The following is a 57,153-nucleotide window of genomic DNA, read 5'->3' on the forward strand; positions in this document are numbered from 1 at the left end:
CAATTATTTGGTAAAAAAAGGTACGATTTTTGCAAAAAAAAAAAAATGATAAAAGTATGAATTATGCCATTGAAACAATCCATCTAACAATTTTAATATTAAATTAAAAAACAGAACGCTTAACAATATAATTCCTTGAAATCTTATATAAATTTAATTGAAAACATCGATTTGCAGTATTTAAATTATTGCATCTTTTGAACAGTTAAAAGACCAAAGCAGTACAAATGACAATGCGAGAATATGTTCTATAAATATATTTTACGAAACAATGAGCTAAACACACTTAAAAATTGTGGTACCATAAAAAATTTAAAGCCCTTAGAATCAGATTGAAATTAGATTTGCAGTTTTAGATACATTTTGAATAAGCATTTAAAAATTTTGTACCTTTAACGCAATGAAACACCAAATATGTACATTTTTCAATCCTTTTGCTTCGACATTATTTAAAAGTTGTCACTTTTTTTGTTTATTGAATAATCGTTCTTCAAAGTTCTTTAAGCTTTCACTAATCTAAGATGATTTTATATTGTTCTTTGTGAAGTTGTTCATAGACGAATAATCCAATTTGGCAATTTAACAATCGATTCAATCAGTTGCGAAATTTTCACAATTTCACAATTTTCACAAGAGCTGAATTATTGGCAATTTGTGCATCATCATTTGCTTACTGCATCTTTTGTTAGTTTTGCAATTATATTTTTTAAAATATTATGATTAAAAATGTGAACGCTTGAGTGCGTCGCTCGCATTTTCCGAGTTTTCTCAGCTTTCAGTTTCCCAGCATCGCCGCTTTCAGTTCTACCCAAGACTTCTCTGGCGGCTGGAAAAGCGCTCTCGAGCGGAAAATCCGCTTGGCAATTGCCAAGAGCTATGAGCCGAGAGCCATGAGCCATGAGCCATGAGCCATGAGCCAAGAGCCCGGTCATCCGTCCAAATATCCATCCATCCAGTTAGTCCGACTCGAGTCAGTGGCAACTGTGGAGCAGCGGCATTATGCAACAGCTTGCATTTGGGCTCCATTCCTATTACTGCCCCTGGTTTATTGTTATTATTATTGCCGCTTTTTGTGTGCCACTTTTTGCCGACTCGACTCGGCTCCCCATCTGCCGGATGGCGTGCCATGGGTTTCATCTGCCAAGTGGGCTAAAGTCCACTTCAAGTCGCCGTCCTGCGACTCCATACTTTGCCCGAGGTATGCCACATATTTCCTAAATCGGTTGCATAAATAATGTTTTCTTCATATATACGAATTAAATTTTCAATATATCCCGATGGTATCTTATTGTTCTAGCACTATTCACAAGACTTGTTAAGCTATTTCAATACTATATTAGCATTAAAAATATGAGCATGATCATAAGTAAATGAAGTCGAAGCCTTTCCTATTTTTCTTAGTTTTAAATATAAGGTATATGTCAAATTGACAAATCTATTTATTCTTACTAATTAAAAGGTAAAAAAAGGTATAATTTATGTTCACCATCTTATTACATATTTTCGAGTCTGAGGAATAGGTGTCATATAATATATTTATCGTACTTAGAATTTTAATATTCGAGTTCGATGCACTACAGCACAATCTTAAATACCCTGCAAAATGTTTGTCCCATTGTTCGCGATTCTATGGAGTTTCGCGTAAGCAAATAGGCACCGGAAAACCTTCCCGAATGGAGCTGTTAATAAACACGGGCGGCCCCAAAGTAGCTGACAGGGTAATTAAAGCTGCGTTTCCTGGTCTAGATTTTCTTGCTGTGTTCCTGCCATTTTATTCCCGTCGTGTGTTTCGCTTGCAAATTGCGAGTCGGCTGTTCACTACTGTTCTGTATCTGTAAAGCAATTAATAATAATTGGCCCTAAAAACCCCTTTTCGCAGTGGACGTGGTGGGCGTGGATTTGGGATAGGATGGCCCCGAATGGCCCAGGATGGTCAGGGTAACCAGGGCTCTTGGGGTCGGGTTTCGGTCTGGGAACTGTGACGGCTATTTGCAAATATTTACAACATCCGCTGCCCGTTCTGCACAAACAAAACCGAACACCAGCACAATTAAACACACACACGCACGCGAACGGACACTTGTGTGGGTGTGTGTAATTGTGGGTGGCTGTGGGTGGTTGTGAGTGCTGGAAACGAGAGGCACGCACGAGAGCCGCCTCTCGCTCGCACATGTGACTTCTGTGCGGGGGCAAATAAAAGTTCTGAAATGCGATTATCTTGATGAATTGGAATTTGAATTTTAATTCTCTGCTTTCGGACAGATCCAAGATCCCACCAAGTGGGTGGAAATACACGGCGAGGAATTTCCGCAACTTTTTCAGTCCTGTGAAGACTGCAAAACCATGAAATGGTTTTCCAAATGAAATTGGTTTTCGGGCAAGCTTTTAATTACTTTGGTAGCAAACATGGTAGTGATGATATTTCAGCCCTGTTTACTTTACTTTTTGTTCTGCTCATTTCTCTCAGTGCACCACCTGGTTGGGTGGCATGTATGCTGGATGTGCGTTGCGAGTGTTCCGTTGCAGACTCCTAGCCGAGGGCCATCCACTTATTTACCCCGAAAAAGTTCTCGCATTACCCGGCAAACAATTTGTTGTTGTGTGCGGCGTCCATTTCAACTGGCGGACACCGACACGGACACGGACACGGACACGGACACGGATCCGGACGACCCAGCGGACCGTTGGCCCACCGTCGGCTTTTCCCTCAGTGTATTGCCACACTCTATCAGCATCATCATCATTACGATCCTCCGCCGAGAATCATCATCATCAGAGTCGCATCAAGTGCCTCGTTGGGTTTTTGTACCTGTTGTAATTGCATAACCGTCGGGGGCGTACTCACACATAGATGTGTGTGTACTTTGTATCCGTAGTCCGCCTGTAATTGTATCTGTATTCGTTGGCAGCCCCGTGTGCGTTCCTGTATCTCTGTATCCGTATCTGTATCTGTGTCACAGGCAATTCTCAAAAGCATAAAAGTCAAATTTGTCGCATGGCCCACGGAGACTGTGCCCCAGCGTCAGTTTTGTATTTCCCACAGCAGCCGCAGGCCCAGACAACTCTCTCCTCTTAAGTCCTCAATACCCCCAATTCCCCCCCGTTTCCCACCCCCTCCACATCAGCATTTCTCCCTTTCACTTTGGAGGGGGACAGACGCACAGGTAATTGGCTTTGGTATCCCGTATCTCGGCATATGGATACATTTAGGTACGCACACAGGGACCAAGCCACGCGGCTCAAGGCGGAATAAATCGGCGCTGACTCGACTAACAGATACCTAACTCTTAACTAAGATTCTTAACTCTTTGATCAGACCAAAACCCCAAGTGAAAGTAAGCCTCTATCCTCTCTTAATATCGAATTATGTATTTATTGTCATCTATCTGTATCTATGAACTTATTCCTTTGACTTTTGGCCAGTGCACAGTTAACCCATTTGACAGGGGTAAATGTTTTTTAAAGGTTCTCCACCGCAGGAGGGAACCTGGTTAAAGCGTAAACCCCTGGAGTACCGGGCAGAACAAACAGGGGTCTCCCTGGTATCCCAAGGATGCGTATCTGGAAGTGGAACTGAAACTGGCGTTCGGGGCTGGGATCGGCACTCGGGGACTGCGTGAAGTGGCCGTGGCTACAATGGACACCCGACCAGGAGCAAATCAGCAGCAGGAGCAGGACCTGGCACCCGCTCCGTGCTCAAAATACCAAGGAGAGCGGGCAGCTCGCAAATGAACTCCGGCGTTGACACAGCATCCCAAGTGCGATGGGCGGTGGGCGGTGGGCGGTGGACGGCGATGTGCAATGTGCGATGACAGGGAGGCCAAAGAACAGAGGAGCGAACATAAAAGCCACATACAGTCGAGTTATGCAGCAATTAGTGCAGCAGATTCTTTTGTCATCCCAGCCCGAGAAGAATTCTCGCAATATTAGCCAGGTGGCGAAGGCTTCGCACTCCGACGTGAGCTGGATGCGAGATGGACCTTTATGGCGACCGGACTTTGGATTCCCGAAACAAGGGCTTATTGCGTTTTTGCATTGAAGCCAGCGCAAGCGGGACATTTAAAGGCGGTCTTATAATTTGTTTAATCTCTGCGTATGAATTGAAAGGCACAAATCCCTTTGAGAAGACAGCAATGATAACGATCGCAAATGTCATTTTTGAATGCAAAATCCACCTCTGAATGGCTGCCAAAGGACACGTTCCGGGGATAACAACTTTGCCAGCAATGCGGCACATTGCTGAATCGAGTTGCTAATGAGCTGCGATGTCCTGCCGCCCACACGCCCACATTTGCCCCAAAGTATTTATGGCTCGGTTGTTTATTTTTTTTCTTGTATTTTTTTACAACACTCCATCGGGGTGCGGTGCGGGTGCGGGTGCTAATAGGATTTCCCTCTGTTTATGTAGATTCTAATTAGAGGGCGAAAACACATTTTTGCTGCCTTTTGGTTAATTGATGAAATGAAAACGAAGCGAGTGCCGAAGCGGTCACAAACAACTTGGCCCAGAGCGTGCAAGCCATAAAAACAGGGCCAACTTATCGTTCCGGGCAGGCGACACTCCTGCCACTCGGCTGGAAGCACCCACTCCACCCATGCCCCCACGGTTGTGGCAAATGCAAATGAGCCTGGGAGTAGACAACGATGATAAATATCGCTTTAAATGACAAAGAGGGCAGCATTTTTCCAACCATTGGTGGGGGCTAGGGCTATAAAAAAAACCAACGAATTAATTGCAAAGCGTAAAAACTCTGGTCAATGAAAGCGACATTTTTTGAAAGTAAAGTGTAACGCTTGTGATCGTGGCTAAATTTTTTCAAAATTCTAAATTGCTATGACTTTTTGTCAGTTAGCGAACGAAAAGTTATATCATTAAAATTCTAAAATGTTTAATGTTTGTTGTTAAGAGAAACTGAAGTGTCTAGATGTATGCAATGGAAAAGATAGAGAAGTGAATGTTGGAGCTTCTTCGTTGTTGCAACTTTTTGGCACGCATTGAATAGTAAAGTGATATAATTGCAGTAAGCTCATTTCAAGTTGGCTAATCACATTTCCCCCGCCCTAATCGCAGCTTCCTCATTAGCAGCGAATCTGAGGGAGCAGTTTCTTGAATCACCCTGTCAGCCACCTGGAGCTCCGATCCGTAGAGTGACTTGCAGCTCCTTTGGGCCGCTGGTGCTCCGTAATTGCCTAATTGGATGCATCAACATCCGTGTTGTCATCTTGGCCAGCTCGCCTTTCGTTTCGACGTGTTTCAGCCTGGCTTGAATCCGAATGCGAATGCGAAAAATGTCCACAAGAATTATCGGCCAAGCTGCTGCAATTGAACGTCAAAAAGTCAAAAAGAACGCTAGCTTGCTCATTTCATTTCAGTGGTCGATATACACAAAGGAAAAAACTCACAACTTATACTGCTTAAATTCGTCGAAAATCTGGTAGAGGAATGAAAACGTAACTAATTGTAACAACTTCCAAGTGGCTTATATAAATGAGTTTGAGGATATGCTAAGCTCTTAAGTGCCAATGCGATTACTTAACAAATAAAACCAGGAAATTGACCATTTCGGGCTGTGCATGAGTGCGGTTTTCCCACAGCCTCCAATGTCCTTTTTGGTCAATTATGAAAGCCAATTAACGCGCCACTGCCACGATTTGCGTGCAAAGGTGAGGGGGCAGGGTGTGTGCGGCGGTGGTGTGGCAAGGGGTTAAGAGAGGGAGTGCGGGCGGGGAATTCGAGGCACGCGGCTAATTGGCGGACTTGTTGCTACCGCAATTTCGCATTTCTCTCCGGCGAGCAAAGTGCGAGAAAAGCTTCGGCCTATGTCTGGAATTTGATTTGCTCGCAGGTGAATTGGCCGCAGAATGTTTGCCAGCCAGAAGGAAGTTAGCAGCGGCAAGTGGAATTCGGAAGGTGTGGTTTCCAAGAAGCGCGGTAACTCAAAGGGATTCTGTTAATCCTGGCCGGAACACCCACTTGCCACAAGTTAAAATACGCCAAATGTCTTCAGTTGCATGAAGTACGCTGCACTAGCAAGCATTTTGGACTAAGTGCGTTTTGCTAGTATGGTTTAAGTATCTTTCATCGATGCAGGATTGAAAAATGTTTCTCAATTTAAAGGAATTAAGAAGAATGTAGCCTCAAGATGATTCTATAGCAGAATTAAATTCATTTTAGCTTATTTTGTACATCTACTCAGCAGAAAAACCGTTCTCAACGATCTCGATTTGGGAATTTCCATTTCAAAATCTTGCCAAGATGAGAATGATTGATGAGAATGATGGATGAGAATGATTGATGTCAGTGAGTACGTTGAGCACAACCGATCTCGGTTTCATTCGTTCTCAATTTTTCTGGGTATATTTATCCAATTACTCTGCCCTATTTTCCCCAACTTGTATATCTTCTTGGGAAGTGTGTTTATTGTTATTAAATGTCAGTTGGATAATAATAAACAGGCAGCAATTTATGAATGCCCGCTGTCCTGTGCTGAACTCATTAAAGCGTTTTCCCTGAAGTTTCGATGCCATCATCTCGATTGCCGGCAATCCTGGCCACTCCAACATCCAATTATCGGAACAACTACGCCTATAAATTTCCAGTTTAAAAGAAAAGTGCCTGGCCTAGAAATTTATGATAATTGTGAAATATGTGGCCAAAACACTCGACTGGAAGAGCGCTCTGTGTTTTCTTCTCGCATTTTTTTGTTGTTTTTTTGGCGGTCTGCAGGTGGGAAAAGTCTTCTGCGGCATCTGGTTAAATGGTCCAAAAGGGGGTGGATTCCGGATGGGTGGGCGAGGGGTCTCGAAAAGTCATCGGTGTCGTTGCTGCTGCATTGATTTTTCGCTGCCTTGCTGCTGATTTTGTCGCTGCTGCTTCCGAGTAAATGTCATTGACCACAAGGCGAACAACAAAGGGGCGTTGCAGTGGGCGGCAGGAGGTGGTAGGGGGCGGTAGTGGCCACTCGCCACAGTCAACAACCACCAAAAGTAATCATCGCAAACGTTGCTTTGGGGCGGGCATGGAAATGCAGAGGGGTGGCGCGGGGCGGAGTGGCAAGTAGTGGACATGAAAGGGGGTGTGCGCCTGCAAGGACATCCAGCTGTGTGAGCTGCGAGCGTCAAGGAAAACTAAATATGACGGCCTTTGCTCCATCCAATCCCCCACCTTCACCATCCCGCGTTGCCATTATCCCTGCGCCCGCTGACCAGCAGTCCGAGCTGGAGTTGTTTCCCTGCCGGGAAAACTGCAAGGAGCAATGCGATTAACGTTTCAATATGCGACAGTTGCAGCGCGACTTTCGAGCTGCTGCACTGGCAGAAAAAAGGTATATATTCTCAATATAGGTGAACTAACGAAAAATGTACTTGTAGGCAACTTAATATTCTTTGGTTGGGTGACCTCAACATCGGGTTGTGGTGACCTTAATCTGTCAGCCTTCAGTTGAAAGTGACCTTAAACCAATATTTGCCTTCTAGCTACTTTTTTCTGGCGGTGCAACATCGGGTGGGGCGGGGCGCAGTTGGCGGGGAGGGTGTTAATTTACCATACATGTGGCACGACTCGTCTCCTTGCGACCCATTCCGAGCCTTTTGGACTCGTCTCCTGTCGCTTGGCGGACCTCCTGCGGTCCAGAGCCATGGCTGCATTCATAGAAAATTACGCGCTAAGCTGCAGTCGCAGTCGGATTCTGATTCGGATTGGAATTGGGATTGGACTTCAGGACTCCAGGACTCCAGGACTCGTGGACTTCTAGACAGCGACTCGGAGCGGACTTGGGTTCGCTGAACGGGATTGGGCGCGTGATTGGGCTCTCAGATTGGCTTGGAACTGAAATTGGTCTGGGGACTGCGATTTCGGACTTGAATCGCACCGAGAAAGGTGATTATACCTTTTGGCGCAGGATCGGAGCTTGAAGTTTTCATATATTTGCGCTGGATTGGCGATGAGCTGTGGCTGTGGTTACGTAACCTAAGCAGCTGCAAGCTGCAACCTGGCTTGTTGCACAACCCACGATGGTCACCCGGATACCTGTGCTGCTTACGTGGATGATTAGGGTCGCAGATTACGCTGTTACGAACCCGAAGGCGTTGCTTCGTCCTGCGACTTAACTTGATATTTAATTGTGAAAGTGTCTAGAAGTAAGCAAGGTATTGCATACTTTTAAGCAGCTCTATACATACGTGATTATTTTGCTTGGGAATATTTTAAAATCATATATATACAGGCTTTCGAAATGTTGCACCCTGTACTTCCCTCAGTGCCCTGGGTATACATGGCCATATCCCATCCCGTGCTCCTTCGAGTGAGGTAATTAGTCATCCCAATCGCTTGGTCCCAGGACTTTGGGGCTGGTAGCTCATCGCCGGCTTTCCGTTCTCTAGATTTCCGCATTTGGCGGCGTTGAGCTTGTTAGCTGTCAATTTACATCTCACGTTACGTGATGAATTACGCCATTACGTGGATGTGTGCGTGGGTGTGTGGGTGTGTGTGTGGGTGTGTGTGTTTTGCGGGCGCTCCGAGTTTTTCAATTAGCTCATTTCTAATAATTCAGGATGTTGAGGCAGTAGCCAAAAAACACCGTCGGCCATTTTAGTCATACACATAAAGCTACACTGTTTTATAGCTATACAGAGTTCAATGCGGTCGGGCGATTACAACAAAAGTCGCACACATTTAGCCCCGTGGGTGTGCAGGTGTATTTTATGAGTACGAGTGTGTGTGTGGGGGTGTGCGGGTGAGAGTGTGTGGGTGCCCGGGCCTCGTGGGCAATTCACCTGACTAATTAATAACTAATAATGTGCAGTGCGCTTATTAGAGAAGCTTGCATACATTAGTCCGGGACTAATATCATTATACGCTGGCTGGCGCTGCTCCGGCTCTGTAGGCTCCCTGCCACTCCCACTCCGCCTCACCCCACCCCATTTCACACTCCGCGGCTCGCCCCACCATCCCACCATCCCGTCAGCCCCACAGCCCCCCTTCCCAACTCGAAGAGCGCACAATGTGTGCTGACGGCTCTGACAGCAAAGCTTTTGTCTGGCGCCCACTCGTGCACTGAGAAAAAATAAGCTGAGCTACTTTGGAAACTTATGAGGTAATTACCAGTAAATAAAATAATAAAACTTTGTTTTTCATTTAAATGCAAACGTGTTAACTTAAATTATTTGCAGTTAAAAAGATTAGGGGTAAAATTTAAAAATAAAACAACATATCCTCTCCAATGGAACTCGGCTAACAAGGTGTGCATTTTCTTTGAGTGTATGGGTATCTCCGGCCTGACTTCCTGTCACGTACACACAATGCAGGCTGGGCACCAACACATGCGCACACACGGACACGCACACAAAGAAATGCAATTATGACAATCAAAGTGGACAAATGCAGTTTGCTGCCAAATGCTCGATGCCCAATGCCCAATGCCGAATGCATTCGTGCTCCAATCGCAACCCATCAAAGGTGCGACTCCGGCTGACAAATGACAGGTGCACGGCCACTCAAAGTCACCTGGCCGCCTTCTGCCACCCAAGCGATGAACCACCCACTGTCCGTAGGCCACTTTTAACCATCTGCAAATGCTCGAGGGAAATTCATAGTTAAAGTGGAACTGCACTCAGGAAATATTTGCGGTATCTTCAGCGAACAGTACTCACTTTGAGATGGATTCTAGTAAGTACGACTTAAGGTAGATATTTCGCTTCTGAAACGTAATAGCAAGAGCTAATTGAGGCAAATGATGTTATAATTGATAAACACCCAACCTAATGCTAATTAAAAATGCCTAAAGTAAGCCCACTTCTATTCCCTGGGACTTAAAAAGAACTTAGAACTCGTACTCTTCAATTGGCGGAAATAACTTTTCTGTTCGGCACTCATTTTAATTCGCTACTAATTGCGGGTCATTAAAAAGCACCTACCAAAAAAAATGCGGGAAAAGGTTAGCGCTTGACCTCCCAAAAAACGGAAAAAAAAAGAAAAAGAAGCTGCTGCAGAAAAGAAGCAGCATTTTAATCTAGCAATTAAGGCATAATGTGCTTTAATTAACCGCTAAAATCTAAAAGGAGCGCATAAATAACCAATTGACAGCGCCGGCGAAGAGTGGCAAGAGGGGGAGGGGGGAAGCCAGGGACTTACCAAGGCCATAAATTGAATTACGTTAAGCCCCCAAGCATAATGGTCAAAATAACACGCAATTTGCCGGCTGCCCGCAAAACGCCCCAGAAAAGAGCGGCCACCCACAGAAACAGCTATGCGAAGCGACCCACCGCCCAGCCGCCCAACCGCCCAACCGCCCACAGGAAGGCCAAATCGATGGCACCCACACTCTTACTTGTGTTAATTTCTGGGAAATCACTTAATCCTTTAAATATCGCCCGCTCGCTGCTCCGTGACACCTTAACCCACATTTGCCCCGCGAACCGAAATGACGCGCAAATTTACATTGCCAGCCCCTTATTTCCCCTTTGCCGCCGAAGAGAACGCCACAAAGTGAACGCCATTAGTGACGCTCTGAAGATTATACCTAGGAATGCGTGTAAAATGACACCAATGTATTGCTATGACCCCCCACCGCCCAGCACCACCCCCCCGCCGAAGCCCTAGGCCACCGCCCACTTTCGCCCTTTCTCGCCATTTCGACGAGCCACCAAGCGTGTTACTCTATTAAATTTAAATTAAAAATTGATTAAAATGAGCCCGGCTCGTGGGCCTCAGCACGACCCACCCCCTCTTTTGGGGTCACCAACGAACCCCATTTGAAGTCGGGTGGGGAAAGGGGATGGAGGTGCCAAGCACTTGCAACTCACGGCTCGCAGCTGGAGGATACACACAATTAACGTAAGCTTTTCCCTCGAAAATCGGGTGGAAAAACGTCGGCGAAAGTTGTGGGTGGGCTGGAAAATTGCGGGCGGTTGGTTGGCAGCAGGAAAAGCGAGAAACGAAAAGCGGACAGCGGACCACCGCACTGAATGCGTTGCGGATAAGCAAGTTTCGCCGTTGATGTTCCGTGGCGAAAGTTCGCATAGCGGGCAGCGTCTTATTCTTGGGCTGCGTTTTGGTAAATTAAATTTGTGCATTACGCAAATGAGCAGCCGCAGCACGAAGGTGATGGCTTCCTTACGCCGAACTACACGGAAAAGAATTGGGGGTCAGACGTTAATGTGCTGAAATCCAATGGGACTTGGAAAACCCTGCTAAAGGTGTGCAAAAGTAGGCAACAAATTATTTGGAAACTGATTTATTCACTTATTCACAGCATACTTACGATAGTAACGTGTGTACGATAGTACATTCTTTTCTCACAGTGTACGATGAGCTGCAGTGCGAATGAACCCTTGCCTCACAACTCAGAGCCTAATGATCCCTGGCCAAGAGATTGGATGGCCCAAGTGGGGAAATCAGGAAAATCGGAAAGGGGATAGGGGGAAAGGGCTCCGGGGGAATGGATAATGTTTGTGCTCGCCTGATGCCTCCTGCCATTTGATTGGATTGCTGCGGTGGAAGCGGGCCGGGGCAAGGTGACTGGACATTAGGAAGTGCCAAAAAGACGGCGAATTACATGGCAAAAGCTTAATGCTTAACATTATTATCAGTGATAATATGTACAAAAATATCAAGTTTAGATATGTAATGCACTAATCCCTACACTTACCTATAGCAAGCTAACTGTTTCAGTGGATTAAAGTAGTAGTATCCTTCTCTAAATAGGATTCCACCTTTCCGCCTAACGAAGTTCAATGGTGGAAGAGGAGCGGGTGGGATTGGATGGGTGGGCGCCGTGATTTGATTGAATTTTTGTGGTCTCAAGTCGCCGTCTCGAGATGAGTTGATTTTCCTCAAGTCAGCAAGAGATTTTCCCGCCCATCCCCCATTTCAGCAATTTTCCACTCCCTCTTTGTTCTTGCGTTTTAATTAAAAAGTGTCGCTTAGTGCGACTGTCCATTTGACTGATGGGTGGGGAGGAGGTTAGGTGATGGGATATGGGATGTGGGCTGGTTGGCTGGTTGGGTGGTTCACTTGGTGGGGCGTTTCAGCAATTAAGCCGCCGTGTTGCACGCTGGCGCCCCCTGTCGCTCGGCTTAATGAAAACGATTATCGACTCGGATCGGCGGGACGAAGGGGATTCGGCAATTGGATAGATGGAAATAGGAATAGGAGTGGCACGACTGGATCTGGAACTGGCTACAAACTTATTGCTTTACAAATTCTTTAATAAATTAAATGTCCTGCCCGACTGAAGAAGGAGTGGGGGCAACAAAGAATGGAGGGACACTACAATCTGGCTGAGCATCATCAATGCCATTGACTGGTGTTCGTTGGCGCTTCAGTGAGCAACTTCATCATCGGTTATGTGCCGGCGCAATCGGACTGCGGATGGCTCCAGCTGATGGATGGCCAAATGCTCGACTGCTCCGCACGGGCATTCAGTGATAGATAGGTGGATGTACTATAGGTGAATGTATAGATGGATGGGTGAATTAAATTAAATCTAATTTGTCCTTGGCCGTTTTGTGGCCAGCACTCCTGTCAAATGTCCACATGGTGGCGTCGCCTTGGCATCTTGTAATAATAAACCAAATGTATACATATGTAAGTTGGTAGGAAATGCACGCATGGTACTTGGCTTGCAAATTGATTTTGGCTTCTTTGAGGGATTTCTTTCGACCAACTGGAGCTGGCCAAGAACATTAGCTCAATTGGCAGTTTGTCATTTTCATTAGGACAGAGGCAACAACTTAATATGCCGCCTTTTGTGTGCCCAATGCTACCCAGTTTTCTATTTGCTACATCCATTTGGCTGTGCAGTGGAAAGATATTTGAAGAATGTATGAACCAAGGAATTACCCCTCATTTGTTTATTGAAATTCAAATTAAGATAGAAGATAAATTTATATTATAAAAATGCAATCTATTGAACTAAATATCTACACATTTTATACATAATTAGTTTCTTGGTCGCGAAATTGGCCACATCTCGTTGCCCGGAAAACCCTTGATACCCACCGAGCAGCAGAAAGAAGTGAAGTTGGTAAAGAGGAAATGGAAATTAAAACGAGCCACTCAATTACGCAAATTAAAACGAGAATGTAGACGGTGCTAAGGCAAACAAAACCGAAAAACAAAACAAAAACAGAACGTAAAAGGGCATAAAATATCTTAAAAGAAGAATGCGAACAGCGTCCTTTCCCCATTTTCATTTCCACCACCCCCCACCCCCATTCCACCACCCCTTTCAGGCAGCGCGTTTTCCCTGCTTTTCCATGTCAACCTCATTTTTTTTCTCACATTTTTTGTTTTTCGTCTTGTTTTTACAAAATAATAAAGTTCGCCGAGGTCGCCGTCATAAAATGCGCCAATTGACGCGGGTCAACTGCTCGAGAACCCTTTCCCAGACCCATTTACAGCGCCCCTCCCTCCTGGAGCACCGTAGTCCTGGTCCTGGTGTCCTGCAATCCCGAGGTCCTTCGAAGGTCCTGCGGGCCGTGGCATGCTGAGGGCCAATAAAATCAAATTAAAAGGCGCCAAAGTGTCACGATTATGAGACTTAAGCGAAATCAATTTAAAGCAAAAAAAAACCAGCGAAAATGAAAAAACAGCGAAAGTTAAGGGCGCAAAAGTGAGAAAGGAAAAGTGGGTGGTTTTCCTTCATTTTCGGGCGTTGCGACTGCGATGGAGACGTTGTCCATGTGTCAAAGTGGCCCCCCAAAAGGCCCCCGCCTCGTTGCCCCACTGACTGACGTTTTCGGGTGCGCCCATGCAAATTACGAGGGATAACAAATAGTTGTTTTTTCGCCGCTGCCCGAAAAAAATGAAGACAAAGGACAATATTCAGGACAAGACGGGGCAGGAGGGGACAGGACAGGGAATGGGAAGACATACCTCGAACTGGGCTGGGCAGCAAAAGTCAAGGCAAATGGGGCGGGTTGTAGCAAAGATATAGAAGGCAGCCCATCAACCCAAACTGAACGTGCGGAAATCGAAGCGAGATGATAGTTCGGGGAAATGTGGCGGGAAAAACTGAAACGTTTTCAAAGCTCACAAAATGTGAGCTTTTGAGGATTTAGGCTGCATTTCAATAGTTGGAATGTATTTAATATTATGCCATGTTAGTAATGTTAGTTTAAACTTCAACTGCAGAAGCACATGAGTAATTTGAGTTAATTTGTATCTACGCTGAGATAGATACTTAATCCATATATTTGACAGTACATAAATTTCCAAGAACGAAGTTACTGAACTTTAACCCTTAACCCTTACCTAATCCATGTATTGGGCAGTATATTTGTTTCCAAATCGAAAGTGACTTAGTTTTAAAGTGGCTTGTGCATATTTCCCTTCAATTTTCGCACTCTAATTCCCTGGCATTTGATACCCTCGAAAACGAATCCTATTCGAATGAAGCTCCACTCAGCAGTTTGGCATCATCCTGCTCATCACAATAACCGCTTTGCATGTGGAGACTTCAAACGAATGCTGAGAGTTTTAAGCACGGGCATGCATAAAGCGAAGAATTACCCGTAGTCTTCCAATTACAGATGTTCGCCCACCGCACCCAACCCCCCTTTCTGCTGCCGAGTACGCCCCTGTGGAGTTGACACAACATTAAGTATACGCCCCGTCTTACGCGTGATTGAGGTGGGGCAAAATAAATGGAGAGCCGCTTCAAAGGCGACGTAACGGGAACGGGAACGGAAAAGTCGTCGGCCAGCTTCCTTTCCTTTGCTTTTCTTCATTTTTCAGTTTCGATTTACCCAGCCCCCTGGCGCCCCTTTTCCACACAACTAGGGGGGAAAGCGAAATATTAATTTAAGAAAAGATTTTCAGGCAGCTTGTTTTTTAATAACCCGCCACAACAATGGCTGACTGGCTGGCAGTTCGGCTGTTGGATGTTGTGTATGTAAAATTAATAAAAGTTTAAAGTGTTGCTACAGGCGGGGGCGCGATGAGGGGACATTGGCCGAGGGCGCCGGGCCAACGGGCAGAGCGGGGGATGCAGGATGCGGATGCGGATGCGGATGCGAGTGCGGATGCCTTGACAGGAGCGTCTCCGAAGTCAGTCTCTGGAATGTTTAATGGCCGCATTTCGTTTCATTAAAAATGTATGCGGCCTTAAAAGCTTTCGTTGTTGTTCCCCTTCCCCATCCCCTTGTTATTGTTGTGATATTTTGTTAGCATTGCTTTGTTGTCAGTTCGAAAGGCGGGCGGCGGGGGCGTGGCTGGGCGGATCCTGAAGGAGCGATTGCTCCGTTGCGCTGCAAGTAGGGGCGTTGGAAAAATTGTGTCACAGTTCAGAGGCTGACAAGGCTAAATGAACCATAACTGTAGCAGTCAGCCATTGTCAGGTGCACAGAGAGAAAAAGTGGGTGCTTAGCTGGTACTTAAACCAAATAAGTCACCGAATAACTGTAGCAGTCAGCCATTGTCAGGTGCACAGAGAGAAAAAGTGGGTGCTTAGCTGGTACTTAAACCGAATAAGTCACCGAATAGAGTTAAAACACTTTTCAAACAAAAGCTTCGCATTTGATCACAAACTTCCATATTCTCACACTCTTCTTCATAGTATTTTCCCTCAGTGCACTAGTTTAGCCTTTTCCCCAGCTCCACGGGATTTATTGTGTGGATACTCAAGCCGGCCATTAATCTATTTTTATTTATTTCTACTTATGCGCGACCACCCGGCCGAAAAAAAAAAGTTAGCGGCGAGGGAAAGTGGGAAACTCGTGCAAGAAATTATAAGCAATTGAAATAAATCAAAGTCCAAATGGCAAATAAAAAATGCCTTCTATAAAAAGTAGCCGTGGAAAATGGTTCATTCTTGGAGGTTGGGAGCGTGATATTGTTTTAGCTTTCGGATTATTGCTGTTTATGACACTTCTGGTATTCGAACACCTCCTGCTGGGTAGCGAGGTTTCCATAAAATTAATTAAATTCAGTGAGAATTCTTTGACTTCTTGGTTATGCAAGGAAGAGGAAGAATGCTCAATTGGCATGCAGCTGGAATTAGGAATTAGGTTTTTACTATTTATGCATAATAATCGCCTTGACGATAAGAATATCCTGGAATTTCTTTATAACAATAAAGTCGTCAAATTTAAACGACAGTTTTGCAATTTGTGTATGACTTGTAAAGTGCTGCTGGTTTGTGATTATCTGGACTTCTGTTTGGAAAATTCCATGCCATTCCCTTCCTTTCCCATCAGCCAGTCCCATCTTCATCTGTGTCTCCATCTCGAGTTTGGCATTTATTTCGCTCTTTCAAGTGGCGACATACACAATTTATATTGTCATTCACCCACATTTATTGCGGCAATAATTCATTTAATTTTCCCTGATTTACTTTGTCAAATGTGGACGGGCGGAGTCCCTGTTCCTCGTTTCTATTCCGATTCCATTCGCCATGGCACTCCGTATTCCCGCTGGCCATGTGAAGCTCTATCGCGCATCATTGGAGACCACTTGTTAGGCGGGGATTTCCACTGCCCCTCAGATGTCCTGTGTTGTGATACCCTTTAAGGATGTGGAAGCAAGGAATGCTCCTTACATTCGTTGGCCTAATGAGACTTGCTAATTATAATAAATAAAATATATATATAGTAAGGCATACACAAAATATTCTATAAGTATCAGCTTGTCGCTCGGTAATAATATTAAATTACTATATCAACTCAATAAACATATCATTAATGTCTAGGTTACAGGGTATATTAAGCTTCGTATCGCGGTTTCCCTTACTTTTTCCACTTTTTTTTCTAACTAGCCCATCCAAGGGGGTGGTGGTTGTGTAATTTATGCCACGTTTGCCACTTTTGTCATTTGGCCCGGCTCCATTCCAGTATATTCCATTCCGGACCCCCCATGTTTGTTTTCCCCTTTGGGGTTCGATTCTGTTCGCTTTGGGTTTTGTTTGTCTGCCTTTGTTTTATTGACACTTTTGATCTTTTCCAATGCATGCACGATTCATTTATTATGTATTGGTGTGCGTCCCTGTTTCCCTGTGTGTGTGTGTGTGTGTTTGGCAGGGGGAGTGAGGGTAAGGATGTGCACACTGATTGATACATAGGCTCGGGACAGGACCACGCCCACCTCAAGCGGCCGTAATTTGTTGACAAATGAGTTACAATAATGTCACATTATCAGTTCATCACAATAAAATTATACGCCCAAGGACATTTCCCAGGCCCACCTCCAAGGAGCCGAGGGATCCTGTTGGGCATCCTGTGCCCACTCGGCTATAGCAATCGCCGACAGTGAGAGAAAAACATAGTATACGCATTCACAAAGATCTACGGATATGTATCTGAAAGTTATGGTTTGTATCTGATGTACTTAAGTTATTCTAAATTGACATACAAAATAATTATAATATAATATTAAGATTGTTTTTTGTTGCTTATTTTATGAAATCCGTTATAAGATGCTGACTGAACAATTCATTTCAAATGATTGAAATATGATACTTTTTAGTATAAATGTTATGCTTACAAATGGTCACCTATTAACCTATTTTAACCTATTTTATATTGAGGAAATTTTAATGTACATTATGGCGCTAAAATCTAATATTATTGAATATTTAGTACCTTTTTCAAACGTGAATCGGAAGGATTGAAAAACACAAAAAAGAAGGGAAATTATAGTAAATATAGAACGCTTATAAGTGAAATTATTTAAATAAAGATTGAGCATTTTTCTCTATTGGTATGTATGAAATAATTCTAATTCAAAATCCGAAGTATCAGCGATTTCTCTCAGTGCTCTTAATTGGCTCTGGCCGAGTTTATGGCATCGCCGTGCCCTGCGGACGAGGCTGCTTAAGTGCCTCGCCATCGGTGGCATCCACAACAATCAGTCCGGCGGAGCTCGGAAACCTGTTAATCATCGGGGGCAGGGATGCTGCAGCAACTGGATGAGATGAGATGTGAGATGAGATGGAACGAGATGGATTGGGATGGGAAAGCAATGCTTTCGCTTGTCATGGAGCGCATTAGGCCCAGATAAATGACCAGCAGGAAATGGCAATTCCAAATTCGCACAAATTCAAATGATACGCCAAAAGATTCGGCAGCTTGTCGGCCTGCTCCCCACCCCTCATGTACATATATGTTTGTATATAGAGGCCTTATCGTAACGTAGGAAGATGGCCCAAACAAACCAAGGAGCTGGCGTGGCAACTGTACTCGGTAGCCAAAGTCATTTGACAAACGCCAATTGACGGGCATCGAAGACGGGGCTCCAGAACAACAAACAAAGCGCAGCCGAACGGAGATAGAAAAAAATTCATATCTGATTGTCAAATGAACGAATGACGAATGACTGATACCGGAGTCTGAAATTCGAGAAATCGGAGGACAAATCGGATGGGGATCGGGGGGTCGGATAAGTAATGGGGCCGCCAGTCGAGCGGGAGTTTGTCAATGTGATAAATGCCATTTTAAGTTCCGAATAATGATTCGCAATTGGTATCCCGCAGATTCCACAGAGATTTTTCCAAGAACAAGGAAGCTCATTTTTAAAGAAAATTATTTCGTTTTGAGAATGAAATCATCTTCCGAAAAAAATATTGTTTCAGAAGGAAGTGGGTACTTGAGATTTAGTTTGCTATCCCAACCAGAGTAGTCAGCATTTTGGGGCAATTTTGCTTACGCGGAAAATTGAAACAAACGCACTTGAGCCAATGATCTCGTACTCCCCCAACTTTAATTGATTCGTCAGCAGATTCGAAAGTACCGAATGTTTACATGTTCTACTACATAAGCCATATGTACATATGTACTCGTGCATATAAGGGGGTTCTTAGAACGCCGTGAGTTTGTTCAAAGCCAACTTCATTTGTTTTTCGGCTCGCCAGCAAGTCAGTTCGGTTTTCAGTTCTTCGAAGATCCTATCCAAATAAAATCCTAAAATGTTTGATGCCAAAAATTTGTCTTCCTTACCAAAGTGAGTGCATAAAACAAGCTGTAAAAGAAAATTAAATAAAATAGTTAAGGAGAGAGAACCTACCTTTAAATCCCAATACACAATAGCCAAAAAGTTATTTTTGCTTAATTGCAGTGTAATTATAAGATATTCTTGTTTCTTAATATCTTTATTTCACAGGACTCAAGCACGCGGAAAGTGTCTTTTAACAATTTGCAACATAAGTTGTAAGAAGAAGCAAATCGAAATCCAACACTCAAACACTTCAGACGATGAAAATCTCAACCAAGTCTAAACTAATCTAATTATATGACTATCTACCAGAAATAGAGAATTAATATATGTGTTTAAGTTTTTAGGGATCAGCATGCACTTTTTAGGGAGTATGACTAGTAAAATTATATAAATTATAAATTTATAAGGCGAAGATATAGTTAAGAATGGCCGGAATGAGATGCAATAAAATGTAGTCTTAATCTAGCCAAATAACCATAGGAATTAAGCAAACAATTCAGTGTTCAAAGATATATAATTGTGTTCTTAAGCTCATAATAATAATAAATGATTAATATTTGAGTAAAAGACATCTAAGTAAATAGGACGTACAACCGATTATTGATGTGTAAGTTCTTTAAGCCCATATTATATATTAATCACTTTCCTTCTGTTTTCAATAAATGTATATTGAACTAGAGAACATGGCATTCCAATCCAATTAGGAAATATTAATTTTGTCCCATGTACAAGCTTAATTTCGTTGGGGATTACAAATCGAAGTATTCCAAATCAAAGCAATGCCATCATAATGGTATCCACAGAATGTCCTTTTCAAGGCGAATGACAAGCTGCGCCGGCATCTTTCCCGGATTTTCATTCACTTTCTACACATTTTTAATAAATTGCCGGGACTGGGGCTTCTTTGGCCATGGGGATGTGGCCCCTTGAGTTAGTGGACCCCCCCTTGGGATTCCTTCCGCTACACAATGCACGGAATTCGACATTGACCATCATTCATCATTAAATTGTTTCGCTAACTGTTTTCAGCAATATTTTTTCAGCGTACGCGTGCTGACAAGCCGCTTCCTGCCGTTTTTTCAACGCTCCCGAAATTTGATGAATTTCTTTTTTATTAATTTCGTACCCGGCACAAAAACTTCTTCCTTTCCTTTCTTTTATTTTTGTATTCATTTTTTTTTTGTATTATTTTATTTTATTTTATTTCAGTTCTTGCTGGCCCGCTCCTTGTGTCTTACAACATTTTTCTAATCAGTCAGCGTCCACGTCCGCTTCACATTTTTTGTAGTCTTCCTTCGATTTTCCCTCCATTGTATTCCATCCACTTTTTCCCATTTCGATACGGGTCCACCAAAAAAGATGCCAAAAAAAGATGCTGGTGGTCGGAAAATCGTGGGTAAGGTACATAAAGTGGGTGGCGACTTAGGAAAGAAAAGCCTAAAATCTTTTTTTACCATACTCACTTGGTGGATCTTTGGTTTATCGCAGAGAGAAAGACAATTTTTCGACATCTGAGTGGCAATAAATCGATCAATATTCTGAACAAGTAGGCCTGAAGAAGGGGGTACTTTTCATAGTGATACGAACTTATTTATAACTAGTAAGTAATACTATAAAACCCTTTTTAGATAATGTGAGTGAGTAAAGAGTGTGAGTGCTGTCAAAATGAATATTGCGACCAGACATGTATAATTGTTCACTTGAAGGGTTTACAATCTTAAAAGATAATAGCAAGTTTACAATCTTAAAAGATAATAGCAAGAGGAATCGCTATATTCCAGTGTATAGGCGGCTAGATACCCCTTACTCTCTCTTACAACAGGCATAGTCAAGGAATAGATAAACTAGCCTAACTAACACTTCTAATATAACATTAGGAAAATAGTCTGATTTAATTTGGTGATATTGAAGAATAAAAGAAATTATAAATTAAATAATAAAAATTCTTTTTATTTTTACATATTTTTCAGTGTGCAAGTAAAGGGTAAAATTAAAAGCGCTTAAAAGGTAATAGTACGATGACTTTGGTTCCCTATATAAAGCCCAATATAAAGTTTCCATAAGTTATTCGATCACAATGCGAGCGGTTTCGGTGTCAGTGCTACTCATCCTTGTTGTCTGGGTGTCCTGCTTCGGCGAATCAGGCGCAGATTGCTGCTGGACAAAGGCCAAACTGCTCTTCACGATGGGCAAAGGATCGTGCTGAATGGTCAATGCCAAGACCACCAAATACGGATGCGAGGCCACAGTTTGCGCGGATGGAAGGGTGCTCAAGGGCTCATATTGTGGAGTGGGTTCTTGCAACATCTTCGGCTGCTTTTGTCGCGGCGGCTGTCTGGCTGGAAACTATGGCGAGTCCTTTGTGGAAATAAATAATAAGTATCAGATCAACTTGATAAGCACCCAAATGAAGCTTGCTAATTTAACAGATACCGAGGCTTAATTGTACAACGTTTTGATATTTCCCTATATTTTTACATGCGCAATCTAAAAAAAACTTCACTTTGAGTAAAATAAAGAGTATCAGAGGTAAAGGTTTCAAGTTTGGTGATAGTTAATATACTTACAAGAGCGATTCGAAGTGAATATGTCTAAAAATTAATTGAGATACCGTATACAATAAGACAATATTATAATTCAAAATTAAACCTTAGATAAATGTTTCAATTTCAGGACATCTCACATGAGCGCGGTTAGGTTTCACCATTTAATTCAAGTGTTCGCTGGAGTTATCACTTTACCATTTAGATTGCATTATCCCCTCACTGGGCAACTGGGCGACTGGGCAACTGGACGACCTTTTGACCCCGGAAAGCTAATCATCCGTCCATCCAATCGCTTTGCTTTCGGGTATAATCCGTATATCTAGTGCTGTATCTCGTTATGACGCCCTGTCGCGGGAAGCGTCTCAAAGTTTTGGCCCACTGAATGGGTTCAAAAAGAGCCATAAAACACCCGCTAAGCAGAAGTTTGCATGGTGGCGGGGGCGGGGGCGGCCAAAGTTGGCTTTATGCCGGTGGCATAATCAAGGATCAGTGGAGGCAAGGACCAGGACGAGGACTACGTGTCCACAAAGTGGCGCTCCGCGTGCAAACAGGAGTGGATGTGGCACTGGGCGTGGACGTGGGCGAAAAGAAATGATAATAATGCTCGGGTCAAAACAATATAAATGCAAATGCAGCGGCGCTGGCTGCGCAGTCGGCGTCGACTCAGCGCCTTTTACAGTCCTGCAACGCATTTTAATCAGTTGGCAGTGGAACTCCGGCTCCGAATCAACTGCAGATCCCCCGTCCACGTCCTCGCCCTCCATCCTGTTGGCAATCCCCGACTTTCCGCGGAGCAGTGTCCTGGCCTGGCATGTCCTGTCCTGTCCTGAATGCCAAGTGCGACGTCAGCGGGGGACAGTTTATGAGGATGGCGCGAGAGGCGCGAAAAGTTTACGCCTGCGGCGCGCAGGGGGCGTGGCAGTGGCATGCACTCGAAGAAATATCCATGGAGTTGTGGGGCGACAGGATATACATCCGATGCTAAATTTTCGTTGGAGATTATGACAAATTTAATGCCCTTACAATGCATTTTAACGTACTGGCTGTCATACGCACTATGTTTTGTTTGCAGTGTGCTTTTCCGGATGTGGAAGGTGTCCGGCTTGGCCAGCATCGAGGGACGACTGGTGACTGGTCCGCCCTCACCTGTTACCCGACCCATATATCATAACTCAATTGAGTGGGCGTGGCAGCGTGCCCACAGGAAAACAGCGTTCAGTATCAAATGGAATTGATTGCGAACATCCCAAGATTGCAGCAGCTTAAAAAGAGTTTCGCCAGTTTTCAGTTTTCAGTTTTCCGAGTCCCCGGGCCCGTAAATCAATCGTTGGCCGGGATAATTCCCTCTGATGCGATTAGCCAGCAACTCCCGGAGTTAATCGAGGCAGCCGATAACGAGTCGGACCATCCGGATCATGGAGAATCGGAGTGCATAACCGAGTATCCAAGTATCTGACCAAGTATCTGGGTATACTGGTAGCCGAGTATTCCCAACTGGGTTATGCAATTATTGGCTGTCCGCTTTTACGTATCCAACGAAAAGGGGGGTGGGTGGAAAGTGCGTGGATGCATGGATGCATGGCTCAAAAGGCGCCAAAACTCGCTTTTCTTCTTAACTAATTAAGGCAGCTGCCAAGCCAGATGATGCCGCATTTTCCCCGGCATGTGTGTTGCCAATTTAACGCTCCGGCTTTGTCGTCGCTTTGTGTCTTCCTCGCCGTCAGCCCCCTTTTTTTGGTCTTGGCCCGGGAAATTTGCATTTCCATTTGCCTGCAGCGGGCGCATGTTGCAGCTGGAAAACCCCACACCGCTCCAATTTTAATGAATTGCCAAAATCGCACAAATGCTAAACGAAAATTCAATTTGCAGATATAACAACAAGCTGGAGAAAGGCCTAAGTCGAGTCAAGAGCGTCGGGAATACCCTGGGGAAAACTGCTTTTGTTTTGCTGGATGATGACATTTATCCAAAACGATAGGCAATATTTTTGGTTCTTATATACATGTACCTTAAGTTTTCAGTAATCATTAATATAGGTAATTTAAGTAATTTTTTCTGAAAAAATTAATGACTTTTCAAACTAAGGATATTGAAGAAGATAAAAAAAAATAATACGATAATATAACATACCCAAAGCACCCAATTACTGGGTAGAAAAGCCACCGCGAGAGGCTTTTGCGATAGTAACAATAAATAAATTGCACATTTGTGGACGTCGAAGCCTTTGCAACTCTGCCGGCAAATTGCCGTTGATTGAATTTATGTGTGTCAGGCCGGGAGGGGCGAAAGGAAGCGGGGGCGTGGAGCAGGGGGCGTGGCACCCAAACACACAGGCACAAAGATACACAAAAGACTCTTACATGCTTCATTATTTCTGTGGCTAAATTAAAGGATAATAGATTTATATGCTTGCCTGGGCCCGAACTGAAATCCATAAGATACACACAACCGAGCACCAGTATCTCACAGATGCACAGGCAAATGCAAGTGCACACGCTGGAAACCAGGGTTGCCAGGGTTAAGTTAAGAGCAGCCATACAAAATCTGAGAAAGAAATTACATAATATCAGCACTCACGACTTAAGATTGCTATCTTATTCGAAAACTTAAATTTTGGGGACCTTTAAAACCAACTTTTGCATAATGCAAATCGGGCATTGTGGCAGCACTGGTGCTCTTGTCCCAGCTTTAAGAAGTAGAAGAATAATACAAAATAACAACAAACCAGGCCAAAGGCCACGAGTATCTCAATCGTGTTTGTTGGGCGAACCAATGGCTAGGTCAAGGAATTTTGAATGAAAAATATTTGAAATATCAAAATGCTTATGTTGATTTTTCCACCCCGACCCCCCTTCAGTTTGACTTCATGCTATTCAGGCAGGACGTTTCCCTTCACGACAAGAGGCGAACAAGTAAGCAAACAAAGCTGCAAAAGGATGCTTTTCATGCTTTTCATGCTTTGAAAACTAGATAGAAGATATCATTATTGCTTCTGTAAGATCATTTTAAGTATATCTTTAGAAGTTAAAGTATCTTTTATATGTACAAACTATCAAATATTTAACCATAAGAAAAAGACAATCACACCATCATTTATTGATATCAACTTTAGTAACTAATTTTTATATGTTACAATCTATTGTTAATTTATTTCATATTTTAATTGACCAAGCCAAATGCTTTGCTCTGGTTGAGAAGCAATTGAAGAAGAGCATGTGTCGTTGTTGTATGATTGCCATGTATTTAAAATACTGCTCGAATAAATTTCAATGACTAAAGGATAATTTAGCATATTAGCATATTTTACGTAGCATACTTTTCAGCCTTGACCGCACTTGTCGGAGCACAGGAAAAACCGCACCACAATTTACCACAATCCGGCCACATGGAGTCGACCTCTACTCGTCCAATCCCAATCCCAATCCTTTGCCCCGCAAATTCACTTGAACTCTCACTTAATTTTTGCTAATTTCTGCTGTTGTTGCCTTCGCCTGCCTTTCGGTCGTTAGGCAAATGATTAAGTAATTGCTCTGGCTCAAAAAGAAGGCGGTCCTGGAACTGGTTTGTTATTGGGGACTGGGACGTGGAACAGGAATAGGGACAGGGTCGCCGGCTCATGACCATCAGTGGCTCATTAGCTGGGGGCCGAGCGAGGCGAAAAAGCAAAAAATTAGGAAGAAAGGAAGGAATTACACGGAATGAAGAGTGGCAAATTGAGTGAACGAGCGACTTTAAAGGACGAAAAGGATCAGGGAATGGGGCGGTCGGCGGTTTTATTGCATAAATTAACTTGGCCAAACACAATTTTGCAATTATTCTGCAATTAATAATTAATGTGGCCGCTGTCCGAGAACCGCAGGGCGAACGTTGCAGCATGGAGGTGGGGCCAGCCTGGCCAAATGTCGGGGCTCAAGGCCCTTTAAACGGCTTTAAGACCAACCACCCACCTCCCACTCCGTGGAACTTTCGCACTTGAAGCTTTGCGGTCGAGTTGTCATCGGTGTCCTCGATGTCGTCGATGCCCTCGATGCTCTTGATGCTCTCGTTTCACGGTGCTCAGCTCGCAGCGCTCGGATCTCAGCTCCCGGATCTCCTTGTTGCCGTCTGTCACTTCATTACTGTCACATGATAACTGGAAATTGTTGAGCCCTGCCCTTGGCTTTAAGTGGCTTTCACCTTGGCGCCCACTCACCACCACACGCCCCCATGGGCGGCTTTGGCCATGGCAATGGCTCCATAAAAAAGGCAATACGCTCCGGCCACAAGGGAACTCATTACGGCCAAGTCCGGCCAACAAGTCACATCTCCGTAGTAGGAAGGCGAGTGTTTGTGTCCATTTGGCGTACGTTTTATGAGGACACATGCCCTAGCCAAACACCCCGTGCAATTGTATTCGCATGTGTGTGGCTCAGAGGGTGTCGCCAACTGGGGGTTGAACTGGCGGGATACCCTATAAAAATGAAATGGAAGCATTGAATGCTTCGTTCTAGGACGACAGAAGATACGACCACTACTACTGCATATCATTTGTATCACTACTTCTTGTCTATCAATATAATTGAATACTAATATATTATCTGAGCATAAAGACACCTATGACGATCATAACTCATAGCCACATGAGGTGCACCCACTGGCGTCCTTTTTATCCAAGGAGATTAAAACGCCAAGCCACCCCGGGTCAATTGTTTTCGAGGGTATGGAGGAGCAGCATCCGCATCTCCCAGACGCATTCTGGGCATTATTGGAAATCGTGCGCTTCGTTAGCGGCAAATATGTTGCAAAGTAGCCCCAGACAAGCAGACGCCCCCGTCCCTGCTTCGATTTTCCGATATTGACCAAGCAGAAGCGAGCGCTGAAAGCCTATTTCCCAGTGAGTCGCCACCACTTTTCCTGTGGATGACAGTTTTCTTGGGCTCCGGCATCTAAGACGTTCCCTTCTGCCTGCCATTCCTTCCCTGAAAACGGAATTTCCGCCTCCCAGACGACGACTCTTTGTGTTCATGTGCGTCTTTCGGCTTGGGCTTTGTTGCCTCGAAGCTTATCATTTATTGCTGCTGATTGCTTTGCCTGTCCATACAACCACCCAGCCACCCAATCACACAGCCACCCAACCACCCAGCCACCCCCTTTTTGGCCACCCAGCGAAGGACACCCTCTTTGGATTTTGCATATGCATATGCGTAGCAAACGAAATGAAACGAATGCAGGAAAAAAAGTGCCAATAAAGAAATTTAATTTAATTTCCAACTTTGAGATATATGGAATACCCGACGATGAGCCCCCTTTTGTGAATGGAAATCGAAACGCATTTGTCAGCATTTCGCATTTAAACTTTTGCGCCTTTAAGTGCAATTTTCAAAAATTTTGCGGCAGATTAAATGGGCGAATGGGGGCGGGACTGGGCCCTTAAATACGGTTAAGCATTTACATATGTTTATAAATTTGCACGAGGAGAAGTTCCCCTTTTCAAGATCGGATTACAACGGTTTCTGTTGTGATGAGCGATGTGGGGCCAAAAGAAAGGAACATCTGTGGTAGAGAGGTGAAGGATGTTCTCGAGGTTATAGGAAGTGAAGATATTCCTAATTTTCAAATACTGATACAGATAAGAAATCTATTGGATTTCTAAGGTATCCATTAGATATATTTGTGTCTGTTTTATTTAGAAAATGTATGACAATATTATTGTTGTTGCTAAAGTATCTATAAATGGAGATTTTTGATTTAACAAAGCACTACGGGAAATTTCATCCGTTTTTTGCCATAAATGTGTTTTTAAAAATTTGACAAAATCTGAAGGTATGTATAAGATTAGAAATAAAATGATTAGAAATAAATGATATAAACTTATGCCCAAAGAGCGTTTTAAATTCCCCATAGTACATAGTTCCTGATCGGCATTTCTCCCTCACAAGTCGACTGTGGACGGGATGTCAATCGAACTTGGCCGGATCGAGAATTCAGATGCTCAGTTTCAGTTCTAGTTTCGAAGTCGTCGGAGCGCACGGAAAAAACAGTTTCGAGTTGAATCAAGAATATTTTGAATATTTTGCAGTTTTCGTTTGATTGGTGAGTGAAAAGCTTCCTTTTGCCCAGCAAACACAGCGTTTAACCCTGCCAGGCCCCCCCCTCAACATCTCTTTCATCGCGGGCGCAGAAATTGCGAGCGCTTTTTATCATTTTAAATGGACGAACAACAAGAACGACGCAGTGGGCCGAAAAAAAAGTGAAAAATGTGAAAAAATGTGAAAAAAATGTGGAAAAATGTGTGGCGCAGTCAAGTGGCGGGCATTTAATGCCCGTTTTGTAGCCGTTGTTGTTGCGATCTTAAAGGCGGATTTGCATTATAATTTATTGCAGTGCCTGCATACGCTTTGTCCTTGTGTTTTCCCGCCGCTTTCCCCATTTTCCGCCGCGTATTTTTTGCTTTGGCTAATTTCGATGCCAGGGCGGTGATAAGCGGAGCGCATTTCTTTAAATGAGTTTTCCCAGCCGAGTTGTCCCCCGCGGCAAAAGTTCCAAGCAAAAGGCGTTGAAAATCCCGTTCCTAATACCTGACGCCCCGCTAACATTTATAAATTATTAATTTCCCCTCTCCCCCGCATCGCAGCATCTCTTCTCCCCCTGCTCCTCTCGTTTTCTGTGTTTTGGCTGCTGGATTAGTGGCAGTTTATTCATATGTGGTTCAAAGCAGCCAAAAGAACAAAGAGCCGACACGAAACGACGGCTTAAACTGTCTCTTGTTTTATTAGTCCGAAAGCCGCGTTGCAAAGCCACCCAACCACCCCCAAAACAGCCACCCACTTCGCCCACCCAAAAGGTAAATGCGACACGTAGCTTATTAGCAGCGAAAGCAAAACTTTCATCAGTTGGTGTAAGCCCGGTTCTGGGAAAAACGTTCCAAGCCCATAAAGTACAGTTTTCAATAGCCGGGAAATCCGGGAAAATCAATGCAGCTGCGTACTGCGATTAACTGAAATGAAACTAAACGAAGGATTAAATACCCTTTGAGTAAAATATGCGTGGCTTTTGCCATGAAAATGTAAAGCGTGTTCGCCAAAAAGCTCAATGGCATATATATATGTATATGTACAGTCATTCATCTGGTATTTTGGTTAGATTACATGTGTGTAATTTATAAGTATTGATACGTTTCCCAGATTATTGCATATAGATTTAAATTTCCCCTTTCATTTGCAGTTCGTAGGGCAACGCAAATAGGATTCAGATTATTATAACGCTCAGAGTTAAAACAGGTGGATAATTTGTATATTTTTGTTCACTTTTGAGCTAGAAAGACCTCATTAAAATGAAACACAAATTGCAAATTAATAACTAAGCTTTGGGCCTTGACTAATTGACATTTGATATTCGGCTCTGAATTTTCGACTCGGAGGCCCGAATAAAATGCATAATTAAGACCGGGAGTTGTGAGCGACCAAAGGTCGATATTAGCGATTCGATAACGAGGACAATTCAATGGCATTTCACTTTATATGAAGTTCAATTTAATGTAGGCACCTGTTTCTGTGCCCCTTCTGTGGCCGATTTCGTGTGCGAGGGAAATTGTTTAATTATTTAGTAACTCGATGCTTAAAAGCTTAACAAGCAAAAGCCCATGCTAATGATGGGCGGCCAGTGGGCGTGATATCCTAGCGACCAAGCTTCGTCATAATTTGCCCCAAAATGTTGATGCCGCTATTAAATCAGAGTCACAGACCTCGTTCTGCTGACCACAGAACCTTTTAGCCAGCAGCCCATTCCCACTTTCCCACTTGCCCGCAAAAGTGTCAATAACGTGGCCAAGAACGAAGAAGGACGAATCGAGGGAGCCGGAGGAGCTACTAGCTAGGGGCCAGAAGGCAGTGTCCAGGATCTCTCGCCCGGGGCCAGCTGGTGTCCTTAGCCTGGGCAAACAATAAAATATTCAAAGTTTATAATGTAAATTAACCCAAAGTTGCCTGATGTCCTGCCGCGTCGTCCTCTGCTCTCCACTGCCGCCACTGGCCCCATGAATACACAATACACATGTCCCCCGGAAATTGGTGGGGTCGTACCGCCCTGCCACCCCGTTTGGCCCCCATAATTTCTGATATTCTTGGGGCCTCCCAAGGATTTGGCCTGGTCCTCGTCCTGTCCATGTCGCCGCTCCGAACTGTTTGGCTAATCAAATTTTATTGGGCCACTGAGTGCTGGGTGGCGAGGCAGCCGAGGTGGGCGTGGCAGCTAGTTAACATGGCACCGAGAAAATGGTCAATAGCGAACTATAGTTTAATGAGATTAATTTGAACAAGGACTTTGTACCTAACTGCATTAGTTGCACGCAACTGTCTTAGCCAACTTCTATTGGCTGAGTGCTATTATAATACATATAGCAAAGTTAACAATGCATTTTTCTTCATCTTAAGAACTGATTTATGTTGAACATATATCCCAAAAATCCCAAGGGACTTTAGTTCGTCTACCCGCGTAACTCATATCTCTAATTACTACGTTGCATATTAAGTGACGAATGCCCTATTTGATATATAGGCCAGATATCTTGGTCATGAGTCAGTCCCGGCTTGTAAATTGACCTTTGATCGCAGCAGCTCCCTCATCTCGAATCTCTCTCCTGGCCATCTACAGACTGTAGTGATGGGTTCCCCTGCTTAGCTAGCCGCTTATTCATCAGAGCTCCGAAAGCCGAAAGGCGAAAGCCGGGGAATGATGAATGCCCCCAGCAAATCGGATGAGATGCGAGCAACTGGAAGAGCCATCTCGGTGGGAGCTGCTGGTGGAGATGGAGATGGAAGTGGAGACTTCAGTGGTCACATGCCACAGCCCGCTCAAGTGTTGTTGGGACATAAACATCTCCGGGCCCACATGAAATGTCATCTTTCATTAGATTAACGATTGTTCCAGTGGCTGGTGGTTAGATGCTAGGACGCTAGGATGCTGGGATGTTCGGGAATGATGGGGAATGGTGAGGAGTGGCGTGGAGTGGGGGCAGGGCGGCGTCCAGTGGCAAAGCTCTCTGCCCGAAATCAATTCTTCAACAATCTGTTCTGCCAAATGCCTCCGCACACGCAAAAACGGGCAGAGATGAAAGGGCGGGGAATCCCCGGCATATGGCTTCCGCAAAAAAGTGTCAAATGCGTGGGGACAGAGGCGGCGGGCCGGTTCGGTGACGGGGTGGTGAGGCAAGGCGAGGCGGGGTGGGGAGGGGGTTCAGAATGAGCCTATGGCGCCAGGAACAAAACCAGGACTCGGGATCCAGGACGACTGTCAACTTGAGCCTGACAAAGTATTTGCGGCTTGCCAGTCATTTTTCGTGTTTGTGGACAGGGACAGAGATTGTGTCTGTGCACTTGCAAAAATACTAGTTGACTTCGTTGGCAGTTTTTTAATACACAACATCAAAGTGATACGCATTTTCAAGTTCCTTTTATTCCGTCTTATCGACCTGCTTGTTTCTAACTCATTTGATTCAATATTACTACACTCAATATTAAAATATGTACAAATTTTCTTGAACTGTACCTATTTGTTGACTGACCAGCAGCGAGAAAGCGAATGAAATTGGTAGTGGGTTTGAGTTGAAGAGTCAGCAGGAATAAAAGCAAATGAGGCTTGAACCAAATGCAAATTAATATGTGGTGCTGCAGGGCGGGATTCCCAACCATAATTCTGCCAAACTGACCTCTTCTCTTTTCCAGGCACCCAAAGTAGAAATGTCCGAGAAAATGGAAATTACTCCCATTACCGGAATGTATGAAGTGTCCCAAAAATCTGAGGAGAAAGTCATTGCTCCAATGCTCAAAGCAGAAATGTCCGAGAATATGGAAAATACTCCTGTTCCCGGAATGTATGAAGTGTCCCAAAAATATGAGGAGAATGCAATTGCGCCAATGTTCAATGCAGAAATGTCCGAGAATATGGAAAATACTCCTGTTCCCGGAATGTATGAAGTGTCCCAAAAATATCAGGAGAATGCAATTGCGCCAATGTTCAAAGCAGAAATGTCCGAGAATATGAAAAATACTTCTGTTCCCGGAATGTATGAAGTGTCCCAAAAATATCAGGAGAATGCAATTGCGCCAATGTTCAAAGCAGAAATGTCCGAGAATATGGAAAATTTTCCTGTTCCCGGAATGTATGAAGTGTTCGAAAAATATGAGGAGAATGCAATTGCGCCAATGTTCAAAGCAGAAATGTCCGAGAATATGGAAAATACTCCTGTTCCCGGAATGTATGAAGTGTCCCAAAAATATCAGGAGAATACAATTGCGTCAATGTTCAAAGCAGAAATGTGCGAAGAAATGCAAAATACTCCTTTTACCGGAATGTATGAAGTGTCCCAAAAATATCAGGAGAATGCAATTGCGCCAATGTTCAAAGCAGAAATGTGCGAAGAAATGCAAAATACTTCTTTTACCGGAATGTATGAAGTGTCCCAAAAATATCAGGAGAATGCAATTGCGCCAATGTTCAAAGCAGAAATGTGCGAAGAAATGCAAAATACTCCTTTTACCGGAATGTATGAAGTGTACCAAAAATATCAGGATGATGCAATTGCGCCAATGTTCAAAGAAGAAATGTCCGAGAATATGGAAAATACTCCTGTTCCCGGAATGTATGAAGTGTCCCAAAAATATCAGGAGAATGCAATTGCGCCAATGTTCAAAGCAGAAATGTGCGAAGAAATGCAAAATACTCTTTTTACCGGAATGTATGAAGTGTCCCAAAAATATCAGGAGAATGCAATTGCGCCAATGTTCAAAGCAGAAATGTGCAAAGAAATGCAAAATACTCCTTTTACCGGAATGTATGAAGTGTCCCAAAAATATCAGGAGAATCCAATTGCGCCAATGTTCAAAGCAGAAATGTGCGAAGAAATGCAAAATACTCCTTTTACCGGAATGTATGAAGTGTCCCAAAAATATCAGCAGAATGCAATTGCGCCAATGTTCAAAGCAGAAATGTCCGAGAATATGGAAAATACTCCTGTTCCCGGAATGCATGAAGTGTCCCAAAAATATCAGGAGAATGCAATTGCGCCAATGTTCAAAGCAGAAATGTGCGAAGAAATGCAAAATACTCCTTTTACCGGAATCTATAAAGTGTCCCAAAAATATCAGGAGAATGCAATTCCGCCAATGTTCAAAGCAGAAATGTCCGAGAATATGGAAAATACTCCTTTTACCGGAATCTATGAAGTGTCCCAAAAATATCAGGAGAATGCAATTGCGCCAATGTTCAAAGCAGAAATGTCCGAGAATATGGAAAATACTCCTGTTCCCGGAATGTATGAAGTGTCCCAAAAATATCAGGAGAATGCAATTTCGCGAATGTTTAAAGCAGTAATGTCCGAGAATATGGAAAATACTCCTGTTCCCGGAATGTATGAAGTGTCCCAAAAATATGAGGAGAATGCAATTGCGCCAATGTTCAAAGCAGAAATGTTCGAGAATATGGAAAATACTCCTGTTACCGGAATGGATGCAGTGTTCGAAAACTATCAGGAGAAAGCCATTTTGCCAATGTTCAAGGCAATAATGTCCGAGGATATGGAATTTACTCCCTTAACCGGAATGTATGAAGTGTCCCAAAAATATCAGGAGAATGCAATTTCGCGAATGTTTAAAGCAGTTATGTCCGAGAATATGGAAAATACTCCTGTTCCCGGAATGTATGAAGTGTCCCAAAAATATGAGGAGAATGCAATTGCGCCAATGTTCAAAGCAGAAATGTTCGAGAATATGGAAAATACTCCTGTTACCGGAATGGATGCAGTGTTCGAAAACTATCAGGAGAAAGCCATTTTGCCAATGTTCAAGGCAATAATGTCCGAGGATATGGAATTTACTCCCTTAACCGGAATGTATGAAGTGTCCCAAAAATCTGAGGAGAAAGTCATTTCTCCAATGTTCAAAGCAGAAATGTCCGAGAATATGGAAAATACTCCTGTTACCGGAATGGATGCAGTGTCCGAAAAATATGAGAGGAATGCCTTTGCGCCAATGTCAGAAATATGCGCAAAAGATTACACAGTATGTCCAATGGATGGAATAGCTCAGGAAGAGAACACTTTTGTCTCCATCCCAGATGGAATAACCCGACTCAAGGACATTCTTGATACACAGACAATCTATGTCCAGGGAAATGAAACTGTTGCTCCCATAAATGAAATGTCCCAGATGATAAACACTGTATCACCGTTGGTCGAAATATCACAAAACGAACAAAATATCAACGGAAGGACCGAGAATGGAAATCCAAAAATACTCATGGATACGAGCACTATTTCCATGAACGATACTCCGACTGGGAATCCAGTAGGGACCACTAATGTCGTGGTGATGGTGGAGGAACCAAACACAATCATTGAGCTGTTGGATTACTATGTGCCACCAGCGTCCTTGAACAACAACAACACCACAATTCGACCGTTTTTCCCCATCACAGTGCCCATGCACCCTGAATCCTCGCATGAACCCACCCCCAAGCCACCGACAAAGGGTAAGCGTGGCCGGAAGCCAGGTCCCAAACCTAAACCACGCGCAACCAAGCGTCGTCGTCCGCCGACGCCTCCTCCACTGCCGCCGGTACCGAACTTCTTGGCTCACGTCATCAATCCGCTAGAGAATGAAATATATCCCAAGGTCATTGTCCAGCCGGCCCATCTGCCCTGGGTGCTGCCCAGCCATTGCAATGATGGGGTTCCTAACCCGCCCCCTTCCAAAGTGGCAGTCAAGGAGGTGCCAAATACCACCACCACTTCGAGGCGCGTGTTGATCAGCGCCCATCTGCGCGAGAAACTTCGGCTCTTTGGTCCGGATGTGATCATCTCGGTGATCGACAACGCGGTATCCCCGTACTTCAAGGCGGTGAAGAAGGAACCCGATGGCAGCCAGCATCAAATATTCTTCACCGCCCCACAGCTGCTCTCCTTCACTGCCGCCCACTTTGGCAATTGGCCGCAGATGGTGCCCATCCAGATGCTGATGATGAAGCCTACGCCGGCCATGCTGTCCCATTACTTTCCTGGACCCATGGGACAAGCTCTGGTCAAGAAATGGCTTACCGATCAGCAGCCTCTCAATCAGCAGCCATCATTGCCCTTCAAGATGCCCATCGGAAAGCCGCCGCAGGCCACCAAAGCTTTTCCAAGGCCCAATGCAACATATTTACATCCTGGCAAGCCCCAAGTATCCAAGCATTTTGCAGCTCCAGCTCCCCCTGCAGTGCCTGCTCCTCGTCCAGCTGATACTTTTGCTCCACCACCTGTTGATGCTCCTACTGCATATTCAGCTGATGATCCGGCTCCGGAATCCACTCCAGGTCCGGCTCCGGAATCCACTCCAGATCCGGCTCCCACTCCACATCTGGAACATACACCAGATCCGCCTCATACTACAACGCTGGCTCCCACTCCAGCTCCGCCAGTTGACCCTACTCCAGCACCTCCTGCGGCCTGTAGCCCTACGGATCCATTTGATGAGAGCATGTTCCCACCAATCATTCTGCCCGCTATCCTCAAGCGCTCATCCCAGGAGAGGCTGCGGAAATCTATAATGGCCAAGAGGATCAAGGCCATGAAGGAGGCTCAGGAGGCTGCAGCTTCGGCTGCAAAGAAAAGGCCAAGCGGAGTCTGAACAAAGAAATGCCGGAGGAAGAGTTTTGACTCGAACAATTGAATAATTGGGAAAACACAAACCAACCAAATATAATGTAGAACATCTTGGAAACAAAACACACCTCCAGTCCAGTGTCCGAACAAAGAAATCAGGAGGACGAGTCAAAGAATATGAATAACTCGTATAATCCAACCCAAGAAAAGAGCACATAATAGCACATGCGAAAACATTAAGAAATTAACCAAAAGTGATTCAAAATTAAATCTGATCAAAGATCAGCGGAAGGACAAGTCGAAGGATAAGAAGGATTCGGACAACTCAATGCAAGAAATGAAAATGTAGAACATATGAAGAAGCACATGTTAACACATAAACAATTTAACCAAATGTGATTTAAAATTTCAAGTAAAAACTGAACTTAGAAAAGCAGAAGGACGAGTCGAAGGATAAGGAAAATAATATGACCATGTGTATTTGGAACTGCAAATACAGAAAAGCAAACGTTGAAACACAAAGAAATTATCCAAATGTGATTCAAAAGGGCGTTCCGTATAACAATTTGGCATTCCATCAAACAAAATTTGTCATGCTAATTGGCTTTTATAGAGCCGCCAAATAAAACGCTTTGCTTTCGTGGTCTGTTGTATTCTTTTTGTCACTAATTGCCCACCGATGTCAATACCTCATTATTGACTGCGATAATTGCACACTGGTCTTCGAATCAAATCAAATGACACACACACATAGCAAACGAGTTCGTTTAACTTATTTATAGCTTTCGCATAGGGAACTCCTTAAATTAGTCACATTAAGTTAAAAAAAAAACATATAAATTAAAGTTTAGTGCTCAAATTGTTCCTGTGGGCAAGGAGGGGGCTTCCCAGCGGGTGCATCGACATGATGACCTGCACCAACTATTTCCCACTTGTGGTCAACTTGTAGCTCAAACACAAGCCGGAGTAGCAGGCTGGCCAGTAGATATCCCTGCTGCCGAGTGAAGAGCACGGGGTTCCTGCTCCAGGAACTGTCTAATCGACAGCTAGCCGGGATCCACTTGAGACACCCCCTCCTCCTGGGATCCTCCGTCCGGGAATCCTCACTCCTGCTTCACTTGGAAGGCCTTCGCCTTGGGCATGGCCACCGGCAGCGAGCGGTCCACGTAGGCGAAGTTATCCACCACGCTGGAGGACAGGACGCCACCCATCACGAGCAGGGCTCCGGCGATGCCAATTTTCGACCACATGCTGCTTGCTCTCGGGAAATCGGGACGAGTGACGATACTGGACACTGGACACGTGGTACTGGACACTACTCCGGATGCGGACTGGAATGCGGCGAGCTGATGCGAAGCGAACGCGAGTAGACCTTTTTGCACAATGCGCGGGACGCACGCCCTGCATGGGGCCTTATATACACAATCGCAAACGCACTCCCAGAGTGGGAGCCGCAACTAGAGCCGGCAGAACCAGAACCCGCGGGAAGCTTTGCCCATGGGATGTCCGATGTGCCGGCGGTCACGTCGGCCAGTCGCCTCCGGGCTCCACGGGCCAGCGGAAAAGCTCCCAGAAAATACCGCTCGTCGATGCACTTCCTTCGCCGCCGCCACTCGCCGCGATTATCGACTCATTAGATAAGCGCGATTCGCACTTCGATGGCGAAAAGCTCTAGCATGTGTGCACCTATTCGCACACTGCGAGAAAATCCGGCTGAATTCGGTGCGCGCACTTCCTAGTATTTTGAAATCACCTGCAATGGAGTCATTTCCCAGAATTTACAAATCAAAATATGCATCAAGCATACTTTTAGGCACCATACATGATTAGAAAATACTAGAGATTTTATTGTCACTAACTAGTGATAAATAAATATTATGGGTTTTCGAATAATAACCATATTGTGGAGCAACTTTGCGAATGATTTCAAAAACTAGTGGTTTTTATTTATGAAGCCATATCCCTAATATTCCCTTTTTCCAACCTTGAGTTTTTATATTAAGATTATATAAGATACCATTATATAGTTAGAAAAATGACGCAGCTTTGTAATGAAATAATGTAATTAGTAAGTTCTTAAATGATTTACTATAAAGAGCCAGCGAAACGTTTTCTATTTCCAGCCCGATATACGGAAGTCCCAAAAAGCAGCCGATTTTTTCCGCAGTGCATAAGTAATAAAATCATGTCTGCGCCAATCTGATATTTTAATATTTTGCAATGTTTTGTTTGTTTATTCGCGGACCGTGTTTATTAGCAGTGTTTATCAAGAACGCCTAATCTTGGAACGGGGTGCGTCACTATCTAAGCAATTTGCGTCTAAACACGAATACATTTGTGGGCAAACATTTGCCCGCCGATTTCCCTTTCATGTTTGGTTTAAAAATTACAAACTGGCCCCATAGATTTTGTTTATCTTTATTTTTTGCAACTTGCAATACCTTAAACTGTAAGGTAAAGCTGTATCAATGTGGAATGTTATCTCCACCGACTGGCAGCAAAATCAAGAAATAAACAAACTTAAGCATTTGTGATTAACTGCGAAAATTCTACTCCGGCGACTTACAATCTTTTTTTTTACGAGTAGACTTTCCTCAATAAAATGGCCAAAATGTGCCACCAATTTGCACTACTGTGTAATTTGTAATTTTGAGTTGCAAAACGATTTCGTCATTAGGCAAAATGTTCACTGAAGATTATGATGAGTCTTTAATGTTCAGAATGTCGGAATGTTTACGTCAGAACTGCACGACTAATTCGATAACTAATCGTACATACAAATGTTTGAATTTAAATATATTCAATGACTAAATAAGAAAGTATTCATTTTCTTTGGTACCGAAGTTATTGTTATTTACCATTTTTATTTGGATGTTTAAATTGAACTTGTGGTACTGTAATTTAATATGTTGTTATCCACGTTTATATTTAACAATTTAATGTTAAAATATCTTTATAACATCAAGGTTGCACTAAAGGAAAATACGAGTAACTTAATTGGCACATAGCAAATATAGCTAGATCTATCTATCTATTTATCTATCTATCTATCTATCTACCTATCTATCTATCTATCTATCTATCTATCTATGTATCTATCTATCTATCTATCTATCTGTCTGTCATCAATCTACCTATCTATCTACCTATCTATCTATCTATCTATGTATCTATCTATCTATCTATCTATCTATCTATCTATCTATCTATCTATCTATCTATCTATCTATCTATCTATCTATCTACCTATCTATCTATCTATCTATCTATCTATCTATCTATCTATCTATCTATCTATCTATCTATCTATCTATCTATCTATCTGTCATCTATCTATCTGTCTATCTATCTATCTATCTATCCATACATATACATATATACCTCGATTTCTTAATGTGCGTAACACAGCTGCATTCTGGGCATAATCTGGCCAAAAACATACACAATCAGTACATCGATATTGGCTTAACTGCGTAGATAATTGAGTTGATAACGTGATAACCCGAGCACAGCGATTTAAAATAATTCTTATGATTGAACGTAATCATTTTTCGCGAGCTTTTCCCGCCCTCGAATTTGGCCATCTTCAAACTAAATGTCTGCAATATTTTTGCCAAGAGCATGGTGTGGGCTGGGAGTCTGCCACGCTTTTAATCGCTGCAACAACAACTAATAAACTATGTTTAAATATAGCCCCGCAGATAACAACAACAAATTGCACTTTTCCGCACCTCCCCTCTCGCCATTTACGCGCAAAATGAATCGAAGCCCATAAAGCAGCGTAAACAAAGACACCCCCACAGATCGGGGATATATACATATATATATATGCACATAAATATATATGTACACTCGTACACTTATAAATTTATATGGTTGTGTTTATATAAGTACATATCTATATGGCTGGCTATAGCGAACGGCTGACATCGTCGCATGCAGATAAACAGACATTAATAATAGAAATATTTGGTCCTACACACTGGCGCACAACTGGGGGGCGGGCTGCGCGGACGGGGCGTGGCACAGCCAAACAGATTGCCAACATTAGTAATTCCAGCAGCTCTTTGAACCAACTACCTATGCACTGATCGAAATTGGGTATGATTACAAAATTTTAATTTGAGTACTGAATAAGGATACACATTTTTTTAAGGCAGACGTCTACGTAGTGACGAAGCGCGACTTCTACATTCAGACGATGAAATGAAAACCTATCGTGGTTGTCCTTTCAAAACGATATGTCAAACGCTATTTAAGCATAAAATGATAATGCCTTCGTCACTAGTATCTTTTATCGATTAGATATTTCTTTTTACTCGCCTGTAGTTTGCGCAGTGTTAGTAAACTATAATAATAGAGTGGTGCGGGGTTTGCACCAGTGTGGTGCACATGTGAATTGTGCCAGGATCTGTTGAATGGCACCCACCGTTGTCCTGGCAATGCCAACTATGCATCCAAAGGGGTCTTAGTTGTTAACAATGACGACAGAAATGAAATATTCTCAGGAAAATGAAGTAAACATCAGTCGAGCACTCGGCTTAACGCTGGCTTTAAAATGGTTTCCCTAGCTGGAAAAATTCAAACATTACATTTGCTTCTATTGCTGCTTGATGACAAAAATAGGACTTGATTATGAACATATATGTATAATTAGGTAATTCACTCTGTCCCTCTTTAAGTTTTATGGCACACAGTATGAGTGGATAAGATTGTATGATTACCTTCTTATTTTCGCAAGTGCTACGTTGAAATTTTATGGTTTGCGAAAACTTTCGCTGCATTATCTTGACTAATCCAATCTGTTTTGGGCTTACATATCAGCTAAAATATTGTTTGCGAGCTGAACTTACCGATTTAAGGCGTTTGCTTGAGCAGGAGCTATCAGTCGCTATGTAAAGCCTTTAAACACTGCTTAACACTGTGTGCCGGATCCAGATCCCTTAACCCATGTCTGCCCACCGAGTGATTGGCGACAAGTCTGCTGGCAGCAGCGAGCTCAATCGACTTCCGGTTGTGCCAATTTTTGGTCTAAGCCAAGACATTCGCGCTGCCTTGGCAAGACCGAGACCGAAACCACCGAGCCACCGAGCCACTGCACCACTGCACTACTGCACCACCCACCCGTCCGATGAGCCACCCACTCTGGCTGAGTATTTGCCTGGCGCGCTCAGTTTGTTCGCTTGCATTTCCTTCCGGCTGGCCCTCATATATGCCGACAGTCGGCGGAAAAGTCTAGGGAAAATGGAGGAAAACCATGGGTGCTGGGTGCTGGGAAAACCTCAAGTAAACAGGCAGCGGGCTAAACCATTGCCTAACCCAACAACATGCTATAGCCCGACCCTCCGCAGCCACTCATCCAACACCATTTTCTTTTCCACAAATTGAATTCTCGCGCGCGCATTTTCATTTGCCACACTCGTCTGTGTGTTTGTTTGTTAATTTTCGCACAGGAAAATTGCATCAGCTGAGGGGTTTCCACAGCACTGGTTTTTTCTACAGTTTCGCCTCGTTTATCTTTTTTTTTTTGTAGCCAGCCGCAACAGGAGAAATGCGCGGCCACTTTCCGCATGTGGGGGCGCAGGTGGTAAAAATCAGGGGGTCGTGGCAGTGGAAATCGCTGGGAAATCCAGCAGATCGATAGATAATCAACTAATGATTGCGTGCAGAAAGCTCCCAGCTCCCCCATTCCTTTTTAGTTAATAATACAGCATTTATTGACAGAGCACAAGCTCTTAAATGTGATAAAAGGACAGTAGTGCAGATGGAATTGTTTTTATTCAAACAAAGGTTTCCGTTTAATGTGTTCATAAGTATTGTGGGTTACTTTTGAGCTGTAGTGCATTTCGTTATCTGTGGCAAAGATAAGCAAGAGATCAATGACTTTCGCATTGAGTACGGTCGTTGAATGATTATTCCCGACTCGTGTCCGACTGTCATTATGATGCCGATAATCTCAGTTGTAATGTAGAAAGCCCGACAGGCGGAGGAAAAGCGCTGGAAAATCGGGGCACTTTCGCTGGGTGTGTTGAATTTTAATTTATGGGCAAATTTTGCGTGTCTAATGCACTGCAACCTGCTGCACTTTGTCGTTGTGTGTGTGCACAATTAAATTTTCAATGTAATTTCACGCGCAAATGCCTTCAATTGCCGGGCGGATGATGTTGCTCCCCTCCTGGCACCCATCCCCATCTGGGGTCCTAATATACTGCTCCTGTTCGGTGGCCTCGCCACTCAGATCTGCATTGGGATACAGAGGAGGTCATTATGAGAGCCACCCACAATTCACTATAGTGATTATGTGGTCAGAAAGGATGAAAATTGGCTAGCTTAATTAAATTAACAAAAGAGTTAAGCCAAATGCAAAAGGGCATTGGTGTAAGAAGACAGGATCGACAGTAAACTATCCTCATGTCCTTGGCAAATATAAGATATATCTCAGATTAGCATAATATTTCAGATCATTTAAACCACTTCTATATATATTTGTTTTTTATTAAATACTAAATCAACTAAAGCAATCAAAGGAAGTGCTTTTTAAGATATTCGTTGATTCGATTAAGGTTCATGATTAATTAAGATTCAATGCTATCATTGCGAAGGGCATAGTGAAACCTACGAAGCTACATAACCATCATAATCGCGTTGACACTACAGGCGAACGCCTGACAGTGAGAGTGATAGAGAGAGACGGCGACAGTGGGCGAAAGAGACGGCAGACAGCGTAACGCATCGGGGGCAAACACACTCCTATGGCCACCCAGCCACCCCCCCACATTCTCTTTTTTTTTCTGTCGACGGTGCCGCGAGTCGCGCGATTAGCGATTGCTTATCAATTAACACACTTGGCCAGCTATCAAAGTGGATGCCTCAAAGGCCTCGTCGATAAGGCGAAATAAGTCGACCGAACTTTGCCAAGCGGCTTAAGGCGTCCGCAGCCCATTGGAAATTGGGTGCAAGGCATATGGGGTGTCGCCTTCGCAGCGCAGTAATCATGGCTTAATGGCTGGCTATAATGATGCGGATACAGATACAGAGATACAGATACATTTACAGATACCTGTGCGCGTTCGGAGCCACTTGGGCGGAATAAGCCCAAGGTAAAGTGAAGAGGGGCCGACAATTGTTACGCTAGGCTGCCTTGTGATTGGGTTGCGAACTGAAATAATTATAATTGAAACACAAACAATCAGTGGGGATCAAACGGTGCTAGTGCTCTGATTACCTGGAATGGGATGGGATCTGGGGTCTTAAAGTCAACTTGTAAGGTTGCTCCAACTATGCAGTGGTATTTCCCTATGCATTTATGATGCAGCATACTTCTGGGCATGTAAAGGATCAGAAGGATCTAATAATTCCATTGCATGGAATGAAATTCCTCTCCTCAAGTGTCTAAAAGTATCCAGTGGTTGGTACTCCCGATGGATATTATACGGTAGCATATATGGATATGAAAGTCAGCTCTTGAGGTGTCTAAATGTATGCAGCACATGTCATTTTCCGATTGAAAACATATTGCGGCATACTTTTGGGCAGCTGTAAAGATATCGCCCTGGAAATTTGTTATTATTTAAGCCGATTCTTGCTGGGCTTTCGCTGGCGTGAAATAAATACATTTCCGTCCGCTTTGGCGAAAACAAAAGGCAACGCCTGTGTATTATTTGGCAGCCACCCTACACCCTACGCCCATGGAACTCGAAACGCACACCACCCACCACCCACCGCCCACTGAAAGGGGGTGTGTGCTATGAACTGAGCGCGTTGTAATGTGCGTTAATAAATTTGATTTTAGATTCTCTCTCGAGCCATCAACTTTAAAGTGCCGCTCAGCCAGCCAGCCGGCCGAAAAACACCACCCATCGCCCCACCGCCCACCGTTCCATCGCCACTCCAGGATCTCGTTTTTATCAGTTTAATGGGCGGGTCGTAATGCAATTTGCCCACCATCCCCCTACTCCTACCCCCCCCTCGCGAAAACCACTGTCTCTGCTGCTGTGTAAAGCAATTTTGATAAATTTATGTGGAATACGCTTTCATGATAAGCTAATTAAATTCAATCGCTGTAACCAACTTGGCCAAAAACCGAAATGCCACTCCCCCCCCCCCCCCCCCCCCCCCCCCCACACAACCACCCTTCCCCCTTGGGCCACCCACCATTCCGCCTGATTTCGGTTTGGTTAAAGCTCAGCGATTGTTTCCATATCGTTGGTTAAACTAAAGTGGCAAAATTAGCGACAAACGAATGATTTTTGGCCAGACAAAAAAGCAAAAGGAAAACCACTTTGGAGAGATTTGCCGATTACCTTTCAACGTTATAATAATTATTATTGCATAAGGCAAACTAACTTAATTTTAAGCAATTATTCGTGGATTATCCGTATCAGTCGAACATTTCGCGTTTTTTCAACTAATTACGCTAAAACACAATCGTTGACCCGCCAATAAAATGGCGAATCAATTTGGTTTGATATTTCCATTAAATTAGTAAGCCCCTGTCAAAGCGAAGGCTTTGTGAGAATTAACTTATAAAAACTTAATATTCGAGTTGACCCCGATCATATAGTATGGATACCAGGTGAGTCTTATGATGATAATTTCCCTTATGCTCTGCGAACTCTGACGCTAATTGCACATTGCCGGGCCATCAAAAATGCATGTTTAAAATCAGTTTAAAGCACTTCCAATTAGCAATCGCGAACTAAGCCAACCCGGGAGTCCCTGTCACGATATGTAATGGAATGGAACATGATTTTCCAGATACTATCTGGCTGCCATGGTGGCGGCACTCTGGCCAGAGGGGGAAATCGGCTGACGATTTGGACAAATATTGTGTACATTTTGTGGAAAAACATGCGCCATTAACATAATTATAATTAGGCTCGACAAGCGAATTAAATTCAATTTTCATTATTTTTAATGAAGAATGCGCATGGAAAAAACGCGGAAAAGCGCCGTTGCTAGTGCAAAAAACACGACCACATCAACATATTTATCGCATTTGGCCGGCTCCGTGTCTTGTTGCATATGTTTGGGCGTTCATGCGTGAGCCCGATTTGCATATGGAGCGCCGAACACAAGGACAACGGCTATAAATCGAGCCTAATGGCAGTCGGGCAGGGGAATTGTGTTTTAAAAAAAGTGCTAAATATCTTAAATTGTACAATTAAAGCCAATGGATGCCACACTCGCATGCATCTCGTGTGATCTGAGATCATTTTTATTTCCTTTTTTGGCCACACAAACCAGTTGGCGACTTGGATGTCTGTCTTGCAACGCAAAGTGTCGCCGGTGGAAAATATGCCCATCATAGCAACAATATTTGCAGGCACTTCATCAGTAGCTGGAAATGTGATGCAATCAAGGCCAAATCAATCTAGTTGCGCACGCCCATGTGGTAATTTTTGAGCGCCGGGAAAATATTTGGGCTCATTACAGAATGTGATTCCGTCGTGTGGTGCGAAAAATCAAAAAGATAAATATGCCTAATGCTAACGAGCACAATGCCAGCGGAGTGCAGACGTCCCAAAGCGGCTAGAAAGTTGGCAAATGGGTTTTGGCCAAGTGTTCAGCGTCCGTTCCATGCGAGGCGCCATAAAAAACAAGCTCTCCGCGATGTTTGGCGCTTAATTAAGCAGATGTGCATACGCAACACTGGTGGCTGCTGGTGTTTTGATTCCGATTCGCCTTCTTTCACTTTGACCCTCCACACGCGGATTTGCATAATTCGCCCATCTAAAGTGTCTTGCCAATTTGGTGCACGAAAGTGAGTTCAGTGCGAAAACAAAGAGAATCGCGAATAGCGATTTGCAAATTGCGATAACCGGTAGTGGGACTAAATCAAAACACCTGTTGAGGTATTTTCCGCCCAGGGCGACCAGATTTTTGAAGACTGCTTTTGCAGCAGGGTTGTCAAGCCAACTTCTGCTTCATCTTTGTGCCTACGAATATATTGAATCTTAATCTTTAAAATTGTTTGTATTAAAATGATGTTCCAACCTATAAACCAACATATAATTAAAGATATATTGAAGTAAAGTCATCTTTACATACCAATATGTATCTTTAGAATTTCGTCTGTAGATAGCTTCGAAATATATTTGAGTACTGGTTTGATTTACATATTTACCATTGGCTTATTTCTTACCTACGATCTGGTGAACGTGAAGGTCTAAGGGCTACCCTCCTTGGGACATTCACATTATTAATTGCCTCTGGTGATTTAGAGTCTTGGAAAAATCGGTGCATTAGTGATACAGCTCTTGGGTCAGCGAATGTCACATTTGGAATGGGAATCGGAAGATGGGGGCGAGCATTTCTCTTCGCAGTGACCCACATTGGAGCCGTATAAATAGTAGCCGCAGGGCAGAGCATTGTCATCAGTTTCCGAGCTAAGCTCCCCAATCCCACTTCGATCATCGCCAAGTGCCAGTTAAACCCAAGTGGAACCGACAACAATATGAAGGTAGGTGCTTCTTGTGCCTCGGACTAGCGTGCAGCCTCTTGATTTTTGATCCGTCTCCAGGTTTTCATCTACCTGATTGTCTGCGTCAGCCTGGCCCAATCCGGATTCATCGGAGGTGGTGCTAGCGGTGGCTGGTCATCCGGAGGAGGTGGTGGCTGGTCATCCGGCGGAGGCGGCGCCCCCACCATCGTCAAGGTCATCAGCGAGGAGGCTGTTCATGGCGGCGGCGGATGGGCCGGCGGCTACTCTGGTGGCTATGCCCATGCTCCCGAGGAGGTGAAGATCGTCAAGGTGATCAGCGAGGCGGGCCACTCTCACGGTCATGATTATGGTCACGACCATGGTCACAGCCACGGCCACGGCTCGGAGGTTAAGATCATCAAGGTCATCCAGGAGGAGGGTCACAGCCACGGCCATGGCCACGGATACGAGTACTCCAGCGGAGGCCATGGACACGCCCACCACGCCGAGGATGTGAAGATCATCAAGCTGATCAGCTCCGGAATTGCCGATGGCGGCAGCCACGGTGGCTGGTCCTCCGGCGGCGGCTGGTCCTCCGGTGGCTCCGGATGGAACTAAGCAGTTCCTCGGAGATGCTCGGTCATCCCAACGGATCCCAGGCAACCCAGTGCGCCGATGTCAACTCTTTTGTTTCTGTTGTCGGAGTTGTGCGGCGATATTGGCCTTTTTCGATGCTCGAAGTAAGTTTAGGATAGTGCACGCGTTTTGTGTGTGCGCTTAGAAACCATTAATTTTTTTTGCTAATTGTTAAAGAAATACACAGAAAAAGAAAAAGAAGATGACCCGTGCTGACTGATTCTTTGTCCATCGATTGGGAAGTCCCAAGAGTTGATTACTCATGATCGGGGGTTTTTGAGAGCATCTTTGTTGGCCAGTTTCGCTTTCCACTTAACCCATTTTGCCACATTTGTGTTTTGTTTGCAATTACCTACTTTGAAATTACTTATAACCAGTTTGCCACATAATTTTTGAAGTAGCAACCCCAACAATAGATATGGCATATTATATCACAAAACGGTATGAAATTACCTTGCATTTCTCGCCGAGCACAATCCCCTCATCAGTGGTATCAGATTATATGACAAATTTTTGACAGCCCCATTGTTTATATGGATTTATCGATATCATATTTTTATGATTTCGAAAACTTTCCATAGGTGATTGGAAAATAATTTCGGTACCGCCGGCTCACAGTGGGTTAAGCTCAAGGTCAAATCGTGGCAAGCTTCAGAATCGCAGAGGGAATGATGAATCCATTATCGTCTAGTAATTATGTCCATTCTGGCCATGCTGTGAGATACAAGTAATTCCCCACCGAAATAAATAATTGCGGATGCGTCTGGGGTTTGTTTTGAATTTCCATCGTTAAATTTGTTGTACGAGTATTTGATGGTGCCGTAACCAGTTTTCTATGGGCCGAAAACGGACTTAAGTCTTTCGGTTCTTCGTATTTTGTTTATATTCACAAGTTCGTGAGCTCCGATTTTTTGTGGGCATATTTTATGCCTTAATTAATGGATACTCAGGTGGGGATGGTGACTAATTAAGATTGTATACATTTAATCCCATGCATAATTATGATTCGACTTGCATTCGATTTCCCAGCTAGATAGATAGATATATTCCAAATGTCAAATATAATTGAGTTTAATGGCCATCGAGTGGGTTACATAATGTTATTTCTAAGCTCCACGAGCTCCGTTACATGGTGTCATCAGGTTTTCTATTAAATGTGCCATAAATACGCGTAAAAATAAACACTTATTGCGCATAAAACACATCCGACCCCGTTAAATAATCACTAATTGTTATTGGCAATAACTCAGGCGTGGCCATAAATCATAATAAAATACGGATAGTGAAATGTTCATCAAAAATAAATGTCTTCCGACTGTGCTAACTGAAATGCATTATCGGTAATTGTTTTCTGCAAAGCCACATTAAATGTTTTAAACAAAAAGCCTTGGCCATCCAACGTGATTTCCGCTATGCTCCAGCTTTAATAAAAGGTTAATAATAGGCTAAATCACCACTTAGTTTCAACAATAAGAATATCTTTAAGTGCTGCGAGTGCTGTCCCCTTGGAAAAATATTCCTTACATTGGTTTTCCATGATAATCCGATCATCGTGCCGCCGTTGGCCATTCAGTCATTCCAGCCGAACATGAAATCACCGACAATCAGCGGGAAATGTATGGCTCATCTATCAGATCGAGAAGTGAAGGTTGGCTTTAGCTTTAACTTCCAGCCTTTGCTGCAACCGAATCGAGTTGGTGGAGCGGCAATTAATAGCATTCTGCTTGACCCATCGCCACTGCGGGCCAAAAGTTAATGGAGCTCCGATCGCGTTGGCCGGATTAATCAAGATCGAAATTGTTTTGGGTACAGAGATGGCAAAGTTACTCAACATAAATGTGGCTTCAAAAACACAGATTGATTTGTTCATTTAGGTTACAAGAACTGGAAAACAACACGAAAATTGATTAAAAGTCGTACGAATCTGGCTATAATAATACACAGATACTCCAGCCATTTGTGATCCAATAATATCTGGAAACTGAGTTCCAGGTACTCATTACAGCTAAAACTAAAGAAAGTATCTTATGGTACAATTTTTGCATCGAATTCGGAATAATATTGCAACATAGCATAATCAAGCGTGATCATTTCTATTAAAGTAAAGTACCTGGTTATTAAAATGCCCAGGTACACCGACCATTTGATACCCACCACTAGATGGTGGTGCGATCGCTACCTTTTTATTGGATCATGCTGCCGGCAGCTATTTTTTATTATTTTTGCAACTTTGTGTCGATTTGGATGAATTGCATAACGAGCTGAAAATGCGCCATCAAACGGTTTTGGCCCGGCAAGTGCAGTGCCTCCGTCTTCGCCAAGGGTTTTCTCCATCCGACCTGGCGATGCAAGTTAGCCCACTTGACAGCTCCGGCTGCCTGGATTGCAAAATGGTACAGTCCGCGACATAAATTAGCCCGCAGCGTTGGGCTTGTAACGTGCTGCTGCTTGGAGCCTACCTTAGAGCTCAGAGCCGCAGGTGGAGATCGGATGCTGTGGTATGGGATGGCGTCGTGGAGGTTATGGGGATGGGGTGGGGTCAGGGCCGTTGCCCTCATGCAGACAACTGGACAACGCTGGTGATGGTAATGGTAATGGTCATGGTAATGATGATGCCGCAACTCAAAACGGACCATCGCGTGGACCGGCAATTAGTGTGTCAAACACGAGCAGACTCCACACAGTGACATTATGTCCCCGTATTGTGGGGAAATCACTCAAATGCATATATGGAAAATTGCAATTTATTAATTATTATACCTTATTTCCCTTTAGTGTACGATGTGGAAAATTAAAAACAATAGGAAACAAATATAACATAGTTATATAAGCTCAGATACATACATTACCATATTTCCCTCAACTAAACCTAAAAACAATAAAACATGATCGCGAGAATTAAAGTAGTTAATAGTACCATATAAAGTTGTAAATATACTAAGTGCGCACTAAAAAGCATATAAGTAGGTATTATTCTTTTAAAATGTATGTTAAAGTATTTACCTCCTTGGCTTTTCGATTAAAGTGAGTACTATTCTTTAATTGGAGTTGTTTCATTGCGCTGAATACATCTTATGTATTTCTTGCTCCGCCAAGAGATGGGTAATTAGAGAGAAACGATGCCTTGCTGGCTGTTTTGGACGCGACTCGACCCACTGTGCGCCGCAGCAGTTGGGGCAGGGCAGGGTTAAGTGAGCCAAGCTGCTTACCGAGCATCCGAGTCGCTGGCCATAAAAGCGGCGGCCAAAACGCTGCAGACCACAGTCGAAGATCGCCCTTCCAGTCCGACACAGTCGCAGTTCTTCCGAAGCAATCAATCTCTCAAACACGCCAACATGAAGGTGCGCCAATCGCGGATTAACACTTTCACAGAAAGTGAAACCCATTCTTCGCATCTTTTTTTTTTATGTGTACCCTTTTGTGAGTTCAACTAACGCGTTTCCTGCCAATCTTTTGCAGGTTTTCGTCTGCTTGCTGGCGGTGTGCAGTATGGCCCATGCGGGCTTCCTGGGCGGCGGCGGTGGAGGCAGTGCCCTCAGCTCCGGCTGGTCCTCCGGCGGAGGAGGAGGTGGATATAGTGGCGGATACAGCGGTGGCCACGGAGGAGGTGGTGGCTACAGCGGCGGCGGCGGTGGCTACGGCGGCTACGGAGGCGGCAGCACGGTTAAGATCATCAAAGTGATCACCGATTCCGGAGCTGGCGGTGGCTACGGAGGTGGCCATGGAGGTGGCTACGGAGGTGGCTATGGAGGTGGCTACGGAGGCGGCTCCTCCGGTGGTTACAGTGGCGGCCACGGAGGCGGTTGGTCGTCCGGCGGTGGATACAGCGGCGGCGGTGGATACGGCGGTGGTGGCTACGGAAGCGGTGGCAACGTTAAGATCATCAAGGTCATCTCCGACTCCGGATCGAGCGGCGGCTATGGCGGCGGCTACGGCGGTGGCCATGGCGGTGGATACTCCTCCGGCGGTGCCTCTAGCTACTCCTCCGGTGGTTGGGCTCCTCAGGGCGGTTGGGCCCAGAGCAGTTGGTAAATGCCCTCCGTTGGTCAACGGATACTAATTGTTACTGTTTCTCACTGACCTTAATTGTAAATACTTCCCAACATTAACCAATAAAACAGTGCGGTATAGAAGAGCCATTCCACTATAAAAACAGAAACCAAAGTTTTTTCTTTTAATACATACATTTTTTTTTATTACCAACAGCTTCAGCGTAAATATAAGTATCGTCATTTGAACAGATATAGAGATTCTTGATAAAATCTACTTTGTAATTACAAGAAAAGTTGTTTTTTTAAGATTGTGAGAGCTGCTGCTGCATGGCTTATAATCAACTAATAATCGCAACAATCTAACTGCAGCTTTATAATTGTTCTGATTTAATACCTTCAAGCTTAACAAATGCAAAATCAGTAAAGTAGTAGACATAATTTAAAAGTTCTATTAGCTAATGAATTTGTTGATTTATGATACTCAAGAGCGGCCTCGATTATAATCAGATTCAGCTACTTTCAGCTGAATTATTATATATATTTTCTTACAACTTAAGAAATAGAAAATTGTTTAAACTTCAAACTTAAAAGCAGGTCCGCTTGTGCAACAATCAGTCGGGTAGCAAGTGAAGTGGTTACACTAAAAATTTGCAAAATGTCTCCCATACGTATCCCCTGTCCGGAGTTAGGAGGACAACCCCAAGGACATCAGTCCCGCGCCAGGAGCCGTCGAATGTCCTCCTGCTTGGCGGCCCCCGCGTAGCTCTGCCCCTCGGGCGTGCGCTCCGTGCGACTGGCTCCCATCTGGAGCAGGAACTCGACGCAGCGCGTATGCCCCTCACATATGGCCGCCAGGAGCGGTGTGATGCCGTACTTGTCCTTCCTGTCCACCTCCGCGCCGATCCGCACAAAGAACTTTAGCAGCTTCAGCTGGCCGAAGTCGGCGGCGTAGGCCGAGGGGAACCAGACGCCCATCTGATCGTTCACATTAAGCGATCCGGCTAGGAATATGCGCTCCACCTCGTCGTACACGCCGTTCTTGATCATCCAGATTATGCTCTCGATGTTGTGTCCATCGCCCATCGTGATCTGTTTGACTCTGTATTTATCCGTATTTAAAGCAAGACATAAAATCTGATGATTCGAATAGATCTACAGTACGTATACTTAGCTCTAAAGTTGATGTCCTGGGTTACTTCGATGTTTGTGTTCCTAAAAATGTGGCTTATTGTCAAAGCTGCTTTCGGCAAGCAATCAGAGGCATTAACAGTTTGCCGTTTGTAGGCGCTTTTAAAACTATAACAACATATTCGCATTGAATATGTCAAAGTTTTCTATGACCTCGCCGTCGTCATAAAATTGTCCCCCATTTTATTTATCGATGGTAACCCACAGAATTTGACAGTTGTCAGGTGCTGCCGTTGTTGGCAATGTTTTATATTTGTGTTTTTTCATTCGGGCTTTGGTTTTTTGTGTTGTGTTAACCCTTCGTTAACCCCATACGCATGTCGGGCCATCTGTCCCCGTCCTCCAGCCAGTGTTCATGGTACACATAGCCCGCCTCCGCCCACCAAATGGTGGGGCTTCCTACGCGCCAGACGCAATTTGTATGCAAATTTCCATGAGAATCTCAACACATGCAATAACAGCAACAACACAAAGGACACACGAGCAGCAGCAGCAGCAGTGGCAACAAAAAATTGACTGAGCGTGAATGCAGAGCGGGGGGTTTTGGCAACCAATTGGTTACAAATACATAATAAGAAACGGACAGATATAAAATGGCAGAGAATGGGCTATGGAGCTGGGTATGGGTATGGGGATGGGCAAAGATTGCCATTCCGAAAGTGAAACGTTCAAAAGTGTCCAACAAGTTGAAATCTTAAGGAGCGCACTTTAACAGCAACCGAGTTTAGGTAGTTGAAGTTTGAAATACCAGCGGTTCCTAGAAATGGAATATAGCAAAATCAACGGAGTGCACCCAGCACGTAAATGCTTTGAGAAGTGCGTAGAAGGGCGCATATTAACTGGAGGTTAAAGAAGAAATAGTTTACGTTTAAGATACAATAAACGGATATTACTAAAATTAGTGGATTGTATCTATAAAGCGAAAAATGCGAAAAAAATTAGAGGCGCGATTTAATCGAAGGTTAGCCAATGGCAGAAGATGTAGTTTAAGTTTAAAATTTTTATCAGTGGTTTTTACAAAAGGACTTTACCAAATTAAAGGTAAAGTATCTATAAGGTGAAAACGTTGAGAAGCGCGTAGAAGGGCGCATTTTAACCGGAGGTTAGCCGAAACAACTACTTAAAGTGGGGCGTGGCAGCCACACACACTCTAAGGCTCAGTGTAATAATACTCAAGTAGCGGGTGCCGGAAATAAAAATAAAAATAAAATTAACTTCAATTGTTCTGCTGCTCGCACTTATATAGTGCGGTATGCGAAAACAGAACTCGGAATGGAATGGGGTTTTCTGGATGGGAAATCGTGGTGACGGTTAGGGGTGCGGGGGGTTTACCGAAGGCACTTTCTATGCAAATTTTTATGTGTTAAATGCATTTTGTTGGATTTAACATTCTCGCTGATTTTTTGGTTTACATTTTTGCATATAAATGAGGGCAAACTTTGCTTCGCCCGCGCTAGAGAAAGCCCAGAAAAGGGGCGCGGCCCACACACACAGTCACACAAATTAGAGGATTAAGTAGCTTGAGTCCTGCTGCTGTTCCTCCTTTCTCTGCTCCCCCTTTCCCATCCACTTTCTCCTTTCTCCTTGGCCCTTTTGTCTCAGAAGAAGCAGAAGCAGAAGCAGAAGCAACAGCAGCGGCGAGACAATTACGCTAATTCGCCTGAAATTGTTTTGCATTTTCCAACATCGCCCACCCACCAACCACCACCACCCACTTTCCTGGCAATGACAATGACTGCACCACCCGTCGCATATGTGTGAATGTGTGTGTGGCTGTGTGTGTGTGTGTCGGTGAAAAGCAGAATCTTTTCATCGCTTGTTTAAACAGTTAAATTTGATTGCGCTGTAAATAAGAAAGAGAAGTAGAGAAAGTCGGCAAAGCGAAGGAAACTATGGTGGAAAACCCTTATTATATCCGCACCGAAGGAAGTTTACTTAATTGTGCAACAATTTCCCCTTTCTCACCCACCAGCCATAAGTCTAATTAAAAGATACGAATAAACATCAAAGAACTATGAACTATGGATTGACAAATAGGCTCTTACATAATACGAAATTCAGATTTTAAGTCACACTAATTGGTTCTGCAATTGCTAAATACATTGCTAATATAATTGCTAAGTACATTAGTACTCCACTTTCCAATGAAAATTCAAGGAAAATTCAAATTGTTTAAAATTATATACTCCACTTTTCAATGAAAATTCAAGAGAACTAAAGTGAATACTAAGCTTACCTGTTTAAGTGAACTTGTTCTTGTAAATATTCCACTGCCACTTCATCAGTGAGCATTTTTGTGCAAACTATTAAAGCATCTGGGAAAAGAAAAGCAGATAAATAAAAGCTGAAATGAATAAAAATAAAATAGGTAAAACAATTCACTCGGATAGAACAAATTTCGCAGAAGTTGTGCACATTTACCGCCAACATAACGTTGGTTTTGGCCTTTTCCCCACTTTTGACTTTTCCCATAAATAAACATCACAATTATCATAGGTAAACAACAAAATAAATACGAGGAAAACACGGGAAAACGCGAAAAAGAAGAGCGCCAATTCAATTTCCATAGCTTTTCGCGGTCCAACTGTTTACATTTTGGCGAGGGCTTGCGAGGGGCGGCCGAGGAGTTGGCCAAGTCGCCAACTTTAAGTTTAATTGTTGCTGCTCTCGCAGTTGATTGCATAAAATTCATAATGATAATAATAATAGTGCGCTCTTCACTAATTGCACCAGCAACAACGGCACACAAACACTCGAATTGTTCACTTGAGGAGGGCGGAGCACTTAAGTCAAAGTGAGAGAAACTTTTCAGCGCCATTCGAATGGGCCGGCAGATAGGAAAACTCGAAGGACGCAGGACGCAGGACGAGGCGGCTGGCAGGGATATGCCCATTCACTCATTCATTCATTCGCCCATTCAACCATTTTGCCGCTTCCATTCAGGCAAAATTGTTCCACAAAGATACGAGTAACGAGTGGCGGCGGCCGGGGAGTGAGTTTGATAGAACGCGGGCTAGGATATCCTAGTTGGATGGATATGCACTGCAAACAATTGGAGCTAGGTGTGCGCTATTGCAAGCTGCTTCAGATCTCACAAAAATATTCATATTTTGTGTTCGAAAAGAGATAACAAATATACATGCTGTATGCTGGCAAGAATGGCAATTTAAACCAGTCCGTAGAGGCATTCATTCAATTAGATTTACACCTATGACACACAATTGAGTTTTTCTCGCAGTGTGCAGCTTTTCGCCGAGCAGCAATAAGACACACACACAGAGAAAAGGGGACACAAACAGAGCGCCCAAAACACTCCAGCCCATTCACATCTCGAGTGCACTTCATTGCTGTCGCATCTACCCAATCCTCGTCCTCACCCTCGTCCTCGGCCTCGAATCCTTGGATCCCTGCATCCTCCATCGCCCACTTACAGCGAGTCCTTGTTTTGAAGTCCTGGCTGAGCGTTAAGAACGTCGAATGCCGCGGGCGCTGCTTAACTTTAACTTGAACTCTAAAATAACAACCTTCCGTTGTTTTTGGCTTGTTCAGTTTTCGTATAATTTCCTTGCAGGTATTTTCATTGCCCCACCCAACGCCCCTTGCCCCTTGCCCATCGCCCATCGCCGTGCCATGACAGCTGAGAAAGGACAATGGCAGGGACATTGACAGCGGTACGGGAACGGGACTCGCTGAATGCCTGGCGGGCATTCAACCAGCTGCCAGTGAATAAATGAGTGAATGACTCACTGATTGAGCGAATGAATAGGCGAGCAGCATCAGTTATTCGCAAATGAAGCTCAAGCGGCAAATGAATAAGTGAGTGAATGGAGTTAAGGACCAAGTGTTTATTCAGATTGTGTGCATTAAATGGTAAACTGGCTATTGCTACGATATGATACGAACATTATTGGTAAGTGATCATATTCATAGAATGCATTGTATATATAATTGCTGTCAAAACACTCAGTAATAATTCGATTCCTTTAGAGAAATCGATTCACTTGAATGTCATTAGCCACAGTATTCACTCAAAGGATACGCAATTTGACACAGTTCCTGCACACTTCTCTGAGTGGGTGTATTCAAAGACTCGCATGCAAGTGCGAAAATCGCATCTGCAAAGTAAATCAAATCAGATTACGAGCGTCGGGGTGCGGAAAAGTGCGGATTGTAGGCGTGAGTAGGGGTGGGGTGGTCTTGTGATCAAATCAGGACACTCGATTACTCATTCACTGCGCTCATTACACTTGATGAGTGTTTGGCATTCATTTGCAAGCAGCGCTGTTTATCCTTATGCAACTTGCCAGTTCGGCTTGGGGGAGTGCCCCTTCTGACCAACTTGTTACATGCTACTCAGGACCTGGCCCCGCCCAAATTCACCTCTACCAACTGGCCGTCCCTGCCCGCAATGCACAGCTCGATTCCAACGAATCGAGGGGAACTGCGAGTGCTTTTCCCCAATTTCCCTGCAGCACCACCGCCCACCTGTGCCCACACCACCAACCACCCACCTCCTACTGGAAGCGCCCTCTCCAGCACTCCTTCCATTACAACCATCCGGTCCCAAGGGCATTATCAGAGACGGTGTTCGTTGTAAATGCTGGGAATCTTCATGGCGTTCTCGTCCAGCTGCTGGGTTGTCATAATGGCCTGTGCCACGCCTCCCAAGCACTCGCCCTGGTCGGTCCATAATAAAAATAACAACTTAACTAAGTAGAGGATGCTGTGTAAGAGAGTGTACTGGGGGAAATGAAGCGTGAATAATATTAATATATATTAAATATACACGATCAATAAGTCTTGTTTATTATGTTCAAGAAATATTGTGGCAAGGAGTAGATCATCTTCTTTATTTCGATATTATTTAAGCAATGCAGAAGGATCCCAATTGATCCATAATTTGTATAACCATTATAAATTATAAATGCATTGATGCTGACATATTTGTTCTCTCTGTATTATTCTTCTCCACCTCCCTGCTCCATCCAAATACTCGTTGCCTTGACAATCAGTTTAGTGGGTGGCATTCGAAGCTGCATCATCAGGCAGTTCTTGTCAAACTGTAAGCCGCTTTTGTGCATCAGCAGTGGCAGCAATAATAATAACACCAACAACAACAACAGCAACAAATATAGTGGTTTAACAAACAAGATGAACGGCAGCAACAACAACAACAGGTGCAAAGGGAAACCCGTTAAGCTGCGCAGTCAGCGGTTGTCGGTTGTCATTGTTTCGGTTGCGTTTTAAAGTTTCCTTTTATCTAAGATGAATAATCTAGCAGCCACCTACTCAGCCCACTTCCACCACCCACTTAGCCACCGCCCGTACTCATCAAGAGCGGGTGGTGGTGGGTTAAGAGAAGGCGTGTGGGGGGAGGGAGGTGGTCTGATCCACCACAACCGCAACCGTCGCACCTTAACATTTTTATTGTGGCTTCTGGATACCCTCGCTGCCCACCCAGCACAGGTCAATGTGGTCAACTCGACTTGTTGTGCGCTGAAAGTGAGTGAGGATAACATCCTGGTCTGAACATAAAAAGTGATTTCTTGACTCCTTTCCAACACTAACTGCAAGCTATAAGGTATGATTGATAGCATAAAGAATATTTAAATAGAATAGTAAAATCATTATGTTAAATACTAATACACATACATACATATGTATATTGTTACTTTCTTTAAGTCACCTTAATAGCGGAGTTTGTGTTTTTGGCACCATCGTGATTATATAGATCTCATTCCAACTATAAATCGAAAACTAAATATATAGATAAAGAAGCATGCATTTTAATTTAATTATAGCATACTTGAAGACACCTTTATGAG

At 43.9% G+C, this 57,153-nt stretch overlaps 6 protein-coding genes across 6 annotated transcripts; 4 read left to right on the plus strand and 2 right to left on the minus strand.

Annotated features, from left to right (window-relative positions):
• Window positions 1-21,005: 21,005 nt before the first annotated feature.
• On the plus strand, window positions 21,006-21,576 carry LOC116802095 (protein Diedel). The gene is given in 1 exon segment (XM_032725218.1): window positions 21,006-21,576. A coding segment is annotated over 1 exon segment (366 nt). The 3' UTR covers window positions 21,372-21,576.
• Window positions 21,577-27,376: 5,800 nt separating this feature from the next.
• Window positions 27,377-35,742, plus strand: LOC6614938. The gene is made up of 2 exons (XM_002039319.2): window positions 27,377-27,546; window positions 31,176-35,742. Exon 2 carries the CDS (start codon window positions 31,191-31,193, stop codon window positions 35,112-35,114), a length of 3,924 nt encoding a protein of 1,307 aa, XP_002039355.2. The 5' UTR covers window positions 27,377-27,546; window positions 31,176-31,190; the 3' UTR covers window positions 35,115-35,742.
• A 98-nt stretch (window positions 35,743-35,840) lies between these two features.
• LOC6614939 lies at window positions 35,841-36,857 on the minus strand. The gene is made up of 2 exons (XM_032725135.1): window positions 36,843-36,857; window positions 35,841-36,546 (listed from the first exon to the last, which is right to left on the minus strand). Exons 1-2 carry the CDS (start codon window positions 36,855-36,857, stop codon window positions 36,193-36,195), a joined length of 369 nt encoding a protein of 122 aa, XP_032581026.1. The 3' UTR covers window positions 35,841-36,192.
• Window positions 36,858-45,469: 8,612 nt separating this feature from the next.
• LOC6614940 (glycine-rich protein DOT1) lies at window positions 45,470-46,349 on the plus strand. Its single transcript, XM_002039321.2, has 2 exons — window positions 45,470-45,551; window positions 45,612-46,349. Exons 1-2 carry the CDS (start codon window positions 45,546-45,548, stop codon window positions 46,128-46,130), a joined length of 525 nt encoding a protein of 174 aa, XP_002039357.1. The 5' UTR covers window positions 45,470-45,545; the 3' UTR covers window positions 46,131-46,349.
• A 3,041-nt stretch (window positions 46,350-49,390) lies between these two features.
• Window positions 49,391-50,307, plus strand: LOC6614941 (acanthoscurrin-2). The gene is made up of 2 exons (XM_002039322.2): window positions 49,391-49,489; window positions 49,608-50,307. The coding sequence occupies exons 1-2, from the start codon at window positions 49,484-49,486 to the stop codon at window positions 50,178-50,180; spliced, it is 579 nt and encodes a 192-aa protein (XP_002039358.1). The 5' UTR covers window positions 49,391-49,483; the 3' UTR covers window positions 50,181-50,307.
• Window positions 50,308-50,597: 290 nt separating this feature from the next.
• LOC6614942 (myotrophin) lies at window positions 50,598-51,313 on the minus strand. The gene has a single exon (XM_002039323.2). The coding sequence runs from the start codon at window positions 51,221-51,223 to the stop codon at window positions 50,849-50,851; it is 375 nt and encodes a 124-aa protein (XP_002039359.1). The 5' UTR covers window positions 51,224-51,313; the 3' UTR covers window positions 50,598-50,848.
• Between the last annotated feature and the right edge of the window lie 5,840 nt (window positions 51,314-57,153).

This window comes from Drosophila sechellia, chromosome X (genome assembly GCF_004382195.2).
Source record: "Drosophila sechellia strain sech25 chromosome X, ASM438219v1, whole genome shotgun sequence".
NCBI lineage: Eukaryota > Metazoa > Arthropoda > Insecta > Diptera > Drosophilidae > Drosophila > Drosophila sechellia.

Excerpts from the sequence above, each read along its gene's own strand:
- LOC6614938 (XM_002039319.2), top strand. The coding sequence starts at position 31,191 with ATGTCCGAGAAAATGGAAATTACTCCCATTACCGGAATGTATGAAGTG.
- LOC6614942 (XM_002039323.2), bottom strand. The coding sequence starts at position 51,223 with ATGGGCGATGGACACAACATCGAGAGCATAATCTGGATGATCAAGAAC.